The sequence below is a fragment of the Ciconia boyciana genome, chromosome 3 (genome assembly GCF_034638445.1).
Source record: "Ciconia boyciana chromosome 3, ASM3463844v1, whole genome shotgun sequence".
Classification (NCBI taxonomy): domain Eukaryota; kingdom Metazoa; phylum Chordata; class Aves; order Ciconiiformes; family Ciconiidae; genus Ciconia; species Ciconia boyciana.
This window is the reverse complement of record NC_132936.1, coordinates 58,671,235-58,743,323: the sequence shown is the minus strand read 5'-3', so window position 1 is coordinate 58,743,323 and position 72,089 is coordinate 58,671,235. Positions and strand designations below refer to the sequence as shown.

At 40.8% G+C, this 72,089-nt stretch overlaps 1 protein-coding gene across 1 annotated transcript; it reads right to left on the bottom strand.

The window, feature by feature from the left end:
* Positions 1-18,283: 18,283 nt before the first annotated feature.
* Positions 18,284-69,575, bottom strand: CLVS2 (clavesin 2). The gene is made up of 5 exons (XM_072857898.1): positions 69,187-69,575; positions 58,811-58,985; positions 26,317-26,427; positions 23,084-23,304; positions 18,284-18,403 (listed from the first exon to the last, which is right to left on the bottom strand). The coding sequence occupies exons 1-5, from the start codon at positions 69,573-69,575 to the stop codon at positions 18,316-18,318; spliced, it is 984 nt and encodes a 327-aa protein (XP_072713999.1). The 3' UTR covers positions 18,284-18,315.
* Positions 69,576-72,089: the final 2,514 nt, after the last annotated feature.

Here is a 72,089-nt window from a genome sequence, read left to right as displayed (position 1 = left end):
AAGAGTAATTCAGAATTTAAACATACGGTGAGTTCCAACTGCACCACTTAAAACAGCTTTGGATCTCTGGGTTGTGATACCCCCTTAGCAAAAGGGATGGGAAGACCTTAGAGTAAAGCCTCCAGGGGGAAGGCTTTGAGCCTCCATTGCTGTTTGAACTCAACCCATTGTCTGGATTTTTCAAGGAAGAGATTTAGTTGAACATAGAAGAACTGTTCTCCAGATTTATAGGCAATGAGTCCTTAGATCCAGCACAGGACCCTATGATTTTTGGATTTTTTTATTTTTAAGGAAAGAAGAAAAACTTCAAACTGTGGTATGCATCCATCCCAAAAGCTAATGTTCAGTGTGCGCTAAATGTGATGAGGCACTTTTTTTTAAGATCCACTGCAGTGTCTTTTATTGATCCATCACTATGCAGATCAGTTGTTCTGGAAGCCTGAGCTTATATTCCTCACACTTCTGAGGACTTGAATATTCACCATAACAAAGATCAGCTTGGAAAGACTTTATGCCATAACACAGTACATTCCTTTTGCCTTGCCTCTGGAAAGAGTAGCCTGAGCACCTTTCAGTACTTACAGCATGAGTCATCATGTCTTCTGTGCAGGAGAGGGGCAGATGTGTGTGCAACGGCACCTCTTTGAAGATGAAGGCCCTGATTAAATATATTTTATTAAGCAAGCATTTTCCTTTGGAGACCTACCTTTTCATTACAAATAAAAGGTGTCAACAGGCTTCCTCCTGTTGTTTAATCATTTGTAAAGGAAACATTCTCTTCTCCTCTGTACTGCCTATGTGCAGTGTGTATGCTGCTTCGGGTTCCCATTATGCCTCCCTTGCCAGACATACCAAGTTTTCCTTAGCTAAGATTTCTGCTTTAGGATGTGATGAGTAGTGCCTTAGAAGTGACTCTTCCTCTTTATTGACTAGGGTGTATAGAGCTAGGTCGCACGTAGCTGAATTTTGATCAAATGAATCCCACACGTTTTGATTCAAATTATAATCATCAGCTGTTTTTATTGTACGTTCTTCTTCACATAAGTATCCAGTAGCTGTACCTTTGCATCAAAAGATCACACTATGACAGCAAGTGGTTCCCTTCAGAGTAACAATGCAAAACATAACATTTGGAGCATAGATTATATGAAGAACCCCGTCTCAAGGCAGATGGAGTATCTTCAAAGCACTGTGGTACATTTAATTTGGCTGAAGAAGGAGTGGTGAGCAATTTGAGTGTCATCATGAAGAAACAATGACCTATAATAGGTGCAGACAAAGAGGAAGCAAAGAGAATGATTTTCAGCTTGGAAAAAATTATATAGATAGTTGAAGGTATAGGTATAATTGTAAGTATAGATACAGATAGACATTGGGAAGCTGTTCTTCACCGGCGATAAGAAAAACATTCAGGTAACAAACAAGCTTCCATATGGCAGAAAGACAGATGATTTTATCTTTAAAACAGAAACAATACTGAAAATTACATATGTCATATACATGGATACAATTCTATTGTGAATTAATTCAACCACCAGGAGCTATACAGTCCAGTTCCTCTGAACCTAAGTAATAGCTGCCCACTGTTCCTAGTGCTGCCCTTCAGATGCACTGCTATGTGTACATCTCCTGTCTGACACCACTCTTAGGCAGTCTCATTTCCATAATGCAGCTTTTAAGAGCCAGGAGTGACTTAAATGCATTTTTCTCAGTCATAGCCCTTTGAATTGTAGAACTGTGATTTTGGAGGAACTACATGACAATAAAGCAAGTAGTATATTTTTTCTAGTCATATTTATCTTCTGAAGACACGTTACACTCAAGAAGAAAATAAAGGATCTTTCTGAATAACAAAGCCTGTCTTTAACACCTTTGTGGACCCCAAACCTGGTTAAAGTCTGTATGCCAGACAGCTTTTCCAGCTGGCTTGCCCTTGCACTATTGTTTTTGACAATAGACTAATATCTCTTGGAGAAAAAGGCCACATTCCCTTCATTTTTATGCAATGTACTCCACGAGGGAGGAAGCAGAACCAAAATAGAGCTTTCTACTTACTTCCCCTCCTTACCAATTCTCCCCTCACATTACCTTCACTGTGGACACCAGTCAAGGGCAATGGCCCTGCTAATAGAAATCTCCTGATTTCAAAAACAGGGGAAAAAACATTCAGTTTTCCTAGTTAGACCATCACCTAGTTCCAGACATAGTAGAATTCACATCTCCAAATTTTGACAACTGCAGTGTAAGTGTCTACTTGGGAGTTAGTCGCTTGGCTCCCTTTACAGAGCGTGATAGGCTCCATAGTGCACAGCTCATCTCCTAGGTCAGATGACCCTAATCATGAATTTTCTTCTCCACTGATCAGAGCAGAGATCCAGGCAATTACCTCACACGTAGATGTCTAAGGTTGGGTGAGATGAATTCCCCACACCTGTCTTAAATTATAGCAAGCCCCTATAACGTAACAGCCTTTGAAGAATCACAAAAGAAGACAGCTCTTATAACAAGCAAATCTTAAATCCATCACAGTGTTGGACACTATATAAATCTGTAGCATGTGAGCTATTTTTAGTGAAAGTAGGAAACACCATACTGGGCAAGACTAAAGGTCCGCCTAGTCCTGTTTCTGACAGTGGGCAGCAGCCGATGCCCAGGAAGAACATGAGAATGCTGCAAGCAGGAGCTGATGCTCTCCTGGTGAACTGTCAGAATACTTGGAGTTCTGTGTCTCAAGATCTCCCTGAGCCAGTGGCCATATTTTTTGTGCTTTTAATGGCCCTAGATAAATAATTCTTTAATGAATATGTTATTGGAAGTCATATATACTTTCAGCATCTACAGTGCCCTGTGGGAATGAGGTAAAGATTTTAATTGGAGGTTGCGTGAAGCCTCACCTCCTCTTGTGCTTCCTGAATGTGCAGTCTGATCATTTTGTGTGGTGACTCTTTGCTCTTGTACAAAGAAAAACAAGGCTATTCAGTTTCTCCAAGCCACTCATGAGTTTGTAGGCTTTCATCATGCCTCAAACCCCACTGGCTATTTTCAGGGCTGAACTGTCCTAGCACATTTACTCTCCATGTACAGATACCATTACATCATCTTTGTTATCACTCTCCATTAATTTTTAGCTTTATTACATTCTCTCTGTGCAAGCTAGCTCAGAACTGCACTTTCTAGATTGACTACTGATGGCAGTCAACAACACTGCAAAGGGGATACAATTCTTTTTATAAATAATACAAAAATGTGTGGTGTGTGCTCTGTTAAACTGATTTTCATTTGATTAGATGATCAGAAAGGAAAGGGAACCCTTACACTCTGGAATAACACTTAGAGCATGGCATTATTTATCCTAATGCTTCACTTCCTTTCCATCACTGTCAGGTCCGGATCTTCACTAACTTTTTCTCTCTCTTCCCCACTCCTTCTCTTTCTGGTGTGGTTATTTTTGCTTTCTTGATATACATGAGCTCCTTGTCTATCATGGTATCAAGAAATGTGGTTTTTTTCACATGTGGTTAATACATTAGAAAGTGCTTCTGACATAGTATGTCCAATAATTATAAGATTTTGAAAGGAAAGATGGAAAACCACCACCTTGCTTATTTAATACATGCCTCAGAAGATCTCTTTGGCTGTCCTCAGGTGAGAGTGGATGAGGCAGAAACTTTGGGATAGCTGAAGAGGATGGAAAAAAAGAATAATACTTTGAATGGATGAATATGCTTCTAAAGGGCTAGAAGCATATACTAATCAAATCATGACCTTCCTGAAAGTCCCCTACAGCAAACTAGAGAAGCTGATCCAAACCAAAAATAAGAAAGGAAATTTTGTTCCTCAGAACAATTTATGGATTTTGAAATTATATTTGTCTCAAATTATGATGAAGTTTAAAACTGCCAAAAGTTTTAATAAAATATTGAAATTGAAGCAGAAATATTTTATATTATTGTTTTAACTAACATATGATGAAAAGAAAAATTTTATCAACATAACTGTATTTAAGCTGTTCTAAAAATTTACTTTGAAAATGTAGATGAGATTTGAAACTGTGAAACATTTCACTTTGCTATATCCAAAATCTTCATTATGAAAGAGCTTCTTCAACAAATTCTGACCAGCCTCACTCAGAAGAAAAGGGAAAGCAAAGCTTCATGATGGAAAAATTCAAAGGCTTAAAACAGTCCCCTCCCTCCCTGCCTGCCTGCCTGCCTGCCTGCCTCATCACGCAGGTGCAGGCAGTTTCTGATGATCTCTGATGCTGGGCTACAGTAAGGAATACAAATAGGGTGACATTAATCATCTGTGCTCTGGAATTATGGACCTCACTAGCTGTGGATGTCGTGGAGGTAATAAAGGTGAGGGATGAGTTGCTTAAATTTATAGAGCAGGTGCAAGCATTAACTAAACTTTTCAGAAGACTAGTCTTACATTTTAAGATGGGAGTTAATGATCTGATTATTTTTCTAGTTCAGTAAATCAGCAAGTAAGTGACTTATAGTGTTCTCTTATTCTCTTTAATCTTATTTGAGTGAATTAGTGAAAGGAACCAATATATATTTGCTACCTATGACTTATTTTGACAGAAGTCAAGCAACAGAACACCTTCAATCTAAGAGCTTCTCTTCCATGAGAAATTGTGATAGTTTGGCATTTGAGTTTATTCTGACACAGAACCAAACATGACCTGAGAACAAAACATGGCCTGAGACTTCCTTCAAAAAATGTAATGTTAATAATTCAGGCTCATATTATCACTTTAATGTTAATAATCAGAATAGTGGTTTTGATTTTTAAAAAAAGAAATTACTTTAACCATTTTAGTTATATGTTATAAACTGTCATAAAATCAATGTTAATATCAAAGCCATTTTGAGAAGGAAAATCAAAGACAAGTCATTTTAATCAAAATGCTCTTGCAAATGAAGACTGCAAACTGGAGCATTAAAATCAATACCAGTGATTCTACAGGCCTCTGGTAGTTTTCCTCACAAAATAAAAAGTCCCTTTGGGAAACTCTTTCAGCTCCGAAAACTGACAGTTTTATTGTCTGCCTTCCCAAAATTAGTTCTCTGACGGCACCAGTACTTTTCTCCCTAGGGTGCAGTAGTTTTGTTCAGTGAGGCTATGTGACAAAAATCCCACAGAAACTAAAACCCATATAAAGTACCACTTATAAAGAAGAGGTTTGTGTACCTCAAATCCAAACCAAGGAGCTGTGCTGTATCTGGCCTCTATGGCCCCTCATTATTTAGTGACTCCAGCCCGTAACACAAAGTCACTTCTGCAATCTGAAACCCACAAATGTCACTCTGCAAACAAACAGTGGTGAAAGGCAGCAGGCAGGTGCCTCTTCATTATGTGGCATCCAACAAATACACAGCTTTCCCTGATAGGCATTTGTAATATATAAATTATTATCTGAGCTTAAAAAATAAATAAATAAAACCAAAACAAAACAGCAGTCATCTTATTAGTGCATATTTTTTTGCACAAGGGAAAATAATGAGAAGGTAAAACTAATTATTTCCAGGGGAAAATACTCAAGCTAAACCATGCTATTTGCATTTCATTGTTTCTGCAGAGGTGTAAATTGCTGTCATCCTGGGCTTTATATTGCACTGATAAGGTGCTTCTGGGAAAGGGAAACTAGGCAGAAAATTGGCATCATTATGCTTTTCTGAGATGCTTATATTTAATCATTACAAACAGCCGATCTTTGAATAATAAACTGGGGGGGATTAAACAGTCAAAAATAAATGTCTGCAGCGGCAGGGTTATGAAAACATCACTTGATGAATTACCTTGAAAAGGAAAAAAGGACTCATCTCCCCACCTTCCCAAAAAAAACCCCTAACACAAAAACCACCTCAGCATCAATAAAACTAGAAGACAGGGAGCTGGCAATAAATTAAGACTAAAGAAATTCTTATATAGTAGATCCATCTGCTTCCTTTCATAATGCAGGGACATTAGCAGAGAAATTTAAAGGCAATGAGCTTTAGAAGAGCTTAAAGAAGGGAAGAAGCAATGGTAGTAGGTCACATTCCCACTTTCCCTGAAAAACTCTGTAAGATACTCCACAAAAACAACAAGTGGCAGAGGATGTTACTCACAGGAATTATGACTTGAGGTCAATCTCACTTAATGCCTGAATTTTAATTATTCCACACTGCACTGCAGTTGCCTCTGCATTTTACTAAAGCCTTATAACGAGGCAGTTTTCTCCTAGTGAGAAATTAACAGTAGGCTAAATTCAGTTTTCCATAGCATGGTCTCTTATTAATTCAGCTGATTTACATGTATTACTAATGGATATATTCATTCTCGCCTTTAATTCTGGAGCTTGAAGACCATCATACCGTAAAGTAACTGCAAACCATACCTCTTGAAGAGACTATGTGCCTGACAGTTACCTTTGCAAGGGTTTTTCCAAACACTCTCTTTAGTGCTGCATCTTTATTTCACAATCAAGTTTAGTCTATAATTTTTTTTCAAATTACACTATATGTTAAATGTTTTTAATGACACTATAATAACGTAAGAAGCTATTATGGTTTAGCATGCTTGTACAGGGGTGCATCACATTGATGCACCACATGGGCTGAGATCCATGGCTACAGTTTTTTTAAAGAAGAAAAGGAAGTCACATGTATGAGGAATTAAATCAAGAGAGATCAGTATAAGCTGTGATATGCCAGTTCCATGTTTCTTTTCTGATTTTTTGTTTTGTTTTGTTTCTGCTAACAAAATGCTTTATTTCTCCTTGAGGTCTTTGCTACATGTGCATTAAAAGGATCTAATAATAATAATATAAAGCCTTAATAGCAAAAAAATTTCTAGTTGATAGTATGATGCACAGTTGTACCTCATACTTTATTCTGAGCACTTTAAGATTTCAAGGTATTTTCTTGTTGGGTTTTGGTAGCTTGATCTGAACTGTAAAAGTTTATACACATTAAAAAAAGAGAAAGAATTGTAAAGCTTTTGAATACATTGTCATTTTCCACCACTGTGTTAATTTAGAAACTAATTAAAAGCTTCATATTTCATATTAAAATTTTATAAATTTTCAGTTTATACATCAAACTAAAAGAAAAATTGGGGTTTTTCCTCATTAAGATCAGTATTTCTACAGCTTCTTCATCAGGGTCAGCCTTTATGCAGTGATTCTAGGAACTGGATACGGTAAGATCAGTCTGATTCTCACTTTGTTGCTTCATGAGGAAGAAATTATATGTCTGTTAAAAAAGATGTATTTATTTCCAGAGACTGAAATGAAAAATACTGCTATCAAATAACACAATTAACTGTTGCCTCTAGTATTAACACTGCTGGAAATAAAATTTAAACAATGATATTTCATTAATATTTTTTTCATTAATAATTTTTTTCTGTAAATTTGGGAAGAGGTAAGGTGTTAAATTTTTCACAAAAGACAAAAGTTAAAAAGCTTTAGCTCTGAATAGAAGAGAACGATAGTGTAAAAAAAAAATTATCTCCATTTTGACCAGTGTGACATATTTTTGCTACACGTGCACTTTCTCAGCTGCTAATCTCCAGAGTTTTCAACAGTTAAGTTGATGGATGAAGAGAAGAAAGATTGCTTGACAGCCTGGTCATCTATCCAGAGAGAAAGGGACACTGTCAGTCAGGGTTCAGGTACTGGAAGAGCTTTTGACCAGCCAACCATCTGTACATGTCTAGAAGGCTGAGTGCTATTTTTCCCCACTACTCAGCTCATGAGAAACCAGCACTGTCAAGACGCATGCAGGCAATGAGACAAAATACTTTATTTTCTACTGTCATGGAGAACTTTCAGCTTTGAGAACACTTACGATGTTTATATTATGCTCAAAAGACAATTACAGAGTTGTGTAAACACCACCAGTACTACTGAAATTAATAGCACCGCTCCCAATTTCACTATCCACTCCTGTATCCTACACCATTACAGTGCTATTGTAGCCTGCACCAAAGTTGTGGTAGCATGATAGGTAATTAATTCCCCAGCCAAGTCTCCCATACTCCTGCACATCCTGCTGACCATGCTTCCACACCAGTGGGAGTTACACTGACACTCCTTTTGGCTGGAAGTTGTGTATGACCTCCAGCCCGTACAGAAACACTGGTGCCTGACAGCAAGGGCTCGCTCTGCTCGCCATCAGGGAGCAAAAAGCATTGCTTTCCTCTGCCTACGTACCTACTTTTACTGTACTACACACCTAAACTGTCTGTGTAGCCCTAGCGTAGGTCCCCATTGCATCGCGGTTCCCTCAGACCAAAGGCAAGTCTGGCACTCCTTCCTCCATCCTCCGCCCCACAGCCTGGTCTCCTCTGGTAGGAACTGAAGGTGCTGGAGTCGCATGTGAGCTGCAGGATGCTTCAGCCAGCTCCCACATCAGAGCCAGGCAACCTGAGCATGTCACACCGTGCTGTCACATGTCAACGCAGACGTGAGCTTTGAGGCCTCTGTCTTTTTCCCAAAGCTAACTGACATTGGTAAAAGGCCCCCAAAATGGGAGGTGGGGGGGAGACAAGCAGACATGTACACGCGCGCACACACATGCACACACTGGGATCGCATTGTTTTCGGGGGAGAGCAGCCTAGCAACATACAAATGGGTAGTGGTTGTAACTCAAAGCGCCGTAGTGAGGTGTTGCAGCAAACCACACAGGCTTACAGGGGCTTTAATTCTACTCAGTAAGAGGATGTGAGTGAGGGATTTCAAAGGGAGCAGAGAGCCGTATTGACTCCTATCTTGTTACAGTTGTAGTGATGAAATGCACCCTTGTGCAGCAATGGCTTATATACTGTATGCAACAATGCAGTGCCTGGGAGCCAAAGGACTACATTTCCACGTAGATGAGAAACTGTCAATATTTTTTCAACATGGTAATTGCGAAATCTGTACTTCTTAGGAAGTTACACCTTGCAGAATTGGCATAAGGAATGCATCTGAATATACCACTGAGATTATGTGTGAAACAGAAAGCTACTGCAGCCTACTTTTTTTTTAATCTGTGTAAACCAAAGTTAAGATATGGAAAACGACCAGAAAATGTGAATAAGTGTCCTTGTGCCTAAAGTAAGGAATGCTACAGAAAGGACATTGGAGAAGCACATAAACACAACTATCATTTACTGGGTCTCTCCCTCCCAAGAAAAATAAAATCTAGAATGAAATATGGTCATTCTGCCGGCACCGCTTCAATGTCACATAGCCTGTTCTGTCCTACCGTGGTTACTCCCTCCTGAGAACAGCAGCACTTCCCTGAAGAAAGGGACATCTCTGTAAGGAGCTAATATCACTTCTCCCTGATGTGGCATCAAAAGAAAAGTCAATGAACATGAGATGATGCTAGGGAACACAGTGCAGAAGAAGTTAAGAGGCAGGCAGTGTCTCTACAGAAGAGAGTAGGAAATGTCTTTGAGGGGAAAATGAGCTTTTCTTGTGCTGCATCTGTGCATGATCTTCATCTGTGAGGACATTCACAACCCACAGACTTCCGAGAAGTGACAGCTCACAACAGTATTGTAAACGTGGAATATGTTAGCTCTAAAACTTACCGTTGGGCGGAAACAGACATTCAGTGTTACCAGAAAAAAACTTACATGCTGATATACCACTCTTGTAAACGTGGAATATGTTAGCTCTCTAAAACTTACCATTGGGTGGAAAGAGACATTCAGTGTTACCAGAAAAAAACTTACATGCTGATATACCACTCTATACCATGCTGATATACCACATTTTCATTTTTCTTTCAAAACCTTGATAAAAATCAAGTACAGTTCATCCAATTAAAATATGTACTCCATATATATTTTAGCACAAGCAAGCCAGACAAACACTCCCATGTACAAACACAAAAATATATATGTATTTTAATTTTCATTTGGTCATATTTTATTTAACAGAATGTCATTCTTCCTCAGTAACCAACAATGATTTAAAGTAGTATTACTCTCCAAAGCAGCCCATTGATCACAGAGAACTGATGATATTTAAATATACAATATAAAGTGTGACATGTTTCACAAAGTTGCTTAATCTTCAGATTTTAGGTTGGAACACAACAGACCAAAAGCAACCATCTTACTAGGTCCAAGAATAAAATTCAAACTGACAACAAGTTGTGAAAAGAGAATAGTTATTGAAACTATACATAGAGAGAACATGATTGATAGACTTGTCCTGGCTTTACAAATCTCAGACCCCCTGAGTCCAACAGTACTAAACTGAGAAACAAACAAACAAATTTTATCCTGAGGATACAAGCACTGTTTGCAAATTACTCCTGTAATTTATTTTTTTAGTTTTTGATATGGTGCGATAGTATTTTCCGTAAGGCTCCAAAGCAGACTGTTGCATGCAAAAAAAATGTGTTCAGTGGTTACTGCTACGCAAGTACTACAGATCATGAGAGCCTTAAGGCACAGATAGCCAATCTAGCAATTTTAGATGTCGCCACGACTAGCTGTTAATTGTTATTCTCATAACAGAGTTGTATTAATAGATTATGTGACTGTTTTTACATTTGCAGGAGTGCAGAATCAACAGTTAGCGTGAGTTGTGCACAGCCTTCACTGGGACAGGAGTACTTCCATAATCTGCTGTTGCTTAAATGTTGGGGCAGTAGTCCCTACCTGAAGAGTGATAATTAACAGTCAGGGGAAGGTAACATCTTAAATCACAAGAGCTCAGATGACTGTCTATCTACACCTGTGTGGACTCCTAGCCAGAGTCTTTTTTGTATTCCTCTATGATGAGGTCAGCTCTTGCTCTCATTTTCCATTTCACCCTGTTACCAAAGATTTGTATAAGGGAAATATTTAAAATAGTGGTCCTCAAGCTCTAGTCTGCAGATTATCAGGGTGTTGGTTTTTTTTACAGTTTTCTGCAGCTATTCATAGAATAAAGTACATACAGAAGACAGGATGTTGTTGAATGCAAGGGGGTGGGAGAAGAAAGGATGCAGAGCTGGGAAAGTTTTGTAGGACACATTTCACACAACAGTCCGTAGGGTGAAAGAGCTAGAGAACCAAATGATTTAAAAGATATGTTATTGTCAAGTTGAACACTAGTTAACTGCAAAACTATTTTTAAATAGTGTCAGGTATTCTATATGTGTCCTTCTGAATATATTTATAGTTTCAGAATCACATTTTCTACTATTTAATTCCTTCTGCCACTGATGCATGAAAGATACACATGAACCTCAGGGAAACCCATATTTAAGGGAAAGTGATTATACACTAAGTCCCATCAAGGATACAATGCAACCAAACCCTGAAACTCTTTTAAGTTATCATAATCTTGGGCATTACTTGTAACAATCACCAATTTAATATTTTTAGACAGTAAGTGTAATGCTTAAAGTTGTCAGTTTCCTTTAAATCATCTCCACTCCGAGTGACTAATGGCTATGATTAACATCACCAGGAGAACTGTTTAAAGACACAGGACACAGATCACCAGCTACAGCTCGAAGGCTCCATAGTTAGCACAAGACACAGAGATGCGCAGGGGAGATTCCCGCACCACTTGCACTCACAGCCTTCTACACAGAGTAGGCGCAGATATTGATGTCAGGGCAAGACAGGCTTTAATCCAAGCAAGCGCTGCATTCTCCCACGAAATTATCTCTGCAGCAGGGACTTGCAGAATACATCCCTCCCTTCTCTTCCTATGGACAGGTTGGTGAACGTTAGCTTTCCAGCGCCTGCATGCTACATGATACCCACATCCCAAGAACCACCACAGAAACAGCAGCAGCAGGGGCAGTTCAGGCCTGTCGTATACATCAGGTTTAAATATATCAAAACCAAGTTTGTGTTCGAAAGAGAGAAAGATGTTCTCTCTCCTTTCTGATGACAGAGGTGTGGTGGGGTTTGTAAGTCCTCTCGTATTACAGAGCAAGTGAAAGCCTCCCTCGCTAATACACTAAAATGATTGATCACTTCACTCCAACTCCTTGTTGTTGTTTTCTCCATAGGCCTCCCCCCTTTCCTTACGGGCATGTGGCTCCTTTCCTTCTCTCCCTGCATGACTTCTTCAGCCAGACAGGGCACGGCATTTCACATATTCCTTCGGGTACCAGGTCTGAGTGAGCTCAGGGCCCATCTCCAGGTGGGGATCTGGTGGCATGCACTGATCCATTAAACCATGTTCACAAGCTCAGCTACTGCACCTACAACTTCACATGGTAACTCAAGCATTTTCTAAAGATTTAGGAAACTCCACCATGGCCATACAAGGTAGACCATGTGAAAAATGGGAACTCTGCTCATAATGTAGATGGGGGACACAAGACAGGCTACTGATTCATTTCTTGGAAGTGTTCATACAAGTTCACTTGTACCATTTTTGCCATTCATATGGCTTTCCACTGCAGGGTTGCTTCTGTTTTTTATTTTAATTATTGTGTTTCATCATCTTCTATTATCTTTTCCCTTGCTTTTTTCTCCCCTTAAATTTTTATTAACCAAGGGACCTGATTTGAGATGCCTGCCTTTAGGCGCTGCTGTGTGTTGCTGATGATGCAACAGCCTCTTTAAGGAATCACAGCAGCATTTCCATATCAAATACAAATCCTAATCAGCCCCCGCCATTTGTCTGCTGCAAATTGACAGATATGCCAATTCTCTGGAAGTGAATTCTCTGCTAACAGCAAAAGAAAGCTTTGTCACACCTTTATTAGAGAGGACTTGTTGTAAGTGACTGATTCAGAAACAACAGAGCTGGCTGACCATGGTCCCCACAGACAAAATACTTTGGCTGTGTTTTAACAAAAATGTGTGCCATAAGGAAGCATCAGCATCTTCCCTTGGAGGTCTCTCTATTTTGCCTGTGTGCAGTGCTTCCCCTCCATTTGGATTCCACGGTGATACCAACTCAGATTCAAAATCTGCAGAACTGCAGAAACTTCTCTTTTTTCTCTCTTTTTAAACTCATATCATACGAGTCTGACATGTCTGTTATCAATCAAAGCAGTTTATATACACAAAACACTGGAGAATGAGTGACAAAGTAGTGGGAGCTTGTGACCTATGTTTCAACTTCACCACTACCCAGCATACCACAAGTTGTTATTTTTTAACAACAAAATCACTTTGCAAATTGTGCAGTCCAACAGGGGTCAATGCCATTTTGTGGCAACAGACCCATATGAAGGGAACAAATTAAGATCCCAAAAGCTGATAGGAAAAAATTCCCACACAACTGAAAGCTGAAATGCAGACTGAAGGGTATGTCCAAGTTAATGTGCTAAATAACGTGCTAAGACCCTTGGCACAGGATCATTCAAAGTTACAAGGCAATACAAGATGTGGGGTCCTATCTACTTTCATTTGTGGTCACTTAAGCATGCCTCCAAATAAAATTGTATAGTTAATGGGAAATAAGTATCTTTCAAGGCCCTCAAAAGGACCTGACCAAGTTCAGACTTCTTTACTGGGCAGCCAAGGCTTCCTTTTGGGGGTCTTCAGAGTAAACTACCTTTTTTTCACCAATTATACAGGGAAGAAAGGCATTTCATTTGGGGCACATACTTCCTTTTTACCATTTCCTCAGCAGAAATGGTAAAATGTACATTCAGATTTAACTCCACAGGAAAGCAGATCACCCCTGGTTTGTAAAGGTCTCATGGTAAAACATTTAGGTGGGTTTCCAAAGAAACCAGGCGTGACTGAATCAACCACCAGACATTCTTCTCACACAAAACAGGGACACATTATTATCTCTCCTGCAGTTCAAACCAGACTGAGTGATCAAAGTGTCATTTTTGCCATATATAAACACAGTATGAATGTCTTCCATTGAGCTTTTGTCTCTAACTGGCTGTGTTTCTGTTTTGCTACCTGAGAAATGGGATAACTATTATTTTCTTGATTTCATAGTGTGCTTTGAACTTCATGGACAAAAGTACTATTCTCAGCACCACAAATACGTGCTCATAAGCTACTTGCAAAATGCCTTTCTTTAGAAGGACACGATACAGCTAGCCACGTGATTCAGTGATTTTTCAGTATAATCCTTTGAAATCTTTGCTCTTGCCTTTCACATTGATATTTAGCTTCCAAATTTGTCCTGGTACCCAATGCTGTTGATAGCTCAGCAGGACATTCCCCATAGGCAAATAAAGATTATCAAAAACCAAACTCAGCACCCCCCCCAATCTTATTTTAATATTCTAAACAAAATCGTAAAGCCTAATTTTGAATTTTTCTCTCTTCCATGCTCTTTCAAACATGACTTTTTCAAAAATCTTGATGAATACATACACTGATAATAACAGAAACAATATAATAACAGGGACTTGACCAAAGCTTATTGCAAAGTGTTTCCCAAGTAATTCTAAATGGTAGTTCTTATGACGCTTGGCAAACTTCTTAATTTCCCAAACAGAACAGGTAAAATAATAAAAGGCATGAACAAAATACTGCCAGGTTACAATTTTGTCCAGTAATGTGCTTGGCTTTGTTGTGACTGTGATTAAATAATACAAAGAGCATTACATGCAAGGTACTGAGCTAAAACAATTCTTTAAGAGAGACATTAAAGCAAATCTGCTCCTCCATATATCAATGACCTCTTGAGGTCCCTTCTGCTCCTGTTTTCTTTAACTCCATGTTTAGTTTATGTATGTCTCTACAAATATCTTTTGTGACTAGGCATAGCATGTTTGTAGAGTGCAAAACATCTTTTAAAATATGCTATACAGTAAATTTACATTTCTGTAAAGACATCTTAAAGCTATTTTACAACTAATAACTATTCGGAGCCTGTGTATTTGTTGGAGCTTAGTGGGACTGATTACCTGTCTTTATAAAACCAAAAGACTACCAACATCTCTGATTACAGGAGGAAGGCTTTGAGCATGGAAGTTTCCATAACTTTTCCATATATTTTTAAACATTTGTTTCATGGAAGAGACATTATGTAAGGGGACTTTTTTAGATCTTGTCAAAGGCCTGAAACTATCAATTTTCACACTTTTTTTTCTCCCCCCTTTTTTTCATTTAGTTGCTTGGACAGGTGTATCCAGTTTTTCCACTAAGTTCCTCATATTGCAGGATATTTTTTTATATGCATATCAGCATGCATAATTACAACAAGGTTTATTCTACCCAATACACAACAAAGGTAAGAAATTAAGAGGAATTCCTCCCAAGCATTTGAATTCTATTTTTAGCGCTTCAATTCTGCTATAAAAATTAGACATCAATTCCTATGATAATAAAGATTGGAAAAAATTTTCAGTCCAAATTTAATCTATTAAAAATTGACCTACCTATAAAGATTTTCTACAAGAAGCAAGGGAAAGGTGGAAACCCTTTATGTACCCTGATGTGTAAAGGAGAAATGCCTTCAAAGAATACTGAGAGCATGTAAAGCATCATTATTTTTCTTACCCATTTTCATATTCTTATCCAATGTCACAACTGCAGTTACCACTGCCAGAATTTGCTTCAGCAAAATAAAAGCTGCAGCCAAGAAGACCTGTAGCCCAACTCTTAAACCGTGAGGATCTTCTTGAAAAAGTAGTTTTGTTCTTGGTGAAAGATGAGGTCCCAGTTACAAAAAATTATAATATAACCTACTTTCACTTTCTGGAAAGAATATGTTAATACTCATTAACTTGAAGCTGAAATCAGGCATCAGAAAACACCACATAAATTACAGTTAAGTGCATAAATAATGGATTTTCAAACAAAACAAATTTATAGGCTTCAAAACAAATTTTAAGCTTCATACAGTTGAGCAGATACACTTTCCTACAAAGATGCTCTGTGGGCATGTAAGAGGCATTTGCATTTTCTGACCAGACAGCTGCTGTATTCTAAAATCAGCATTGTGCTGGTTTACACCAAGGTTTGGCCCAAAAGCATCCACGAAGATTTTGATCACCACTGTGTCACAGTTTGCATACATATGGAATACTGACTAAATCCTGAAGCCCTTACAAGGAGAAAATTTCTGTTGATGTTAGAGTTTTGTCTGATAAAGATTTAAAAATCAGATTGATGGCAATATACTATTCTACTAACCATAAGTGTGGGCATATGTAACATACATTCAAATACGGCACTTATGCAAACCCTAGAGACACATCTCACCTATTCAGCATGATGTTACAAGGTATGTGAAAAATAGGACTGCATAAAATAGTATATAAGAATTCATCATCTTTCAAGTCTCTCAAACCATAAAAGCACTATTACAGAAGTTTCTACTACTGAAAACTTGTAGGACAGACTGAAAAGACGTTCAGCTCCATATCTTTTCTCTTTGCATTTCACAACATGTATCATGAAAATAGAATTAGGAGAGCAGAAAGGCAATGACTTGTTCAGACAAGTTCTTGCAATGCGATGGCATGTTGGGGCATACGCTACTTATCAGTGTTGCTAATGAACTGTGAAGTAGGAAAGCTTTATCTGTGTGCTGCCTGGGCTAATCAAGGGTGATGCTGGAAGAGACAGGGTTGTCTCAGCCCTGAGAAACGCCAAAGCTGCCACCACAGGAGTTACAGCTAAACTCTGAGACAACACGCTTCCAAGATTTCACTCTCCACTCTCTCCTAACTCATCCCAGCCTACTAAATCTTACAGCTGCAATCATCCTGGGCGAGGAGAGGTGACCTACTACCGGTGACTTGAAACTTCAGTGATCACTGAAGTGATGGAAGAATTTCTTTAAACTCTGGCGCTTGGGAGGTGGGGTTGCTGTGAGCTATCTATCTCCTCCACTGTGGTCAGTGTATTCTTAACTAATCCCTGCATTGCCCGGATATGCTCTTACAATACCTCTAACTATCCAGATGTCTTGGTGGGCTCTCTCTGTCTTCTCACTCTGATTGCAGAGTTAGATCCTAATAAGAAATTACATTCTTGCCTCAGCATACAACAGGCTGCACACACATCGGCCAGCACACAACAAAGATGACACAGCCCCTGCGTTTCAGCTGATTTACCCAATTCCTAGCAAAACCTGTTGCCCTTTTGAGGTAAAACGTATTTCTCTATTATGGCACATGTTCAGTATACACAGTTACACTACAACCAAAACAAAAGTGTCCTAAACACATAGGCTGAGATGTTTGACTACAACTTATTCATATTAATCCTTGCTTGGAGTGGGATGCTGTTGTTCTATGGAAAGTTCTACTATATTAATAATGACATTGTCTCAATATACAATCTATAATATATCTAAGTACATTGAATAGGTATGATTTCTTGTATAAACCTTCAATTAAATATACTTGTCTAACAATGTCACCTTGTATGCTTGTCAGAGATTGGTAAAAATATATATATGTATCCAGTCTCCCAGTGCACAGGATTCAGTGATTAACTTTTAACCTCTGCTGCCAGGCTTTACTTTCAAATACTGGTCATTATGCTGTATTTAGAGGACTAGTTTCTCATTCCAAGGGAGAACAGAGTTCTGGAAAAATTCTTGATGTGCACCCAAAAAGCAAGAGAAGTAACTCCAATGTGTCCCGCATTACAACACCCAGGTTAGGGTAACAAGTCAGGTTACTTGCGAACTGTAAATGAAAAGTTAAGGAAGAAACCTCCCAGATCCATACAGCCAAACAACAAAGCTGTCAAGGAGTTGGTTCCAGCTCACCTCTTATCTTTTTCACAATGCTACATGGTTTATGCTAAATCACAATCCTAAGCCACAACATTATTTAGGAAATCAGTTCCTACAGTCAGGAAATATTCAACCGTTTACAGCATCTCCAAGTTCTTAATCCCCTTTGCACACTACATGAGCATTGCAGAGAGAAAACAAAACAGCAGTCAATATGCTAGCTGCAATATGGCTTCCTATGAGAAGGCCAACATTTAATTGGCTTTGATATTTTTCCTTGTCCAGTATGTCTTTCTCTGTGTGTATGTGTGTGCATGTGTGAGCGTGCACATGTTTTCTTCTCTTTTTTTATGGTGCACTTCACTGACATATTTAATAGTCACTCATTTCCATAGCATTTGTTTACCATAACTTACAAAGTCAAATTGGAGGATTATATTGTATTTACAAACAAGTTGGCACTTACAGAATAAATTATTGATTCCTCTTTATTTTTTATTTCATTTTATTTCCTTTTTCCTTCTCTTCTTTTTCACCCCAGGGCATCCAGCATTCAGGCAGAATAGTAAAACCTCCTGCCTGCTGCCATTATGCTACATTAACGTGAGTAAATAGGATTCCAGCTGGTACACTCTTTCCCAATGGTTTGCTTGTTGCTGAGAGGCAGTGCCTTCCACCTCAGTTCATGCCCGATGCTCAGGACCTGTTAGTCAAGTGAAAGCAAAGGCTGCATGTTTTCTTCCTCATTCTTATCCATGCGTTTCAGCACCCCAGGATCCACAACTGACTGAGACCTGCAGAGGGATAACATGTTTATTTGACATTTCTAGATCAAGACAAATGAGGGTAAACCTCAGCTTTCTTTTGTTTATTTTCATTTCTGCTAGGGCTTAAAAATAATGGTACAGCATTACCCAAGCATCTGATCATTGCGAATGGTCGGAAAATACCCTCACGGAGTGATTATATGCCTTTAAAGGACTGGTTTGTGGATATAGGAGCAAAAGGTGGAATAAAGGGGATCCTCTTTTCTTCAGTGAAAGAGTGAAGCAGGGTGCATCCTCAGCACACAACGGAGGGCAAACTAAGCTGTCTTTTGCACTGACTTAAGCAGTGACCCTCTCTACCAGAAGCTTATATGGCACTGGGCTGGTAAAGAAGGTACAATTCAGCCACCCAGCTGGCTAATGGCACACTGCAATTTGTGGCATGTGTTAGCTGGAAGCACAAGTTGCTCCTTTCCTGAATAGCACTTAAATGCAACAGTGCGAGCTCCTAAGCCAACCCTAGGGAATCGTGCCATGGCCAGCAGGATTTCTGGAGCAGTGGACACATCTGTCAAACTCACTTATCAGCTCAACTAAACAGAGCAGAGAAGGAAGGGAAGTAAGGGAAATTCAATGATGATTGTAAAATTTCTCCAGATTCTCTGATTCAGCACGGAGGCATAACACTGGTGCTGGTACCCTGCAACAGCCATGTGTGAGGGAAAAAGAGGAAACCCCAACCTCCAGCAAAATCAAAATGCTCCATTAAAACCAAAGCCCGAAGTGTTAAGATGGGGTCTTACATCACCTATGTCTCAGCTTGTCAAAAAGCAGACACTTCTGGGGTACAGTAAAAGCAACCCTTGTTAGATGTTTCCCTTAGTGAGACGAATCTCATGCTAGAAATGCCTATTTTTCTTCCTTTCTGTAAAGATTTTTGATGGCTAGAGCATGTGTATGTCTTTACAGTGTAGGCATCTATTTTTGATCAGTGGAAGCACACTGTGACTGCAGCATTGCTACAGATTTGCCCATTTGGAGGGTTACAGCACAGAGAAAAACCTTTATGAATTCTGACCTCTCCTAAGATAAACATACAGCATAAATCCCCCACTCTTATAAACTGGCATCATCCACTGAAACCAATGAATGAGGCTGATAGCAGGAGACAATTTGGTCTTTCTCAAAAAATCTAAAGAAAACCTTCAAAAACACAAGAAAAAACATCTGAATTAAAGCCTAGGTGAAAACTTCAAACACAAGGATATTTTCTAATAATACTTACCACATTCTCTTACTAATGCTTTAGCAAAAGAAAATTAGCTTTAGAAATCTGATGGTCTCTCTTGTGATAACCGTATTAAAAATTTTTAATTAAAACTGTACAATAACCCTCATCTAGAATGCTCGTCAGTTCCTCAGGCAGAAAACTAAACCACTGAATTAATTTTTAATTTTTTTTAAATCTTCACAAGGTACCATGCCAATGCAAAGCTGATTGAAAATTTGCTGGTAGGAAGCTGTACTCCTGGAAAATCCAGTTCATCGAGATAAAAAATGCTGTGGAAGTGTACTAATTTCAAAGGATACCCAACTGATTGTAAGTACTAATAGCAGACTGACCCTTTTTTCTAGGCTGATAATGTCTGAGCAGCCAAGGTTTCCAGTTCTCATCTGGGGAACTGAAGGGGAGCTGGAAAGGCTGCAAACCTGGCCTCAAATTCCCAGTGAGGTGGTTTTGGCCGCAAACTCCCAGGGCCTCCAAACTCCCTGATGCCAAGGAGGATGTGAAAATGGAACTGCACAAGCCCTGATCTATGGCTTGTAAGCTCAGGAGACTAATTGCCTTGAAGAAGGAGAAATCATTTTTATTCAGTTTTAAATCAACATTTAGTGTCATGTTTCATTCCATTCAGCAGCGATTCATGAATGAAGGTATGCAAAAAGAAAAACATTTGTGTAAGTCTATAGCACCTTCTAGCTACATCTCCCAGATAACTTTACAGATGTTACTGAATAAATTCCCACAAAACACAGTAGGACAGAGTTGTACTACAAAGCTTCATTGCAGAGCTGAGGAACCAAAGCCACACACAGATACTCTGCAAAGCTGATCAACACAGACATCTGCCCTGCAGGGTGGGGTGAAAAGAGGATGCAGGTCTCCAGCTGGGTGCTTCAGTCGTGAGAGACACAGGTGGACACAGCCACAGGCTAAACATGACTGCTGAGACAGCTGCAATGGTGCCACCTGACGTGAACATGTTCTCCCCAGAGGTCTGTGCTACAGGTGGGATTAATTCCTCCTTAACTCCACCACCCTTCCCACAAACAGCGTTCCTTTCAAGTAGAGATCGTCCAATTCACCAAAAGTTCAAGGAGATCTGGAGGAACGTCACTGGTTCATATGGGGGCAAAAATGAGTAACAAAGAAATGAATTCTCAGTAGGATTTTGATTTAAGGATATTCTTTCAGAGCAATAAACTAATTTTAAAATGGCAAGCCAAATTAAACAAGGTAAGTGTTGGAGATCTGCTAGATGCCTGTGAAATTTGTTCTAAGAAGTTAAGCATTTTTCATTGACTTACTGTCATGGGGTTTTATATGTTAAAAACCTTCTTCTGCACTAACATACCATGCTCAGTGTGGTTTTAAACTGAGACAATCCATCAGGTGCTGAATTCAAGTTAAATTTAATTTTTAGTGAAATAGAGTTTATCTGTTTTACCTTAAGTTTTGTATTTCTGTTTTAACACAGTCTGTGCACTTAATACATCAAAGTCCTGGGACTTTCTCTCCATCTTACTACCACTCCCTTCTACTTGATACTAGTACAGTAAGTCTACTTAGTACTTTTTATATTCAACAGCTGGGAAGGAGGATTCCAGCAGGTGCTGCAGACACGCTAACTGAAAAAGAATGCGAAGAAGGTGAGGAAATTTCAGCTCAATAGTATGTAGATACAAATTTCAACACGCAGTACGTCTCCTACTGTGTCAGCTAACCCAGACTGAATGAAAGTAGATTTGAAGTTTACACAGAAGTGTAATTCTACATGAAGGATTTTTCAAGCACAAGTTAAATGAAAATAAAACAGGTAAGTGTGAGAAAGTATTCTTCAAGAAAGAATGAAGAATCTGGTCAATCCACTACTTTTCTGTTTAATAACGTGCTTGCCCAGGATAGTCTGGAAAATTCTGCACCAAAGGGTCTTGTCATAGGCCTTCTCATGTTTTTTTGTTGCATCCTTGGAAAAAGCTATTTACTCTCATGACCATTTAGCAAGATTAAGACTTCTACATTTCAGCTCCTAAATTCCATCCTTCTCTCCAAGACAGATTCTCTATTGCCTCATAATTCTTGTATTACATGCAAATCATATATAAATGTATTGCTCACTTTTCCCCTTCCCCTGGCTTTTTCCTGTCCCATTTTCTCCATTAGTTGTATTAATTGCATCTTGACGCATCTTGTGTCATATGGCTTCAGGACCTTTTTTAACTTCTTATCCTAGTTCATTCCCATCCAGTCTCTTGCTATTTCCTACTTTCAGTGCACTGTAGGTTTTTTCCAACACAAAATCCCCAAACTTCACTGCTGTTTTTCTATTTTATTCCTATGGCAATCTCCTGTTGTCTCCTCTCTATTTCCCAAAAAATGTCTCCCTTTCAAACTGCACTGTCCTCCCCAGTCTATGCAACACTTTCCAGCCAAAATCATCTTCCTGGCTGAGGAGTCTGAAAATATTTTATCCTCTTTGATCTGCTTCCAGAGTCTCTCTCCCTTTTGCATCAAATGCCATCTCCTGAAACTGAATTCTCAGCTTAGCATATTCTGACTTAATTTTAATGACTTTATATATTGTTTTCTGCCCTGTTTGTTCTCTTCTGATTCATTGCTAGGCCTACCCCTTATGAGCTGCACTCGGACTTTTGCTGCCCTGCTCATCCTTTTCTATCACCCTGCTGTAATCTTTCCCCTTTCTCTTCTACTGCCCTGGCAAGGTTGGACCAGGTTTACTCCTCCCAGGTGAATCACCTCACTGCTTCCACAGTTACTGGAGAGGTAACTAACCTCTCCCTATACTTTACTTTATTTTGAATGGTAAAATGCAGCAAGCATTATACTGTATCTTCACAAAGAGAAGAATATCAGAACGCCAGGATGTTTACCAGACCCGAGCATAACAATTGGCACTGATTTTTGTCCTGGTTCTCCTCATTACTTTTTCTCATGCTGTGTGCAGTCACTGTGACTGACAGTTCAGATGCTGTAAATGTTCTGGCACCTACAGGCTGGTGGATACCAGGCACTAGGCTATGGGATGGAGGAAGGTAAGAGTTATCATCACCACCCAGCTGGATAATTGGCCCCAGTTTATACTCTGCACTGAGGCTCACTCTAGCTAGCACTGTCTCTCTAATACTTATTGTAGGCTGGGGTGGGATATCAGCTTATTCCAAAAACAGTATTGTATACACTACCTATATGGCACCACAGAAATAATTAGCTGTACTGAGCTCACAACTCGCTGAGCTCACAATAATCAACACTATGGTCTATAATCAACAGTGATCTTAAGAAAGGAAAAAGAACAGTCCTCATATATAATAAACTGGGGGAACTACCTGCAGTTTCATAAAAGAGGAGGAAGGCAAATGTTAACCTCATGGCAATACTAGAAGACCACAGTACTTCTAACCCACCTTTTCATGGATTTGGGGGAGAGGTCCTTTTCTATATCCTTTGCAGGAGTGTTGTAGGAGTCCACATTGCATTCACTGTCATCATCGTATTCATGGTCAAGCAGTGTTCTTGCCCATGTCCCCATGTCGTAGGGGGGCAACATTCCTCCAAACTCTGAAGGCAGGATCTCAGGGTGTATTAGCTGATGCAGGCTGTTGAGGTTATTACCATGCAGAAATATCTGTATGTACACATGCAGGTAAAAACAAAGCAGTATCACAAAAATCATCAAAGCCCAAATTACATCATCATTATTAGAGGATATTGTACAGTTCCAATATTCTAGCTGTGTTGGGCTAACAGAGATGGCCACCAAGACACATATCGCCTCTGCCTTAAGCATGGTCATACTATGTTCATAAACCTACAAACTGATTAAAGCATAAATGCCTTTAAATGTCTGCAGGACAAGGGGCCTAAGGAGGGTAAGAACTGATGTCAGGTAACTAGATGGACTGAAGATTAGACAGACAGACTGCCTATCTCTTTTTATTTGCTTTCCCTAATCCTGTGAATTAAATTAAGGGAATAAATTAAGACCATAAATAATAAATAAAATTAGTATTCACCATATACATTAAGGAATATTTATTGACTTTCAGCATCCAGCCATGAGTTCTATAAATAAGATCAATAGCGCAGTGTAATGAAAACTCCACTGGAAAGATTTTCTTCCTTGATGTGGTGGTACTAGTAACTACCATCCATACTTGACAATATATGAAATAAGTAATAACAGCTCAATAATATCTGTGACAACAATAAGGGAATAGTTGATGGACTACTTGATATTTGCCATCAGTGTTTTGGTAGACTGATTTATTTTCAGATATGCTTTACATTTATATAAATGTAAATGTATATGAATACTTGTATTTGTGTTTATATTTAATCTTATTGTTTCTTCTCAGAGACCTGGAATGTGTGCCCAATGAGCACTAGAAACAGAGCACCTCTGGATTTGGACAGCCTTCTCCCACACATACTAGGGACCTGCAGACCTTCCACTGGGAGGAAATGCCTGCTCTTGGGTATGGCTACACAGACAGCTCACAGCAGCTATTTCTAGACTAGCAAGTAAGATGGGTCAGGATTCACTCTTTGGGACTAGGAGCAAGTGCCATGACACAGTTCACATCCACGTGGTTAAATTCCTTTCATCTCCAGAACAAGCTCACCTCATCCATACTGCTCACTGGTCCATGCCATCCCCAAATTGTTCCCGGGCAACATCTAAGAAAGCACCGGCTGGCACCAGCCAGTACCATGCCAGAAAGTGCCCGTACAATTAAACAGTAGGAATGGCAACGCCCAGCCCTTTTTAATTTACTAGCGCTGAAGTAGCCAGGAAGGCAAGGTAGGATGTTGCCTCCAAACAGCTGTACGCTGCCTCTCGTTCCCCACAGGGCAGGCAGAGGTGTGCGCACAGACAGACATCAAGCACTATCAATTCACATCCCACTTCACCTTGCAGGGACTTCTCTGGGCAGCTATACCCCTAGCATGATTTATCAAGAGTTAAATTCAAAAGGCAGAAAGACAAAAAGACCAAATATATGCTTGTCTTGTATTGCTTATTTCAGCCCATCTTCCAGTCAGCTGTGGAGACAGGAAGCTTAATACGACCATGCAAACCCAGTAATGTTCTTCCATCTCACAAAGGAATTGATCCTTGTGTGAAAGAACAACTATTAATGGCGAAAGTAATTTGTTTTATGGTGCCTTTCCAACCGAATGTTTCACTTCTTAGCAATTGTTTTTATACATGCCTAGTACTACATTGATCTGAATATAGCTATCAGTTGCAAATCCACCGGGCATATTAAAAAAATACAAAATAATTCAGGATAAACACAACAGTCAAATAACGAGCCTGATAAAATTCTGAAGAGAATTCTGTTGGGTCTGGGGTTTTTTTCAGTCATTTGTTCTGTCTCTCAAGGTTTTTTTAAAGCTGATTTTAAATTTTACATGCTGGGCGTAACTTTCACATTTTGACACTAAGTTTTGGACCCTAAATCGGTATTTAACCACCTGACTACTTCTTATAGGTATTCAATATTGGCAAAAACAGTTGTAAAAGGTCAGCATTTCTGAAAATATATGCCACTGATTCAGGTGTCTAAATAAAAATTTAGATGCTAACTGATAAGCACCCATGTTCAGCTGCCTTGTCACTTATTTTTAATGTTGTAACACACCCATGAGCTGTACTTTACTCCCTGGTTATGCATATACAGCACTTGACTTAAAAAGGCCTCAAACATATCTGGCACTATAATGCTCTTTGTTGAAGCTGTAGTCAACGGAGTGCAACTGAATCCTGCAAAATGGGTTTTCATTTGCATATTTATAACAGATATTACATAAAAGGCTTTGTGATCTATAGTTCAAAATCTGTGAATACCAGAGGCCTCTCAAGCATAATCTGTCAGTAAAAAACAGCTAAACACCAAGGATCATTGCAGCCTTGGATGCTGTGTTTGAGGAGAGAAAATATAGAGTTGCTTAGAGAGCTGATCCCATTTAAAAAAAAAAAAAAAGTCACATTCTTTGTAGTGGCTTTGTACATGATGCTGATTGTGTTTTCCTGGATGACAAACTTCCTGTTACAGAAATAATATCAGTCTATGTGCTATCACCACCAAGCTCTAATTTAATTGCACTGATGCAAATGCTGCAAATTCAGCAACATCTCAGAGACTGCTCATGTTTATGCACAGATGCATGCACACAAATTTCCTTTCATTGGCTTTCATTCAAATCAGTATCTGCAAGCTACTATATACCAGCTGTGTATTTTCATTCATGCTAATATCAAGGAAATCACACTAGGAAAGGACTTCGTACTCGCTACCTCTGTTCTTAAAAGAAAGACAAAAATAATTTTAATAGTAATCGGATTGAATGGAATCTTAATAGAAACTGTAATGTTGACAATATCTTTATATAACCCAGAGGAAAGCATATGCTTACATTTTAAAATACACTTAAGTGCACTGCTTGACTGTGTCCTTAAAGGATAATGCTGTATAAGTTTCTAAAACAGTTAAAGACACTCTTTACAATGCATATGTATTTAAATACTTTCCACCAATAGCAAGCTGATATATTGTGTATATCTACTTTATTAGACCATGATACATCTGCTGACTACAGCTGCCAGGTAGTGGACAATTAAACAGAAGAATACCCTTTTTCGTGTCTTCTCCTTTAAAAAGGGCCGTATAACTGTGTAGAGGGCATGGATATACCACGGCTGATTGACGAAATGTATTCCTCCAAACCGAGCTGGAAAACTGTCCTGTATGTCACAAAACAAATACATACAATGTGAATTGACTCTTAACAGAAGTTGCACATGCATCAAATCATTTTTTTTATGCTGAATGCTTTCATTTTAATAATAAACCTTAAACAAGAAGAAACTTTCTTCAAAATTGTGTCCTCTCAGTTGAGTTCCAACCTTCCACATCAAGCAGCAACACACCCTGGACAGAGCGGTGAGGAAGCGTGCTGAGACAGCTACAGTATTCGAATAAAGGCACGGCATTTCTAACCTCCAGAAATGCTTTAAACATTTATGATTTGCCCATAATCCATCTACACAACATATTTTTCTCTTTTCCACTTATACAGATTTTATTCATTTTTAATACTAACCATCCCAACTCTTCCAGTGTCATTGAAGAGCACTAGAAACGTCCCTCTTATGTCCACCTTAAAAAGAAAGTGTAAATCTAAACTATTATTCAAAATGTCTCCAGTATTATCCATATTTCATAAAACTGAGAATGCATTAAACATTATGCATAAACTGTTATGCAATATCCATGACAGTAATTCTTGTCACATAGTCAGAAGCCTTCTGGGAGCTTAAATGTAAGGATAGAATATCTGTATTGAACCAATGACTTCTTTTTTCTTACTGAAAAACACAAGGGGCAGACAACTCACTAGGAAAGATTCTGATCTGCATTTTCAATTTCTAAGTCAAGAGAATATGCCAGAGGGTTTGGCAGTTTGAAGAGGGCAGCCACTCTGTCCTGGAATACTATTGCCAAATTCATCACATGTCCTCATTTTGTCTTTGCCTGGTTGATCATAAGCTCAAACAATGCAATAACCTGCTGCCATCTCCTACGTTGCCTACAGTTACTGAGCAAGGAAGCAAGAGGTGTAAACAGGCTTGTAAATTGACGCGTGTCCCCTTTTGTTTTCAAGGGTTATGTCAGAACCTTCTCGGTGTTTAGTTACGCAGACTTACTAAATGAATGGCTTTCATTTGAACCCTTATTCAACAGGTGGTCCACTCTAGGCAGCCATGGTAGTCACTTAGATCAAAACCGTGTCCCTCACAGCAGCAGCAACTCCCATTTGACAGTACAGGTACAAACAAGGACATGTTTCCCACCTACACCTCCTCCTCCTCCTCCTGTGTGGATGCAGTAAAGGCAGCTTCAGGTCTGTGTCAGTGGGATCAGAGGCTCAAAAGGAGGCAATCCAATGGTTAGATGGGGCACTTGGTGCAAACAGACATATCTTGCCTCCTCTGGAGACAAGACAGCAGGCCATATAGAAGCATCCAACAGTCTAGATATAATCCATAAAGCAGCAATGAAACCACAGTGATTTAAGGTCATACAGCACACAGTAAAAAAATGGCCAAGAAAAAATCATAAGCTCTATCAACCAATCAAGAACTGTCAGATATGGAAGGCAGGAACTGTAGAAAGGAACACTTTAATGAAATGTTTCCAGATAGGAATACACTTTGAAAAAGTGCATGTGCCAAGGAACCTCCTTAGTTCTGCGAATGTGTACAGAGCTGTGGGAATAATGAAGCCTGAAGAGGTCACCTGCTCCTCTCAAACATACCATTCAAATACTGGCAGGCACTCCTAACCCAGGGAGTCTTTACATCAATCAGGGTGCCACCTGTCTCGAAACTGCAACGACTTGGTGGATTACCAGATGAAATATTTTCCATCAAGGAGGCAATGCCTTGACAATATTCTGCAGGGAGGATGACAGCTACAACACACACTACTAACATCTGGCTGGCCACAGCACAACAGTCAATGCAATTAACAGTCTATTTTAGCGATTTTCTCCAGAAACATTTGATTAACAACAGCCTTGAAATAAAACAATCATATTGCAAGACTGGGCTACAGAAGCCACAACTTGCTAAACGCCTAGTTCCTGTCAGTGCTGACTAAATGTCAGACAGGATGGTTGATAATTTGACATGTAATTCACCCTCTTCAATATCGTAAATCCCCAAACACCATTTTAAGAACACAACCTCTGATGTACAAAAGGTAGTAAATTATGTCCCTATCACAGCAATCCAATGAATCCATTAGGAAGAATAAATCATTGGATGACACCTTAACCTTTAGTTGCAGGAGATACCATTCATCTACAGAAGGTTGTGTTTATTTGGTTTATCATGGCGGCTGCTCCAGCAGAGAAGCCCCAGTGCAGCATGTCATGTACCATGCACAAAAGAGCATACACTAGACCTGCAGAAGACATCTTTTGCTAGTTTCATCTAGATGTCATTGAAGATATCTTCAGAGTTAACACTGGAATGGTAACTGTGTTAAGCCTTATGGGGGTCAAACACTTTTTACAATGTAGGCACTACGGAATACAGCAAAGTAAACCAGCCATTCCTGGCTGCATGCCTTCTAGCATGATATTATAAGCTTTTAAATTAATACAAATGTCCCAAAACTTACACACACAAAGTTAGTTATAAAACGTTTGTTTATTGCTCAAAAGATATCTCACACAGAAACTGAGGACAATTTGTGAATGAGAAGCTCTCAATAGGCAAACAGGTATTTGTATTCTACCGCGGGCTCAGAATGGATGGTTTTGTCAATACTCAGTTATTCATGAAGATATTAAATTTCTAGCAGGTAAAAGGAGTATCTTTACAAAGTACCACTTTGACACTTCCACTGTCTTTTTCTGCATCTTGGAATCCATTTACCTGAAGGGTCATGAATATATGTGGACTGATTCTCAAATAGAAGACGCCACTTAATATTAAAAGCCAATTTGTCTCAGTGTTTTTCATCAATTCTAAAGGCATTTTCCAGAACTGACTAAAGAAGTTGACTATTCATCGATTTCTGTAACTGAACTGAGGTGCCCAAATTCAGGAGCACTTCCTAAGGTGTAATTAGGAACCCCCAAAATTTGGGCCCAGAAAGAGAAAGGGTGATTTGGCCAGAATGATCCTGCATTGTAGACAGTGCTGGGTCTAAAATTCAAAAGCTGCTGAATGCAGATCCAAAATCCAATCTCAACAGCACCTGGTGAGAAAATAAAGAAGTGGAATAAGCAACTACAGCTGCTGGAGAAACAGGTGTCAGAAGGTTGTCTGGCTCTTCTCAGACGTATCTGATTTCTGCATGGGGATTTGCCAGACAGATGGCCATCCTACACAAACAGCAGGTAGGAATTTCTTCCAAATCACTGATTCTTGTGGGTTTTTACGTAGATTAAGTCACAAGTGTGGTGGCAGTCGCAACTGCCTCTGTAGACATATTGCACTTCAACAGAAAAGCCTGTAACCCATGAATCATCTGAATTCTAAGTAAAAAGAATCCCACGCCAGAAAACAGTAAGAAATGGAGATCAGCCATGAAGTAAGCTGTGCATTTGACTGGAAAAGTAATAAATCTGATGGGGTATTACCAAACCACTAAAAAGAACTAATTATATATACACAGTGCATGGATTTTTTTAGCGTTCACAATAACCTCTGATTATGCAGCAGAACACAACCTAAGCATACCTCTAATGAACAGAGTTTGGGACACGGCCACTCCCCAGACACAGGCAAGCAGGTAGTTACTATTAGGGACCACAGTTCTTGTGATACGAGGCCTCCAAGTGGCAATTAATAGTGGGCTGCAGAGGAAGAAGCAGACCCCTACACTACTGTTTGCAGGACAGGGCGACTACCAGTGCATGGCAGTAACTGACCTCTCCTCTAACATCTATAAGCCAGCGTTGGAGAATGACCCCAAGCAAACTTTATCACCGGGTTTCCATCTCCAATGACGTGGTTTTGCTCACTCACAGCACAGCAGTTTTACCTCTCTGCTGCGCATAATTTATACAACCTGTCTCCACAAGGTTCCTCTCAAAGGACCCAGCTGCTGTTGCCTGCTACTGCCCTCGGCACATGCTAGGAAGCCAGGTTTCTACTTGTTGGGACCACATCCCACCCTGTGCTGGACTCAGCCATCACCTGAGCCAGCTCTCTGGGTTTCATAGAAGGTCCCGCTGTGGCCAGCAGAAACTCTTACAGCACATGTAATAACAGCAAAGCCAGTGGATGACATTTTCAACAGTACCTAAGAGAAGAAAGTGACAAATTCCTACTGAAAATCAGTGTGAGTCTCCTTAGTGGTGTCAGAACTATTATCATAGAGATAATAAAAATGACCCACCTTTTTCATCATTACCAAATGCGAAAAATTAAAGAACTTCTTAAAGCCCACAGTATTCTCCACTCCTTGGGTATCGTGTCTACATTTAAACCTCTGAAGTCTACTTTTAAAGAATTAGCTCCCCCATCTGAAATCAGCATGGAAGTCAACTGTGTTTGCACAGCTCTTAGAAGTGGAGTCTTCAAAACCGCTGGGACTGCTGTGTGCCCACAGATGCATTGGCAGCCCAGCCACACCAGGGCCTCACAAGCATGCTGCACATCACCTGCAAATAGCCCGTCTGGACACACCTTGCTACATACTAACACTGCGAGAGTGCTTGGGCACCTATGCTCTGGGGTTGTGTTTGAGGGTTTGCTGCCCTTATGGGCAGTGAAACTGTTTTTGCAGACAGTCTAGAGGCATCCTTCAAAGGATGGTCTAGGCAAATATCATGAACACACTCACATGCTTTACTTAAGGCTGAACTTGAGTGCTGTGATGAATTCAGGCCGTAGCATCTGCAGGCAACAAGAGGCTACAGAGTCAAAACTGTGAAAATTGTATCTTCATAACAGGAGTTACAAGTTCAAAGATAGCATATTAAATTATTAGTATCTCAAACGTCACTTAAGAGTTATTCCTGAAGGTAATAAACTCAGGTCTCCTCCAGCTATTCAAAAAAGTCAAGCACTTCAGGGAGAAAAAAAAAATCACTACGATGAATCAAAATAGTATCTTCATAATGGAAAGCTCCACTAGAAAGACAATGAAACATTCTGTCTGATGCAAGATGCAGCACAACTAAACTTAATTTTTAGCATGTTAAAGAGAAAACTATGGAAAATTAGAGAAATAAAAGGTCTGATTAGAAGGAATATTTCACTTCCTTAGTACAACAAGAGCCGAATTACCAGAGGAACCAAGAGCCGTCCACATCAGGAAAGGAAAGCCAATCTTGCTCCCAAACTGTAACTTTCACTAAAGGTATGAAAGAACAACACATTCCTAACACCAAACTTCCTGCAGGCATCCATCCATGACAAACGTAATTGCAATGTCTCAAAACAAAGTAACTTGTGTGTCAGGACTGATCACCTGTGCTCAAGGCATGTCTTTAGACTGGGACTGTATCCAGTGGTATGGTAGGATGATAAAGAGACTGAAAAGTGTATTTGTAGAGTCTCAAAGAACTTGGATTGTTTTGTTTATGAAAACAAATACTGGAAGGCAGATGCTATCTATAAACACACTAGGGAGAAAAAATGAGAGGTGAGGACAGACCCTTTCAAAACAAAGGACAATGCTGACATCCAAACAATTGAGAAAAAGCTCACCCTGAACACAGCTAGACTGGAAAGTGGTAGAAAACTTTGAATCATCACACAGCCAACAAGTTTGGTGGGGAATAAGCAACCTAACTCATTTTGAGACAAAGATTACTAAATTATGAGTAAACTGAGCTTCAGGTTGTCTGTAACAACAGGAGACTTCACCTCTGTCCCTCTGTTTTAAAGCTCTTTAAGGTTCAGATCCAAAAAACTTTTCAGGTTTCAATGGTGGTGAAATTTTGCTTGATCCCTGGAATAGCTGTGTTAGTGATTTCCTCCTGTAAGACCATGACGTTGTTCTCTCCTAGCTAGAACTTTTGATTTTTATTAAACAATGTTGAACCATTTCTAAGACAAACAAAAAGTGCCCAAATAAATTTTTGTTACTGTGTTCAACCAAAAGAGCACTACCTAAAGGCAAATTAACATCATTCAGTGACATTCCTACAAAATAAGATTTAATTATCTAGAACTGGATGTTGTCATTTAAGCTAAGAAGCTTCCAGTGAAGCAATTTGACTTTTGGCAGTCCTCCTTTTCATTTCTATTAGTCATTTTATCTTACAGCTCATATAGAAATATGTTAAATTGAGTGAGATGAGAAGACCAATGGTATCCATCCAGTGAGAATATTGTTCTTTTTATTGAAGTATCTGTTTTAATTTCAAATAATCTTCCATCTTTCATTTCAATATGCTACTCATAAAAATTATATATTGGTTAAATTAATTAGGTGGATAGGGATTTAAAAGCCATCTGACCACATGTGTCTGCATATTTATATATAAATATAATAAAATTTAAAAATCTACATAGATTTTGTGCTTCCACTACTTGGATAAAGGGGTCAGATCACTCTCATTTTTTTAATTAGATGGGCTTGATAAAGAAAATATTTTATATAAAACCTCTCATTTTCATTTGACATTACTTTATTTTTGCAAATTAACTTCAAGAGGTTGTCACCTGATTTTTTAAAAAGTTTTAATCGGACATTGTGTGAAATTCTTTTAGCAATTTTTGCTTGTTTTGACAGGGACTTGGGGTTTGGGGTATTTTTTTCCCTTGGCTCATTTGTTTAGTTTGAACCTGGAAAAATAAAGGCTTTAATTTTAAAGAGGAAATGAAAAATGCTGTTTTCCAAGGCCAATTCTGCCTTCAACTACAAACACTGTCTCTTTTTTAATTCTAAGTAACACTTCATTTGGAATGTGAGATATTAAAAAGGAGGAAAAAAACCCAAAACTTTTTCACACCGTGATGCTGTTTCCAGATAGGCAAAGCCAGAAAACCAGTAAGAAAGATGGTAGAAGTAGGTTCTTCTATACTGTTTTCTTTTCCTGTGATGAAAATCATTCTTTACAATAGGCAATTATCAGATGGTGATTTTTTCTATGGAAATTCCCATAGGGGAAAAAAAATCCATTTTCCAGGCAGCTTGTGAATGTCTTATTAGATTAAGATTACAGACAAATGGAAAGAACACTATACTGCAAACTGCTGTGCATAAATATAGCAACAATACTTTCATAATGCTGGTGGAATAAAAATAATGCTGGGAATTACTGTTCATAAAAATGCCATACTCAAATTCCTGAAGTCAAAAGTCTTTGGCCAGGGACTGTATAGGAGGAGATTAAATGCCACACCAACATCTGTTTGTACCATCCCCGTCCTGAAGTCACCCTCTTTTAGTCAGTGAGGCTATCCTGATGCCCAAACAGCCCTTGGCTCTGCCGAGACCACTAACCACAGGATTACTGTCATGATGCTTTTCATCATGCAGAAAGCCTCCCACAGCCCTGAGGCCATATCAAAGAAGAGCATCAGTAGTTACCAGATAGCCCCCGCCTTGTGCCTGACCACTTCCAAATGTGAGTAGGCTAAATAGTACCTTACCTAGAATTGCCTCAGGGGAGCTACACCTACTTGTTCTGTTTTATTCACCCAAAGTGTGATCCCTTGTGCTGTCTCACATGTCGTTCATAGCAGAAGGAAGGAAGAGAAACCTTAGGATAATGTTAAGACAAGGACTGAAAGAAACAATGACAAGGCAGAAACCATAGAAATAAGACAAAAGTGAGGAGCAGAGGAAAACAGGACAGATTAAAATTAATTCAGGGAGGGATACAGAGAAATTACTATGATGCGCAAAAGAAAAATATATTCATCATGTTCCTTCTCTAGCCCCCCTTCAAAACTTGCACAGAAAGGCAGGGAAAGAGAAATGTAAAGTATTCCTACATGGAGGATCCATGTTTTACAGTCATATGTCAAGACTGATTTTGTAGACCTAAACTAAAATAGGGTAAATAAATACTAAATCTTATGCCTTCCATATAATTTCTGCATATCATCCCAACCGACAATTTCCCAGAAGAACCAGAGCCAACCTATGGAATTTTAATTCTGGATTGGCTTCAGCCAAAATTTGCAAGAAGCTACATCTAACTGACTATCCTTAATGGTATATCAGTATACCTGTACAGGCAACGGGGTGCACAGGTCTGCAGAGGGATAGGGTGAACAGACATACTGCACAGAGGCAAAAATGCAAGTTTCCTTGTTGTGGCAGCTCAAACAACATTGCGTAGTTTTGCAGTGCCAACAAGTTACTGAGTTAAAAGATACCAATTCTCCAACCAGAATATTCACTTTTTTCCCTGGAAGTGGAGAACTTCTAAACTGTTGCCTACAACTTCATTATCCAAAGCTCCTCCAAAAATGCAACACTCAGTTTCAGACAGGATGCATTAAAATTGGATTACCACTTTATCAGTTTCAATTTACAATAATGCAATAGACTGAAAGCTGTAGTGATTCCAGAGATATTTCATGAGCCATATGTTTCCTCATAATATGAGGAATCAGTCTGCACCACTGCAGTAGGCACAAAGAGCAGTTATCATTTTAGCCATCCAATTTTAATCTGTCACTCTATGCAAATGAGAGTCCTGAGAATTGAACTGAACTGTAAAATTAGAGGGATAGTGATTTAAGAAAAATCAGCTGAGGACAGCCACTGAGATCTAGAATGCAGCATAATTAAGCTTTAAATTACTGGGAAAATTGAATAACTGACTTGAGATCCATTAATAAGTATTATATTTTATTAAAAGTAGAGGTATCATGAACTATGCAGCACACAAATTTTCAAAGGTCAGTTCCCGGCAGTACAAAACTATTTCCAGTTCCAAAAAGTGTTCAAGTGTCTTTGTCATAGTACAGAAGAGATTTATTTCAGCCTTTCAGCTTCAAGAAAGCCTCATTCTGAACTGCTCAGCTACACTTTATCTTTACAAAGGTGCTTGAAAAGAGATGGTTTCCTATGAGGTAACTCCACCTCAGCTTCCCTTTCTTCCACACTCCCGAACAACTGCTGGTGGTACACACATGTAAAATGTTCCTGGGAGCCCAGGGAATTTCAATATTGTTTGAGGGAGAGCTGTCATTCCAGTTATTACTCTGGAGGATCATAAATCGCTGTTGTTGAATTCTAACTTCAGACATCAATCCCCTGTCTTTTTAAGCCATATAAGCATGGCTGTCTGTGTGTTAGCTGCTACGGAGGAAACCCTGCCAGTAAAAAAACAGAGATTCACAACAACTGGGCAAATAAATAATGATTTGTTTATCATACTTACCTAGGACAAAGCTAATATGTTTACTGTGCTACTAGTATGTGCCAGTAACAAATAAATGTGATGCTAGAGTCTATCCTAAAATCACACTTTTGGAACTCTTGAAAATTCATATCCAATGAGTTGGAAGATCAAAATCAGAAATGCAGATCTCTTCTTGCTAAGATAAAAGTGAAACCCATGTGAATCTCTTCTCAGCAAGAGAAAATAACAGTAGCCTCATTCCACGTTACATGGATACACACAGAGAAAAAGAACTGAACTCTGAAACCATCTGGAGTGCCAGGTCCAGTCCTGGGCTCCCCAGTACAAAGCAGACAGGGACATACTGCAGTGAGTGCAGCAAAGGGCCGTGAAGATGATGAAGGGATTGGAGCATCTCTCATATGAGCAGAGTCTGGGAGAGCTGGGAATGTCCAGCATGGAGGAGAGAAAACTCAGGGGGATCTTATCAATGTATATAAATACCTGAAGGGAGGGTATAAAAAGCCGGAGCCAGGCTCTTTTCAGTGGTGCCCAATGACAGGACCAGAGGCCATGGGCACAAATCAAAACAAAGGAGGGTCATTCTGAACATAAGGAAGCCATGTAAGAGTGCACAGTTCTGAACAAGTCAGACACTGATCAAAAATATAAAATCACTGAGGTTACATGAGGTCTTTTTACCTGATATTTTCCAAAAACACGTCACTTCCCAAAGCTGTGCTATTTTTGAAGTTCATGATCAGCCAAAGCAACCAATGTGATGACAGACTTCTCAAACTAAATAAAAAACTGATTTGCAGGTAGATGTTAATATTTACCCTACGTTATATACTCAAGCTGCTTGGCTTGCTTGACATCACTCATCTTTTCATCGCAAGTAACTGCCGAAAATGTGCACAGCTTACTCCACCTAAACGAAGGCTTACCCTACCTGAAAACCCTGAAGCTTCATGCATCACACTCTCTGAACCAGGATTTACAAAACGTAGCCGCTGCCAAGCTGTCTGCACAACACTGAGCAGGCTTAGTTTCCAAAGGCTGGGAATGAACTGCTCCCCCAGTTCTGGCTCAACATCCACCTGCAAGCCCAGCTTTTCAGAAATGTCACAGAGGGCAATGCAGGCAGCTCACAGACCAGGGAAAGCCTGCAACACTCAGATTAACTCCATTCATTAACAAAACCTCTAGGAAAGAAGTTAAATTTCCATTTTGAGACTGACTGTTTACCACTACACTCCTAGCTCTACCAACCTAATAAAGAGCGGTTGCATCCAAAAGTATGTCTTTTTCCAAATATAGCATTGTTTAACAAAAGATATTGCTGTTGCATATGTAACATCTTCAAATGTTTGTAACTACAGTGTGTAAAATGTTTATTGCTCTACTGTTAAAACATCATTCAAATTGTAGCATCTTAAGTCCAATGCAGTATACTAAAACAGTGTAACCTATTTTTTACAGACAGCTTAAGAATGTGCACAACAAGATCCTACTTCCCTCTCCTTCCTTTCTACTTTTCTGACTTGGCCACCTTCTGATTTGCAGCCCTCTTCTACAGCATGGCTTAAATTTTCTGCTTTCTTATACTACTGTCACTCCAATGTTAATGGTTGATGCTAACAGGAGAAGTAAATCCCCAGTACAGGGACGATGACATATGGTATGCCTGGATGGACTTAATGGAAGGGAGAGACATCCTGTTGGCTGTTGCTTGCTTCCCATCCATTAGCACCATACCCTGCACCATGCCACGCCATCCGGCACATACATGCTATTAGTCACACAACCATGCAACCATCATCCACTTGTCACTCATGCTACAGCTGCAAATGCCCCTGCTGTGACTGCCATGTGTACTTCAAAAGGAGCCTGAAAATACAGAACTCCTCACTTCAGTGAGAATATCATTAAACATTAAACCTTAAACGAGCTTCTACCCCCACTTAACCGAACAGTCAAGAGTCATTCCTCAGCAACTAAAAAAAGTGACGTATGACAAGCTGAAGCAAAATCAGAGCCAACGTTAATGTAAGTAGACATGGCCTTTTCCAACCTGTCCATCCGCAAAGGGATGCAGTTGTTGAGTGCATCTGGAGAGCATGTCACAAAGCTTTCGCACCTCTACAGAAAATAGTTTAAGCAAGCAAAATCTTCTGTTAGGTACTAACAGGTGTGGGGTCACAGCAAGAGACAAATACAGGCCCAAAGTGTACAGCATTTGCTAGACATACGGTATTTTCAGCTGCCAATGAACAGAGCCACATCAAAATCAAAAAAGAATGTGTCAAATAGAGTGTGTGCGTGTGTCTGCGTCTGTGTATAAAAATCATTACGCCTCAAACATCAAATTAATCTCTTAAATAATTTATTACCATGGATAATTTGTCAGTTTCTAGTAGCCTATTCACTTTAATTTAAAATAGATTTAAGAGCTCAGACTATCAGCGTAGGACAAAAAAAGAAGGCATTTCCTATCTAGGAACCAGAATCAGTTCTTTGTGTCCTACTGGTAGATCAATTATGTATTAGAGCTGCTGCTGCTTGACTTTTAATCCACATTAGTTCACAGACCTTGAGCAAATTTGATGTTACCATATTAAAAAGGGAAAGCACTAGAATAAGCTATATAGAAAAAAAGGAAAACAGACCGAGCAAGGGGCCAATTAATCAGCCAAATGCCAGCAATGGAGAGACAGGCTGCCTACTGCTAGCACACAGGGAAATAAGAAATGCACAGATAATTCATTTAAATTCCCTTAAATGTAATAAATCCCAGTTGGAATAACCATAAGATCATTTTCAATATGTTGCATTGTTACCCTTCTTTTTGGCAATTCAGGCAAAGAAATCTGCTGATGTGTATATATGTGTACATTGTAGTACTATAGATCTGTAATACCTGTTCTCATCCTGAATGAACAACATTTCAGGCCACATTCTAGATATCAGACACCAGCTGTATGCTTAGCCATTTAAAGATCCTGGCTGTGTATTTACTGAAATAGATAATTTAAAGCAGTACTCCAGTCAGCTTTGCTCATTTTGGAGCCCGGCTGATAAATCTTCACACATAGCCGAAGCATTAAAAAGTCTTCCATTTTCTGAACCCAAATTCCTGCATCATCATATCCATTACAGCCTTTCATCACTAAAATTAAAAGCAGCATGAATATTTAAGTGTTTTGTGATAAGAATGCAGCAGTTAAATCTGCCAGTATCCAAAAGGCAAAGGCAACCTTAGAATTTGAGTTCACTGAAATACAGGATGGAGGGGAGGAAGGTAGATGTAAAAAAAAAAGGGGGGGAAATTATCTCAAAATGCTTGCTAGCTATTACTACTGCCCTAGGAGCTGTAGTCTGAGTGCTCTAAGCTTCCATTTCCTTACAAAGACGTTATTTGGTTGAAATATTTTTCCTATGATGCACAGTAGTCTCTCCTGGAGACAGGAACAGATACAGCCTAGAGGTAAATGGGGACGTGAGGTGTCTGAATGCTCCACTCAATACTGGCAGCCTTCCCAAACTGAAACAATTCAGTTTTGACACATTTGATATTTGTCTACGGAAAGAAAAAATCTCTAGAAGGGAGACACTTTACATAAACATTTTCATTTAGTCTTGATGGAAAATTTGCAACTCTTCTTAGAAAGGCTGTAGTGTCAAAAGTTATAATGTTTCTGCTTAAATTTTTAAAAGAACTACAATGCCCTTGGTTTTGTGCATATGAATGCAGCACCTTGGAGCTATACTAACAGATTCCACTCTGTTATTTGCCGTGATCATACAAAATGCAAGCTTATGCCAGGATCAGAAATTGAATTTCATGCAGATCTGATGTGGAGAGTTATGTGATGAAATAAATTACAGGCAAGCACTATCCATATGTATTCACACCATCCTCAGTATTCAAACAGATTGCTTTGTTATTTTGAGCTGTTACACTGCTGGAAACTTCATCACCCAGTGACTGTGACTGTGACAGACCTCACCTGCAAAGCAAGGCCATGCAGGTTAATCTCCAGGTGGAAGCCGCAATGCTGCACGACGGTGGTTGGCATTTCAGTAATCAGTTCCTCTGCTTTGGACTCAACTCTGCCCCAAAGCTCCAGCACAATTGAACAGGCTTGGTGTGCTCGCTGGAGCTGCCAGCTTTCAGCAGAAAAAAAGCAACTGAGGTCTTGGCCACTTCTGGTTGTATGAAGTCTCATGGTGCCATTGTAGAAGTAGAAGTATTAACCCCAATGTCTTGGTCAAATAACAACCCAAGTAATCTCATTCTGCCTATCTAAATTCTCTCTATATTTTCAGCTGACTAGCATTTTTACTGCAGCATTCAGCTGCCTCCAAGTGTCACCAAGCATTGAAAAACACCAGACGTGACAATTTATTCAATGCAAGATGTGATCGTGTCACCACTACAAACACTTAACACTGAAAAGATCCATAGAAGTTAATAGCAAGTGGGTCTGCTCAGCTCAACTCTGTGACATTCCAGTCCTGCCCCACCAGCCTGCAAGGGTGAGTGCAAAGATCTCCAAAGCAATGCTCTTCGTATACAGCTCACCCACTTGAGTTCCCTGGGGACTTGCACTAGTTTGACTGCATCAGCTGTGCTCCACAGTCCCTGCCTACGGAGACAGGCCTTGCCCTATTAAAATGTACCAGAGGAAATACCAAGATACACAAAATAATTTTTTACAAAACCCAAGCAGCATCTATACTGGGCATTTAACAGTACTCAGAAGCATTCATGGAGGAGAAACAATTATCTACGCTGTGAAACTGTTAGAGCAAGTCAAAGCCACCTAGCATTCTCCCAAACAATTTGGAAGGTAGCACAAATCAGGCACATTCCCAAAATGCTCTTTGGATGTAGCTATCTGTTTAGGATAACAAAACTTTAATAGCCAGGACGTAGCCACTCCAGCAGCAGGGAGCAGCCCTGGGCATGTCTAGTTTATTAGTACAGACATAGTTACACTCTCTTAGAGACATTCTGCGCTGGCAGCTGCCCATTATAAAACAGCAAGAAACCCATGAAAATATGAAGTAATTTAAAATTATTATGTCTCATACAAAGCAAACATATTCACTTTCAAATGTAAGCTATAGACTTTTAAAATTCTATTGATTACACAGATTAAACCTTTTAAATACCACTAATTAAACAGAGTGGCTACTATGAGGTCTATTGTGCAAATACGTATTAAGGAGTCCTGGGAGCTGTTTCCATACACTGCAGTGACCTCTACTGAATAGCTTTTTTTAAAGAAAATTAGTATCACACAAATGTTTCTGTTCATTTTGTCTGTTGATTAAACTTCTGTTGTCCACATTCTGTATAGTCTGAAATGCAGACTAGAAACGGCTGCAAGGTATAAAGAAATCTCCAAGCAAAATACTTTATAATTATTACTCTCTTATCCATCAGGTCTTTGCATCCCAGTTCCTTTCCTACAGGACTGAGCAATGTACTGTATATTTAAGATAAGTGTTAAGTAAGTAATTAAGTTCTGTCCATATTCCTATTAATTCAGGAGATAACTCAAAGGTTTCAACTTTAAAAGACTGGGATCAGTAAGGAAAAAAGGGGAAAGTGAGGGAGCAGAGAGAGCCCAGCTCTAAACATCAGCCGCAAGTGAGGGACACCAGTGCTTACTGACCAACAAATCTGGTGAGAACACGCAGGGGTTTTGGAGAACCTCAGCTACAGCAACGTAACTAACTGCTTCTGAGGAGCTGGACTGTGCATCAGATGAGAATCAGGCCCAGTCTGATTACACAATTAACAAATCCAAAGTAAATAGTCATCCACATGTAGGGTTGTAAGTGTCAACACCAATAGTTATTTCTGATGGTCTTAAAGAGTAACTCATCCGGGCTGTGAGATTCTCCTTTTTCAAAACAACGTACCTGTCTGGAAACAGTTCTCCACTATTGAGTATCTACTGAATGCTTTTTCTGTATAAGAGGCTTCATAAGCATAATAATAAAAACAATTTATCCCCTATCATCAGCAGGGTGAACAGCACAGCCCCAATGGGAAAAAGAGCTAGGCTAACAGAGAAGCTGAATTCGTAGTAAATAAATAATGTGATCAAGACCTTTTCATGGTTTTGTATTTCACAGAAGAAAAATCAATTTACTAGTATTTTATTTTTTGGAATAAAGCTCTCCCTCGTTGTGTTTTTTGACACAAAAGTAAATACAGATGCAGATGCATTCACAAAAAATTAAATTATCTTTTCTGAAGTGCTATTGTTAAACAAGTGGTGACAGATTAATATAACCCAGTATCAGTGCAAAAAGCTTGCAATGTGCATTCCACTAGAGCACCAAGTTTATAAAATAAAAGCATTGTGGCATGATTAGCAGGCTGTATATAGTTTTATATAGTCCACATAAAATATGATTCTTCCCTGATCTGTATCTATCGTACTGGGGTGTGTTTTTCAGTACTACACAAAGCAGTAAAAATTACAGATGCTATTTACTATCCCAGCACATGGACAAGTGCATCATCTACCATTACAGCAGATGAAAAGTATTCCCAGTGAAGACCATACTGCATTGCCCAGAACATGGCTCCCAGCCAGGTAGAGAAGATATTTTTTTCTTCAGATGTGGGATCTGAAATAACGCCTGAAGCAAGAATCAAACCAGAAGCCAAAATTTTGAAATTCAAGCAAGTAACTCTCTGTCCAACCTGGCATGCCTAGCTTTGTTTAAATCCGCATCAAATTGACACCAGCTCTGGTGATCTCCGTGGACAGGCGACCGCTGCCAGCTCTCCGAAGCTGCAGGGCTTCAGGAGTGCAGGAGGCTGCACCACAGCTCGCAGGAGCCTACAGATGGGCATAGGGGAAGAGAAAGCGTAAAGACAGATGTCAGACACAGAAGGACAACGGCATTATGGACAGGAAAGTTCGGACCTCCTGCACTGCAGCATCTTGTCTAGCTCAAGAGGATGGAAGAGGGTGGCAGATGTTTGGATCAGTTTTGGTGAAAGGCACCTGCACGCTCACTGCAGGTAACCTTTGAGCCTTTTCTGCAAGGATGGAGAGCAGCATTCATTACCTTAAATGTGTTAACTAGAAATGTGATTGTTAAAGCTAATTAAAGATGTTGAAAAGCGGGGTTTGACTCACTGTTATGTAAGACTAAGGGAAACGAGATCTATTTTAGGACTCTGAAAATGAGGGCAAAACAAACGGCACACACAAACATGAACTTCTGTCCCCGAGTCCCACTCCACAGCCTGGACCTCGCCTGCCCCCAACACGCTCACCTGTTACCTGGGAAACAACCCAGAGATTTGACTTTTCAGCACCAACTCCTCTAATTGTACTCCTGATTACATTTTCTTGCAGTGACGGCTCCTATTTTCACCCTTCCTTCTCCTTTTCTTTAGCATATAAACACATTACAGTACCTTTCCTGTAAAATAACTCACTGTTCATCCCGTCTCTATTTGATTGTTAATGCTCAGGAAATGGGATGCCCTCAGTTGCTGCATTACCCTTTTTCTCTGCCTCCTCCCCAGTCTCCCCATTCCATGCAAACTGTCCTCCTCAGGTCTCAATGCTGTAGGTCACCTTTCACCATCCCAAAGACTTCAGCCCTCATTCCCTGCTCTCTTCCCACTGAACATCATCCCTGGAGAAATCCCTTTACCTGTGTGTGCTTCACTGTCATTGCTGTGCCAAAACACACGTCCCTCCACTCTTTCTGTCTTCCACAGCCAAGCCTCACTAGTCATACTACTTGGCTGAAAGCTCACTAACAGCACTAAGCTCAAATTCTCCCCGTTTTTATTTTCTATAGTGTTGCAGCGATCCCCGCAAAGCACTCAGCTAGTAAACTCACATCCTTGGGATTATCTGTAAAGTCCTGTTCTCCTCTAACACCATGGCTTCCACTGCAAGACCAACACTTACCATGTCTTCCCACACACAGTGTTGTCTGGAACCTGACCCCTTTATCTTTACTAGTCTCCTGACACACTTTTTGTTGCCTAAAAATTATTCAAGTTAAGGGTTGGGCTCTTTTGATCAATTTGGCTTTGATGAGTCCAGGGCTGTGAACTTCACTCCATGTTGAAAGGATTAAACCCAACAGAGAAAGGACAAGAACACATCTTCCACCGGTAAAAGCAGAGACGAAGACCAGGCTGACACTATCTGGGTGATCAGAATTGCAGTCTATGTGAATCCTGACTGAACCTGACTGAATCCCCTTTTTAGTTTTTATTGTGTGTTCAAAAGAAAATCAAGCTTCTGAACAAGGAGGGGTGAGAAGCAAGCAATATCTAGCCCAATGTGATGCACTAATAGCAAAAACAATCATTTTGAAACCATCTGCTTTACAGCAAAACCTTCCTCCTGCAATACAATATGTGAATCAAAGCAGATTATGCCCAGGGTTTGCTGCAGAATATGGAACAAAACAAGTTATCCTAAACCAACCTCCCCATCAGCCTGCGACTGATGCAAGCTCGGGAATGCCAAATAAAAAGCCGAATGGCATGCCAGGGCTCCACTCGCTCCATCCGGCCTTACCTCAGGAAGAGGGACAGATGGTGCCAGTGACTCAGAAGAACTCCAAAAGGCTCCCATCTCACAGCAGTAACCTATGTCCCAGCCCTGTGACAGTCTGTCATCCATGCAAATGGTATTTTTCAAGGACATAAGCGTGAACTTGGTGCTGGTAGGAAAACACGACAGAGTGCTCTCAGGGACAACTTCTCTTTTTGCGAGCTGGGCAAAGATAATTCTATTCTGCAGTTTCACCAGTGTGCTCCTATGTGTGAGAAGGCAGGGCCTTGGGAAATAATGCTTGGCAACATAAATTACAGCTTAGTGCACTACTTTTGACTAAGTTAAAATTGTAAAAAACCTTTCCAGGAAGGAAAAGCCTCAGGGAAAGCATAAAAGCTTTGTGAGCAAGACTTCATGACTTTAAAGGAAATCAATCCTAACTTTAAAATCTGTAAAAAAAACCCCAAACCCTCCAGATTCTGCTTTCCTATTTTCTGTTTTTTTCAATTAATTTATTTGCAAAATAAAACAAAGCAGTTGTAGCTCTGTTCCCTACTGCCTCTTTAAAATCTTTTCCATTTCCAAAGTGTAAAGTTATGGCTTTTCCATTTCTAGTGTAGGAAAACAAATATAAAATTGCAGTTGTACTTCTTTTTCCAAAAAGTAGCCACACCATAGAGTGAACAAACACAGGGAAGCACTGGCTCAACATCTGGTCCCAGTCAGGGGCCAGGACTGATTTAGGACAAGGAAACAGGGGACAGAGCTTTGCATTGGTAGACCAAGACCTGGGCAGAAATGAACTGCTGAGAAGACTTGTGTCAATAACAGCTACAGTGATGGTATTCTTAGAGCCACAATGCTGTAATGACAGAAGCATGTTAAGGTTCATGGGGAATAATTTTCTCTCATTAGACAAAATAGCACAGAATGAGACAGTTACATATTGACCCAAACTGCTATTTTGGGGCATTGTTCCACAATGAAAGCTTTAGGTGGCACCTTTACGTCCCTTAATAGTGACACAGATACTTCTGCTCCTCCAATCTCAGCTTAGTGCACCAAACCCTCGGGGGCTTGTCAGTCAAAACCCAGTTTCCATTTGCCGTTCCAACTCGGAGTTGTTTCTCAGAAGACCCTCCTAATCCACGCTGCTTCACATGAGCCCCAAAGTATTCTGCCCTCAGTCCCTTTCTCTTCTCCCCTTGTGTCAGCCTGAGTTCAAACAACATCTCTGTACTGGTAGCTCACATGGAGACTTTCTCTCCTCCAGCCCCCTCCTGTACAATAACTTAAAATCACAGCCTGTTGCTCTGAAAAATGTCCAGCTAAAGCCCAATGTAGCCAGAAGAAGAGATGCTAAACTTGCCACCCTTACCTCCATTCTCAAACACTGCACATAACAGAGCTGAGCCATTCATCGCATTCAGGCCCTAGTGTCATATTTAATTTTGACCTCTCTCAAGCCCCACACATCCCACCTCTGTTTACATCCTCTAAGTTCTTCTTTCATGGTGTTGTTTAGATGATATACATGGCTGAGAGAGTGTGCTCACCGATGCAGTAAATTATCTTTTTTCCAAAAACATAGAGGCATGCCTGCCTTTTTTTTTTTTTTTTCAGAGAAGACATCAGTGCTGCAAATGCACATTTTTTTCATCTCAGTCCTCACGTCTGCTTTCCTAGCCTGTGATTTAATGAAAGATTAAAGACTAGCTTATGAAAGTTCACCCCGGCAACTGTTGATGTTTTTGGGAACTGGATTCCCAGTTGGGGCTTAAAGAAAGATGAAGACCGTGTTGATAATTGACAATACTTCCAACATTATTCATCTAGCTAATTAAGCCACAACTCCACGCCACTACATATGCTCAAAACTGAATGAACAGAAAATATAGCACCATTAATATGGTTATATAAATTTAGCCCACAGAAATTAACTGTTCATGGAAGGTACAGATTATTTACTCCTTTCCCATTCAGCAGCAGAAAAACAGAATTATTCATGCAGCTACTTCATGATGCCATGCCTTTGATTATCCTACTGAAAAAAAAAAAGTGCATTCTTCCTCAGAAATTGAACCTAAGCACTGTATCCCACATGCCGTAAAATAAAACAAGGTCTTTATCCATTTAATTGCAAGCACATTTAAGCATTGAAGGAAAGGAGACACAGGTTACTAGCTTGGACAGCTTTGCATGTAAGGCACAAGTAGTGATTCTCCCACTCGCTGTGTTTGCCATCTTTTTTAGAAGAGGTAAAAGTTTTGTGTATGTACAAACACAAGAACAAAAAGCACATTTAAAATCACCAAAGTGTATGTGGGTTCCCCTTTTGTCTCTTTCTGAGGCAAGTTACTGCTAAAATGCCTTTATGGTAGTTTGTTGCTTGCTCCATCCTCCTACAGCAACCCAAAAGCAGTGTACTGAAAGGCAGTCAGCCTCATGGCATGGAGATATATCCAGTAAAGGGGAATACCTGCCACAAAACCAAAATTCTCGGGGCGGAGCATGGGGGGGTTGTTCAGGACTTTAGCAGATATCATGACAAAAAAAATGCAACTAGAGGAGGAGGCGAAGATCCATTACACAGCTTTAGGAAACACTAGCAATGAGTACAAACAGTTACGCTTTGTGTATCTACGATGATTACAAGTATTTGGATGACAGGAATGAGAATGGAGGTAGACAGACCACCTTCTCCCTGCATTTAAGTGAAAGCCCTGAGACCTAGGACTGTGCCTGAGTCCTGGACACACAGCCAAGAGGCTGTGCAGTTTTGCTACACAGTGTGGCTGCCATCCTCAGGGAAGGACATCAGAGCTCATTACAAAAAAGCATAAGGTTGTCAAAGGCGAGCTCTTAAAAGAAGACGTTCACAGTCACCATATGAAAGTAAAACAATTAATCAAGAAGATTTAATGGGACAGAATATCAACAGGATGAAGAAGAAAATATATAATAAGGCTCACCTTGCAAGTAAGATGCTGCTCAGTGTGATTTCATTCCTACAACTTAAAGTAAGAACACACATGGTCCAAGTTGTTCCCGTGGATTGTCAAATGGATTCATTCTTAATTGGCTTTCCATGCAGCTCTCTTTAAAGGCGTGAGTGCTACTTTCATTTGATACAGCATTGATTTTCTCTGAAGTTTCCTCCTATCATGGCTACCGTGATCAATTAGTATGCTATAAATAGAGTGGTCAGATTCCTTTCACTGGTCTCATTAAATTGCACCCCTGCTGAATTTCTGTGGAGAACAGAATTGGGTCATACTGATAACAATAGTATGAAGATGCCCTCAGGTTTTCCAGTGAAAATCAATTGCTCAATATTCCTAACAAAAAGCTTTGAAAAGCATGACCCAGTGGACCTCAGCTAATGCCCAAAACATACATCAAACCTTGCTTGCAATTCTGCATCTCTAAAACCCCCAAAGATAAACAATGGGAAAATAAGTGGTTAAGGAGCTCAGCCAGTTTCTCACTGATATATAATTCCTCATCAATCATAACTACTTAACTGCATCCCCTCATAATGGAAATATGTTGCTGGAGGTATGCAGCTAACCCATATAATTCTTCAGGAAAGTGGAGTAAAGATTCGAGGAGGAACACAGTTGCAGGGCACATTTGGTCTGTCAAAGTCACCATATAATGGTGGTGTGCTTACCAACTAAAACTAGAGGGGACTGATAAAATTTGGTGGTATGATATAGGCTAATTATTGCAGGTGTATGTCAGCTATGCGTCAAAAGTGTTAATCTTTATTTTGTAATGGTATGGAGTATAGCTTTTAAAAATTTGTTTTAGAAATGACATTTTAATCAATGAGATTGGAAACAGCCATAAAATAGGAAATGTTATTGGCTACTTTGAAACATTTCAAAATCTAATCTGAAGGGCAGCTTTTAGGTTTCCATTCTGCCCTACACCCTGCCCTATCCTTTCATAACTATCCTGTCTTCTCCCAACATTCTTTCTGTTAAGCACTTAACATCCTCTGTTAAGCACTACCCTTCCAATCTTTTCCATCTTCCTCCCAAAATGAAGCTACATTTTTACCATAGGCTCTCCTGCAGGTTGAAAATCCCTGCTGCAAAGGCTGGGATTTTAATTACTGCACTTGAATTACTGAATGTATCCACTGTTTCTATACGCACTCACTGGTGTCTGGAGTATACTCTATGGGGTTTTTTTGTCTGAAGGTCTGAAGGATTCATTGCAGACCTCAGAGGACTGTCTGTACCTTGCAAAGAATTTGCGAGAACGCTGGAGAACTACCAATACTTGATGATTTAGCCTGGATCCTTCATACTTAGCATTTTGGCTTTCAGCCAGAAGATGCAGTGCTCTAAATGATACTTTCAGTCAGATAGCTTAGTGCAGGATGAAGGCACCTCCCAACAAACTCGGAAGATTTTGTGGGTAATAAGGCACATTCAGTGCAATATCAGGTAAGAATTAATGACAACTGCGGTTTAAACATATTTTTAGGGAGGCCCTCTCCTGAATCACAGCAGAACGACTTTCTCCTTCCAGAAAATGTTTTCAGTGGGGGAAGTGCAAGGGTTGAAATCCAGTTCTTCTCAGACAGAAAGCCCTCCCCAAAATTATTCTAACAGATATAACAGATTCTTAAGAACCAACTTAAAAGAGCAATAAATTAACAAATACATCTGAAAATACAATCTTCCAATGGCACTGTGTGGTATTGGAGTGAGTCCTGTAAAATAAGGGGGCTGAATACACATTTTATAGTCAGAACTCAAGCCTATACCGTGAGAGATAACATAAAATGTAACCCACGAGAAACAGCAAGCACCCCAACATAAGCAGAACTGTTCTGGGCGAGATGCTGACATGAGACTTTCTCAGTGTCAGGCGCTGGAGTTATACTCAGTTTTTTGGATTGAATGTACACCCAGATTTCCACTAATAGGATGATATGTGCAGCCACCTCAGATTTCAGCCCATATGCATGTTTGGATATTCATTACGTATAGACAAAACATTAGTGCTCAATCCTTTTTACTACAGAAGACACTGGAAAAGATTACAAGCACTATTTTCCCATTCCACATAATAAAAAGTTGGAAATGTTTTTTAAGAACTTATTCTGAAGTTCTTATTAAGAACTTATTTTTTAAGAACTTTTTAAGAACCTCATTACAAAGTATGCAGGAAATGACTGGAGAAATGCATTTTGCCTGGGGTGGGTTTTTTTTTAAAAAATGTATTATCCAAGTTGGAGTATGATGTTTTAGAGAGTTCATACTTAACTTTTCCTTAAGAAATATAATTTTCTTTATGTGTTATAAATCTAAACTTTCAGTTCCTTACTGTAGTTCCTTAAACCTTCAGTTCCTACTTTAAATCACCACAGTAGCGCTTATTTAAGCAGTTATGCCTACTAAAACTTATGAGAATTTAATTGCCTTAATTTTTTTATGATTATGAAACATGAGACAAGAGAAACCATCACCAGCCATATAATTTCACATTTTTATGGCGCTTCCCCCTAGAGAAGTTTCCCATGTTTGTTTTTCAACATTAGTGAAATATCACAGCAGTGTTTTTCCTGCACAGCAATCACTTATAACAAAAGTCAAAATATTGCTTATAACCAAAGTCAAATTGGATTCATCAAAATAATTGTTATAGGAGCTGAGCACTTGCTAAGGAATATAAACAAAAATCACAAAAAATTATACTGTATTGTTTTGGGGAACGGGCACTGAAGGCTTGGCTGATATCACAGGGACTATGTGCAAAGGCAGTATGTACTGAAGACAATAACATAAAGCCAATTGTGCAGAGTCTAATAAGGTCACAGAGGATTTATGAGCATCACCGAAAACAAAGGTTAGACTGATTTCAGAAAATAATTCCAAAAGTGATCCAGCATATCCTTATGAGGTAAACGTGATAACACAGGCAATTTGGACAATATCAAAAAAAGTAAATTTAAGCTCCCCAAATAAAGAGGATCCCACTGATTTTCACATCTCACCATCTCCAGTAGCAAACAAGACCGGAAGAACGTCTCCAGGTCCTGATTCCAGATCACTGCTGTTGCAGATACTCCATCAAACAATTCCTTTCTTTGGGTTACTGAGAGTCACACACCAATTCCTGCTTTGGACCCAACAGCACGTGGTGAAATAGCAAAGCGTTTTATAGGAGGTGACATTTTGAAACAGAAAAATTAGAATTAATGCCAAGAGAAAATCTGAAGAGCAAGCAGTCTTCAAAAAGTTTCCAGAATGTGCCAGGCCTGCCTTCGAGACTTTAAATTAAACTGTGAAGTACTAGAAAATATAATGCATGAGATAATCTTGCCTTAGCAAGAAGGTGAACTATGATCTTAAAACATGTCTTCTGTCTCTGACGTTACGATTTAGAACAAATTAGTTTTATTTCCGCGTGACCTTAGGAGGAGGAATACTATTTCTTCCCTTCATGGCCTTAAGATACTGAAGCAAAGAGAAATATTTAGACCTTGACTGAGAAAAATCACTTCCAAAAATAATTATATATTTTAAAGCTGAGGAATGGTCATAACCATATAGTTGTTGAACTGTGCCTTACCAGAGACAACAGGAAGTCAATCGCAGTGCCAAGAGTTAATTTCCTACACCAAGTTTGTGCTACAAGCCCTTCTTTTCTCATGCTGGTGCCACTCAGCATAATATTAGTTTTTCAGCTTAATCAGGGCAATTTAGTCACGATCTTTATTTAATACATATAGATTCAGTTTCCCAATAAAAAGAAATAAAACAGAAAAGCGATTAGCATTTAGCAAAAGCTCATGAAAGAGGCAGTCTGCATGTACAAGAAGAATCTCTTCTATTTTCTTTCTCTCAAGCTGCAATAATTTTAACTGGATGGTTTTCTCTGTTGACAGAACTGATGGAAAAATGTCAACTATGAGCATTTTCATTGGCTTCTACACTAATCATGGCTACTTCATTGAAGTAGAAGAAAACTTCAGATACAAAAAATCTTCTTTTCCCGGATCATGCCATGTCATTCCACTACATCCCCAGAAGCTCCCAACGTCTCCTGCCCGGCCCCATGAGCACTGAGTCGTATATACCAAGCAGACCAGCTCGAGTGTGAGGAACTATAAAGACTGTTTCCTTAATAGCCTGGTGGCTGGACGACTCACTCAATATGTGAACAGATCAGGACTCACCCTCTAGTGCTGCTTTCCAGAGTTGTACGAAGAGCAATGGGAACACTGGTTAAGAGGAGGTTTGAAGTTGGGAGATTTGAAGCTGATTAGATGGCAGATGTAGAGAGCATTTGGACACTGAGACCACAAAAGGCCAAGATCTCCTAAGGAGTCTAAGATAACATGCCATGCAATCACCCACAGTGACTGAGGTTTTGGAGCATGACATCAGGACACTAAGACAAAAAAACCACATCAGTGAAGACTAGTACACAGTAAGGCAATGTCAACAGGGGTGGGATGAGGAACTGGGGAAGCAGTAGGACTGGGGCAAAGGCTGCTCAGAGGGAAAAGGGCAGGAGGAACGGGCAGAAGAGTCTGTGCCAGTTAGATCAAAGCGCCTGAATGAAAGCCAAGATCCCCACAACTAATCACGCCTTGCTTACAGCAAATATCTGCAAAACACTGGCAAAGTGCCCACTCTCTTCCTCGTGCGGGTTCACATGGAGGATGACAACCTACTGCAGGCAGTTATTCCGCTAGCTCCAGTGGCAGTGTTTGGGTGGTGGATATTTAACTCCATTAAGCATCCTTGCAGTTTTCAGTAAGATGCCACACGGCAGAGTTTCTGGGGGTGAAAGGGGAGTTCAGTTTACTGCTTCTTACCATTTGTTTCAAAGAGGCGGCAGCCCACACGGTTACGTGCATTCAAAGAGCGCATCTAATGAGGAGCTCTAAATTTAGGCCATGCTAGAATTCAGGCTCCTGGCTTGGGGGTTCAGAATCAAGACTTTAGAAGTCTTGAATCCTCCTGATCAAAAATAAATGGCAGCTGGACTCCAAACATACAAAAGGTGACTGAAAATCAGACCATGGCCTGTGACAGTGGGCAGCCCAAATTAACAGACTCTTTTAACAGTAATGTTTCAGTGGAATAGTTCTCGGCTGGAAAAAAAGAATAGATAGTATTATCCCCTCATCTTAAAATTGTGTTTGTGAGAATAAATAAATTACCATTTGAAAGGCATTCAACAATTCTTTATTGATGAGCATCATAAAAGAATCTGGCAAGAAAATTTATTATTCTGTCTTCAGATAACAGGTTAACAGCTGGGACCACACTGAATAATGGCTGTGTCTATACAGACATGCCTGTAAGCAACTGAACTCAAGCTCCAGCCATCAAGTCCTTTCTCACCTGGCAGGTTAATCCCATCCAGACAGCAGGTGAGGAGCTAGAACTAACAATCACTTCTAGTCCACCCTGTTTCCACAGCTGGCAAGCCTTTTTGATGGCCTTTTTACAAGTAGAGAAGATCAAATATATGCAAACTCTTGTAAAAATAACAAGCTCTTAGGAAAAATATCCTATTCTGCTGCTGCTACAGAACATGAGTTGAACTGGTACAAAATTGTGCTGTTTACAAGCATATTCCTCCACTCTCTGGCCTGGTTCTGGGCTCAGGGGACTCTAGCATTTACAAACAGATTAATTCTTTGATAAAAAACTGAATGAAAGCAGCTACATGATTTACTAGCCCTCCTGAAAGCAGAAGATACTCCCATTAAAAGCTCGAGCCTGCTACTTTTTAATATCCTCCCAAGCACTATGTGAAGTGTCAGGACCCTATTCTTAAAAACTGGCAGAAAACTCAAGCACTGAATGAGTGGTTTTTATGGTTTTAAGTTTGGATGCAAAGACATTTAAAGCTCTTTTTTTGTGGTTTGCTGCTCACTGATACTCATTGCTAGTACTGAGTAACCATTCCTTAAGCTCATTATTAACGATCTTAAGCACTGCACAGAGCATGTGACCATGTAATTATATGAAGTCAAAACACTGTTTGCAGACGCATCCTTAGTTCTGGAAGTTCCTGACTTAGGAATTCTTGATGCTGCAACCTGCTGTTTGTACAGGTGTAGTCCAGAACTAGGTAGCAAAATTTAAGCACTGTCTATGGATACCTAAATAGAAAGGTGAACCAACCATGATGTTCAGGTAAGATTCCCTGTAAGATACTGATGAAGTTCATGCTTAAAGAAAATGGGAGTAGGAAGTCCTGTCCCTTTCATCACCAGACTGTACATGCTCTGGTCTCTGATACTTCCACCTTACACTGCTGCAGCAAATCTGATTGTGGAATATTGTCCTTACAACTCACAAGAACAGCAGTTTGAAAGATGTTTTGGATAGCAATAGTAGCGGCAAGCATGCTGTCTTAGTGTTCTTTCTGTTTTGCTTTCATGTTCACAGTAACGAGTTTGTTTTAGCTTATGAAGCCTTCCTTTGTTACAAAGAAAAGTCACAATCAGTTGAAAGACCTGCCTTGTCCCCCACAACACTATCGCTCTCTCTTCCTGTAAACATGCTCAACCCAAAAGCGAGAGTCTTCTGTCTTCTGCAACAATGCTGACTGTCCACATATGTTCAGCTCACAGTTTAAATGCATATCATCTCTTTTTCCCCAGCTTTTTATCTTGAGGAAAAGCATTAATATTCAGCCACCAATAACTACGCAGTTTTGCAAAGCATTTGGAGGTACAGCCTGCCTGAGTGACAACATGCAAAACAAATCTGTCATGTATGCAACTACTGTTATGAGCTAAATAGTAATCAAGTATTTAAGAAGGATTTAGTGTTTCAGGTTTTTGAATCCTAAATATCAGTTAATCAGTTAAAGTGTCTTATGCATACCCACAACTTCCCTTTTTGCAAAGCTCACTTATAATTACCTCCAAAGCTATCTGTCGTAGTTAATAATAAACCCCAACTTTCAATATAATTTTCAGACTGAATTTTTGGTCTTTGACACTGTTTTTACCTGCTTTGTGAAAACAATGCTCTCTTGATACTTAATAAAAAGCCCATATAGGTAGCTATAAAAGGACTATCACAAATAAAAGAATCATACCCAGAACCTCCTCCCTCCTTCTGCCCAAGTGTTCCCAGCCCAGTGTTCGGGTGGAAGGGGCCATGGGAGTGCCAGAAGCAGTAAAATTAAAGAAAGGTTATTAAAAAGGAGGCAAGGGGGAGTGGAATATACACTTGACTTAATTATGCCCCACCAAAAGTCCCTCTACCCCCATGTCCTGTCCTTAACAGAGGCCAAAAATGAGAGCCTAGAGCAGATACAATGCGGACAGCGTATGTGATATTTCCAGTCAGCATTCACCTCATCTCCAACTATGTGCAGCCCAAGGAATTCTGAACTTTGATGTGGTTTTAACGTATTTAGTAATCCTCAGTTCATCTCTTTTCCACAAATGTATCCATTTTCCCTGAACACAACTAAACTTTTAGCACCCAGAATTTCCCATGGCAAGGAGTTCCGCAGATTACCCAGATATTGTACAAAGAATCACCATATCATATAAAAAGCCAGGCCTCTTGCTAGTATCATCTGATGATGCCCATTTCTTAAAATGGAGGTAACAAAGAACATCTGCAGCTTGTCCACTCTTTCCAGCCACCCATGGCCTTGTTTGTATCCTGGTCTGACCTCACAAGGGACCCTGCTTTAAGCAGGAGGTTGGACTTGCTGATCTCCTGAGGTCTCTTCCAACCTGAATTATCCTGTGACCCTGTGGTTTTATAGACAGCTGTAGTTTCCCTTCACAGTTTTTCTTCTTCCACCGAGAAGAATCCCAGCCAACTTAGTTGTTCCTTATACAGAAACCAGCCCATACCTTTTGGGGTTTTTTGCCCTTCTTCAGTCCTACAGTAGTCTTTCTGACACAGAAAATCAGAAGCATCCACAACATTCAAGACGGAAGTGATGGTACAGATTTTTGTAGCAGCTTCACCATCTTCCCTGCTCCTCATTCCTTTCCTTACAATTCCTAACATTTTATCTGCTTTTTCGACCAACACTATGTATTGAGATTATATTTTCATAGAACTATTTATCAGACCATAACATCAAGATGTCATTCTTGTGTGGTGAGAGCTTAGAGTTCATCCCTGTCTGTGGAAAGTTAGGACCGGTTCTCTTCTGAGCTCTCAAGAGTTCTCCTTTCTATGGGAAAAGTAGCTGAAGCATGCAGATTGTAATCCCTTACTGGTGAAAGAGGCAAAATTTTGTAAAGTTTTTCAAAGTTTTTGAAAGGAACTTATTAGGCACTCGTGTGTTGCAGCACACAATGCTGTAACACTCCCTGCTTTCAGGAACCCAGCTGCTGAGTAACATGAGCTCCTTCACAAGCCCAAAATCAGTGCTTGGCTACAGAAATCAATGAATGGGGAGAAATGGGCACCTAAAGACTGGGATTCACAAACACCTGCACATTGAATACTCTGGGGAGAGCCAACACAAGGTGCTAAAGTCAGGGCATGGGTTACAGTCTCACCTCTCAAATAATGTTTTCCTTCTGCTCAGGTTTCACAGCTCTGAGCTCTTAGGTACTCCTAGGCACCTAATCCAGACAGACCCTTCTCAGAAAATAAAGAGTATTACGTGTTGCATTTGCTTATGTTCTTATTTTTCACTACGGAAGGTGTAGGGCCTCTAAGTGCAAATCCTCCTTCTCACTGACGAGGAGTAACATAAATGCTGTAGCCACCAGCATCTGCAGGGAAGAGTATTGCTCCTTTTTTCCAAAAGCCCAGGGCCAGTGTATGAGCTAGGACTGGAGCATCAAGAGTCCCAGCTGAGTGCCCCAGCCTCCACAGGAGGTTTTTTCTTCTTGGCTAGCAAAACCATTTGATCTAAAATTCAGCACTGACCTACACTGCACCAATTGGTTCGTACAAGCACTGTTGGGATGGATATGCTGGAAATTCACATTAGTTTACAGATAATCACTGTTCTTTAACATTAAAAATTCCATGGCCAAAAGGCTCTTTTCCTGAAAACAACTACCTAGGAGGTTTTTCTAATGTATACAAGTCAGTTAGGGGTATGATTCTTTTCATACTCCCATTTAACATATACATGCAAAATGTATAGCAGAACTTGTCTTCAGTAGAAAACTGTATATATTTACTTATCTTACTTTCAAAAGCAATTTCCTAAAAAATAAGCAGTTGTGAAGTGCCCAGAAATGCCATAGCTTGCAATCAACTCTCTTTGGTATGTACCATATTGAATATTCTGCTCACCATGGAAGCTAAGCAAATACAATGCAAATTTAGTAGATTTCATTCTGGAGGCAAAGGGATTTGGTTAACATCAAATTCAGTGGTCACTAATCCCACTTTCCCTGTCCCTTTCCACCCAAGTAACACAAATATTTAAATTCCCCAAATGGTAAAGTTCAGCATCTTGAGCCCTGTTAAATCTTATAAGCCAAAGTAAATTCCATTTCTCTGATTAAATAGAGAGTATTTACAAAGATCATAAATAAACAGCGTGTGTGAGTTGTTCTTGTTCTTTTTCATACTACCTGACTAAGCACTTTTTACTTTGACATCATTCAGAATTATGTTTCCACTACGCATTATTGTCCAAAATAAAAGAAAAGGCAGTCCCTGTTGAGGGTAAGGGAATGTAACATTTCAGGCATGAAATCTTGCAAGAAGGTGCAAATAAACCTGTGCCTTGCCCAGGGTCTCTGTCCCACCTTTCCACCATGCTTTCCTCTTATTTCCTTCCTGATCGCAATTGTTTTTGAACTGAGGTTCTCCCTCCAAGATGCTCAGTACAGTTGTCTTTAGTCTTTTCCATTGATTCTAATATAACTTTACATAGAAAAATGTCTAAGTAAAAGAAAATAAAAAGAAAAAAAAGAAACTAAATATAAACAAACAAGTAGTATAACTACTGGGAAAATATCACTAGAGTCAGTCAATTTTGCTAGTGTAAGAATGCTAGCCCTCATTCCCTCAGTGGTTCTCCACAGAAAATTAAATGCTGTATTATGAGAGCCCAACTAACTGATTTCTTCAAAAGACTTGTGGTAAAAGGCCTTGTGAAAGTTGCTGCTTACAGATGGCAATATCTGTAAAAGATTAGGACAGATTCCTCAAGCATTGGGAGAGTTTTATCTCACCTTTGCCATTTCAGTGCCTTCTCATTCCCTCTTCTGGAGCATTTCATGACCAGTTTTACATTTCTGGAGTCAACAGGACTGAAGACAGTGGGCACAAAATGATGCCCTGGGTGTTGGCCACCGTCAGACTTGGGATAAGCGAACATACAAAGCTAGGGGCATGGATAAGGTAAGCCAAGGGACTTCACCTCAACTCAGTAATGAACCAACCAATGGCAGGAGAACACAGAGTCTCAGAGCCCACCTGAAGTTTGGTAGATCATCTACCATATTTTCAGATGCAATTATCCACTGCAGCTCTCCTCAAAATAACCATCTCTGATTAATGTCCAAGAAGAAACACCATCATTTAAAAACAAAGACTACTAAAGTATTTATTCATGTTCTAAACAAGAAAACAATGGCTAACTTTGAAAAACAGCACAAAAAAGAAAAAACTTTGAAGCAATAAAAAGACATGCTGCACTATTAGACTATAGATCTCACTGCTGCCTTCTGATGTAGTTCTCAAGACCATGGAATCACACTGTTGCATAAGGAAACACAACAAAATTTAAATTGAGATCTTTGTCTCATATGACTGTCACTACCCTTCTGTGTGCAACAGCAGGCTGAATACTGGTTAAACCATTTCAAGATTTAGATCAAAACTCCATATTACTGCTATACAAGTTTCTTCACAAATAGCAATATCAAAGTGAAGAAAGTTCAAAGGTAAGGCTGTTATTTTGTTTTATGAGTAATAAAAATGTATAAATTATAAAAACATCACAGAAAAGGAATATATGTTCTTGTAAAGCCAAGGCACACTGCCACAGGAGTGAATTACTGGTATTTTTAACACAGCAACTCAAGCTTGCACAGCAAACAACTACTTTACAGATTCTAGTTTTTCATTTTAATAAGCATTAAAGATCATAGGAGACAGCCAAGAGTTATGTAGCATCCTTTCCACCAATGTGCCTGTGCCCTGTAAAGTGCATTTACAATGAGCAGAAAGAAATTTAAATCACTGTATAGTCAGTCTCAGAAGCTGCTGCTCAAATTAATCCTGACCCAGCAAAAGAGCCAAGCACATGCTGAACCTTCAGTAAGTAAATAGTCCCAGCTAACTGCCTAATCACAGTCCCCACACTTTGCAGGATAAATGATGTAGAGCCTGTCTCCAATGGAATCAACGAAAAAAAAACAACCTGGCGTGGCAGCAGCAACCCATATTTCATCAGACCTGTGCAAAATGACAAGATAAACTGATTACTTCTAACTTGCTGCTGCAGAAGCTACGGTCTGAATTTACAGGAAGCCAGCCACTTCGGAATAAAGACAGAAAAGTTAACTCTTATTTATGGCAAAGAAGAAGCCTACACACCAGGTGTTACTGCACTTAGCTGACTGAGCTCACGCGTTAGCTTGTGCCACTGAAGCTTGTCTGTCCACCCAGACCTTAAGGTGTTGATAGCCTTGCTATTCAGAAGTTCTCGGATTTTTGTATTGTTTGGGGTTTTTTAGCAACCTAGATTTGTAATAAACTGCAAAACGAAGGAGAATCAGGAAAAGAAAGAAAAGAAGGTTACCTGAAGGCCCTCTATGGCTAATCTAAGCATGCTTGGTGTGAGCTTGGAGGCCTGCTTGAAGGTGAAGTTGCTCCAGTCTATAATCAAAACAAATCCATTCACTTGAAGCTCGGGGTCTTCTATCATGGCTTCTAAAGAAAGAAGTATGGCGCGCAAAATATCCACCAGCGTGTACCTGTGAATGTGAAGGGGAGATTCAGTTAGGAAAGCAGCAACGACCACGGACGTGGAGAAGTTCTGAGCGTTCTTCAAAGGAGTGCAAACATATCCTCAGAAGTCATGGCTATGTAAAGCTGGGAAAGTCTCAAAAGCTCAATTAGTTGAACTCACCCTCTGGAGCAGGATTATGTACATCTAGACAATCAGCCAGCCAGAACAAACTACAAGAATATAACACACCAAAAGCAGATTTCAACTTTTCTGTAGTCTCCTAATCTGCTTTAATATCTATGCATTTTATTAAATGTCTGTACAAACGTATCTATGCAAATTGTATTTTTCTAAAATCATAATGATACCTGAGTCTAACGCCAGAAGCCTAGAGCCAAAGTTCCCTCCTGTATTTTTCCAAGGGATTGAAATAACAGCTTCTACAAAAAAATCAGAAAAAGGGATTTCCACATGCTCCCCTTGTCCCTCTCTCTGGGTAATGTTTTCTCTTAAATCTATAAAGGGTATTACTCAGAGCTCATTACTCAAGGGTCTTGAAAGCAGAAAGTAACACACACTAGGGCTTTGAGGTGTTTCTGGTTAAGAGCAATAGCAATCTTGTAAGAGTTACTTAACTGCCTTCTCAGTACTTTGTATACCCAAACTATGTGGTTTCAGTAGTAAGTCTGGAATGTGGTATTCATTGGTCCTAGAATTTTCTGTTAAATTGAGGTTACAAAGATGCCACCTGCAATATGCAATTATGTGTTTTACATATATGCACATTATCTTTTCTTAGATCAATGATCTTGTAAAAGAAGATATAATTCCATATTGCCAAGCCCTGTTGAGTATAATCTTTCTTTTTTGAAGCTAAAGCACCTAATACAGCAGCTGAATAGCTTAAATATATACAGCAATATAATCTTTAGACTGCCATATAATAGAGTTATTAATCAACTTGCAGTTTAGCCTATTAAGTTTTTTAAAAAAGGGCAAAACACCTGAATTATCTGGGGTTTTTTAAGAGATATGAAAGTAGTAGTTCAAGTTTGGTTTTTTTTCCAGGCTAACTATGTTTTATATCTAAAAATCTTTTTTAAAAGTAAGATAAATAGTTACTGAAAAAGATGTACATTTGCCAGTCCGCACCACAGTATCAGATGTGGTATTAGAAAGCTAAACCAGAGAAGTATCAGATAAGCAAATATTCCAGGAACAAAAGAAAGAGTTAAATCTTCAGTGTTTGTGCAGATATTTTTAAATATGGTCCTTTAAAAATCTCCCATGATGGCATCAAACATAGACGTTCTCAAATGATGAGTCCCCAGAGAAATCTTCACCATACTGCATATGTAGCAAAGAGCATGTGTGCCTATTAGAAATTACATTAAATTATACTAAATTCTACTTGCCTTAATACGAGTGCACTGTTGTGTACATAACTACATTTTGAAAGTATCTGCAAAAGGAAATAATACAAATGAAATTAATCTGCTCTAGCTGATTTCTCGCATCCTTCCATCTTTTTTTATAGCCAACTAAAACTCAGTGAACTTCCCAACTATGCATTCCTAGGAAAGGGACTAGAAAAGGACTCTCTTAGTGTCAGCCTAACACAAGTGAACAAGAGAAAGTGTGTTTTCCCCAAAAAACATTAGGGGAAGCATTGTTTTACACGATTCTTCTCTTAATTTTGGAGACCCTTATTTTGTTTTGAATTTCGTTTGGTTGACTGGGATAAAAGTTTTCATGTTCCCTCCTCTCCTTTTCATTTTTCTGAGATTTAATTTTTTTCTAAGGCTTTACTTTTCTGAGATCTAAGGTTTACAGGACATTTGGCATGCTCTCTCTTTTTTGTTCAGGTTTTTTCAACTGGTAGAGGAAACTGCACAAGAAAAATTCTTCTCTGTAATTTCCCTATGGAAATCCTCAAAACGCTAAAATTCTCTATTTCTTTTTGGCAGAAAAAAAAAAAAGACCATTTCTGTAAATGGAATTTTGTCCATGGGGGAAAAAAAGGACATGCCTTAAAACCTATTTTGAAGGAACACATTCAAAACCTGGATCCTTAAAATTGTTAGCGCAGTTTGATCATCAAAGAACTGTTAGGCCAGGACCTTGCAGTAGGCACAGTGAAGCAAACCTGGTGCACCCTGCCTGCCCTGAGCAAGCCTGCCCGGGGGCACAGGGACTGGCGTGGCAGAGCCAACGCCTCAGGCGCTGCACGGCTGACGCTGCCCCCCTCCCCAGGCAGAGCAGCTCCCCCAAGCCCAACTGCTGGATGCGTGGGGAAAATGCCACTGTCGCTGCTGAGGCCTCTGAATAAGCAAACACACACACACATACCCAGTGCCGCAGTGCAAAGAGCGACCTGAGGAAAAATGAAATCATCCATCCGCTCTTTCCCAAACGAGTTTGCGCATGTATAATGGGATGCGTAGGGAGTGTTTGGCAGCATGAAGACTATAGACAGTTTTACTGGCACTAAAAAGGTCTTAGTTTGCCTAGCGTATCTACAGACCAGTCTACCCATCCAATACAACACTGGTGCACGGACAGTGGAGGGCACCTAATCAACATGGGAACTAAAAATGCCTGTACAACATGCATTTTGTACAACTGCCAGCATCGGGATTAAAACACATGCTTAGCCTGAGGGAACAAGGCTTACAGAGTCATGTTCAGGGTCAGGGCTGGGCTCAGAGTGTGGCCAGTTGCCTTCAAACCCTTGGTTACCTCCACAAGGTGGTGGACGTCTCAGAAATACTATTTTTTTTATCGCTTCATGAAATTAGATGGAGATACACTCTGTAACAGGCCTTCCCAGGGGAAACGTTGCACTGGGAAGGAAATTACATCAGGTGAGACACTGGGAGAGCAGCTAATGCCTCAGTCTGAGGAAGATCATCTATCAGAGGTCATACAAGAAACAGACATTAGAAATATTAAAATCCTAAAATTAGCCTCAACCTCACTTCACATTTATGCTGCCCCATTCAGAGGATCTCATTCCCCAGAAGAGCTCCACGAAGCAGAAGGCTGCTGCAAGCACCCTACATCCAGTCCAAGAAGATGGGTCCCAAGCTCCTGATGTACGTCTCTAATGTCCTCCCTAGGCAGTTCAAGAAGACATCATATGCCTTGGATTAACGGCTCCCTGCTGGCACAAGACTGCTAGAAATCTGGTGCATTAGACATAAAGATTCTTTGTTTATGAGGCCAATCAGGTCTCTAAGACTGGCTCTCTATCACTATCACTCTAAGATCTAAGTGATAAATATATAGATGTATACATGTAAACACAAATACACCTAATTATGTTCCGAATTCATTAAAGTCAATGGGAAAACGGTCAGGCATCAATGAGACCAGGATTTCAGCCACCACAGAGAGTAACCAGTGGTTGCAGGGCTGGGCCTCCACAAATCTATGGCATAGTCACCGTCACCGTAACTCCTAGTGCAGGTTTGCTTCATGTAAGAAATACAGTCCACAACAGCAATGATGATATTGTATGTTTACCCACTGAAAAAGACAAAAGGTTATCCTCTCAGTGAAAACAAGTCTTGAAGAACACAGGTCTAGCTAAAAGCAAGCAAGAACATTTTCTGCCAGAGGAAAGTATCTGAAGTACTCTTTAAGTCTAAAAAGCCACATCAGGAGTATATAGGGACGTGTCACTAACAACCAAGCTTCCCACCTCAAATACCCTTCAGGGCAATTAGTTGAAGATAGGAGCTATCCTTCATTCTGTAATGGACCTCTTCTCTTGGTTTTGATACCTTACTTAAATACAGTGCAGAAAACCAGACAAGAAAGACAAATCCATTAGAGGATATTTAAAGCAGCTTTTACTCAGACACATGCTGAGGCAAGACAGAAAAGTAAACCTGGTGTGATAGGTGAAATCTTAGGTGCTGCGAATGGCAAGCTGAGTACTGAAAGTATCAGCTGAACAGCGCAAGCAAATCAAACATAATTAAACAAACTATACTGAAGCTTTCACACAGCACAGAGTTATTTGCATGAAGACTCATCTTTAATCCACTCCAGCCCCATGTTGTCCAACATTTCACCTCACTGCTACTACTGTTCACATCGGCATCAGGATGCACAGGCTCTGCCATAACATACGCTCCATCCTTGGCTGGACTTTAGGGAAATTAAAATCCTATGTAAAAAGAAGGTGGGAAAAATTACTTTGGATTGTGTTGCTGAAACTTTTATTCCACGCTGAAATTACTTTCCATATAGATACAGAAATATTACCAATCAAAAGTGAGAAAAACCGGATAAGCTAGTGAGTGTGAAATAAATTCAGTCCAAGATGTCTTTGACTGCCTTTCTACTTTAAAGAAAGAAAAAGAAAAGAAAAAATCAACATATTAGCCTTTAATTTTAAGAGACCGTGGTGTTCAGTCTGAGGGGAAGATGGTATTGTTTTATTTTTACCAATCTGTGTTAAGTAACAGTGTGTATTTAGGGGACAGCAAGCCGCTCATTTTGCCCTGGCCCCAGTTTTACAATGACTGCTCCAGTGCTGTCAGGCACGTAGGGTGTGCTGGGCCTGATTTGCTGCAGTAGCTGTAGCAGCATGGAGTTAGGCTCTGCAGAAATAAATCCTGATTTATTTATGGCTAAATTCAGTTGCATTCACTTGTTTAAGCAGACTCTTATGGGACATATTGTAGCTAGCAAGGTATTACTAATTGCTAGGATAATCGAGAACTCACGGTTAATTTAAATGTATTTAATGCCCTCTATTTATAGAACCATGCTTAATTCAATGGAGAGCTTAGACAACTTTCTTAGCCCAGTTGTTATGCTGGAAATATGTCATCACATATATAATGCACTCTTACTGTTCCTTTTCTATATGAGTCCCAGCTTGAGTGCAAATGAGGTGGGGACTAGTGTGCAGACACACTCTGCTACCTCTTGAAATTTTTCATTCAGGTTGACTTTAAAGCAATGAGCCTGGGAAGGCTTGACAAGTTAATAGCCACACTGACAGTGATTCTTTCAAATGCTTCAGGATGGCTACCATTTCTACCACTACAGTGACAGAGCTTTCTAGGGTAATGCCTCACTGAAGTCTTGATTTGTCAAGAACAGAACAGCTCAAACAATTAACTGAGCACCCTGCTCTTTTGTAATTTAACAGTGGCGGCAATTTCCCCTTTACAGAAAAGAAAAGTTCTTTGCGAATTTTCTATGGGACATGAACAGATTCAAAGCATTTCCAAGGATTTCTGGGGAAAACAGTCTGGCAGACACTGCTATCAACTCTTGGTAGTACTTCACTATGATCTTTCACCTTTACCTCTTGGTTATGTGGTCTCTTTACTCCCAGAGGCCACTGTGATTTCCACCAGGCCAATAGAAAGAGACAGGGAGAATGCAGGGTAGAGATGTCTCATGTCAAATCCAGCTGTGTCAGCTGTTTTCAATATTTTATGTTCTTGATGATGGGTGGCATCCACCATATCATCTGTTTAGCCAGATTCTGGTTCCGGTCGATTCACATTTGCACTGAATAACAGATAATCTGATTCGTCAGAGTTGCCCTACTGTCTCTATTGCTATTCATCATCTTCCCCCGATATCAAGAAATTTCAAGTTATTTTGAGAATTAAAACTGAGTCGCATGAGTCTGCCTCCCAGGATGCAAACTGTTAACTAGAAGAGATAAATGGTAAATCTTCTTTGCTTGAATTTAAGCCATGTGTCTCCTGAAGGTCCCAAACATGTAAGGAACACACAATCTGTATTTTAAGCTCATCACCATTTGAACAAGTAAAGTTTTCTGTCAAATGAGCTCTTGTGCCACTGTGGTTTAAAAGAGAAAGCTGGTCAAGTCTCCGAGCCATCATCCCATTTCTAACTTACTGCTCTGGCTTAATATTTTTAGAATTTCAGTGAAACAATAGCCCTCGATACACAAAGGAGTAGCTAGAAACGATGCCTCAGATCTCCTTGGTTTGCCAGTCTGGGTACAGATTTGAATGCTGAAAAGATGATGAATTGAAACTTCTCTTACAGCTCTTCTGCTTAAATAGTGGCAGCATGCCCTGGGGGCCCTTATTCTAAAAACAAAAAGCACCACCAGTGTTACAAAAATGCATAGAAAAATAGAAACTGCTTTACATATTTTACCAGATTAGCTTTTAGATTCAGATTTAATACCATTCATTACTCCTTATGTTAGCCCACTGTCTAACAGTCACAGCCACAGAGGAAGATTCAGCTGATCTAAATTTTACATTAGCATTGATCAAAAAGATCCCTAGCCAAAACACTCACAGTCTAAATACGAGAGATAATAGGCAGATACAGATACCTGGGGGAAAGCTAGGAAACAATAAGACAGCATCAGTCAGCAGGAGAAACTGTAGAAAAAATGACAGTGTTTGCACTAGTTAATAATTATTATTTGAAAAATATTATTTCCAAACAAAAATTGACTCTATTAACCAGGTATTTTGTTACTGTTAATATGTTATTACTGTTAGCATTTCTATTTATTTTGTCACACTGTCTCCATCAGAGCTTGAAAAATACCCTGCCAACTCGCCTGTGGTTAACAGTGATCTGAGGAGCAGACCAGCCTTCTAATAGCTACAGAATTGAAATTTTCATTTAACAGGAGGAAAAGAAAAGTTTCCAGCACTTCCACACATGAAAGCATAGTTTTGAAAGCAAACCAGTGGACTCCGTCTTTGCTCTGCTGTTGCATCAGATGATTTACAGCAGAGCTAACAGTAAGGAGTGCAGTGGATTTCCATATTCACTGAGGATGGTGTGAGCTGACTGGGTCACTGTGACACAGACAGGAACTAGGCATTACTGCACTTTGCTGCTGCACTTTTCTACTGCACTTTCTAGGAAAGGTTCTGAGATCATTAACGCAGGGAAAGATTTCAAATAAATAGCATCAAAATGGATTATTTTCCTAGGGAATTTGTGTACAGGTGCCATGAAGCATGTAGAAGAACATGCATGGCAACAGATCCCTTGCCGCTGAGAGCTGAAGGTAATTGTATCATTAACTGAAAAAAACTTCACCAGCTGTACACATTAAGAAAAAGGAGTCTTCAAATGCACATACACACCTACAAGCCAAATGTAGCTATGAATCAACAATCTGGAAGCTAATAGGGAAGGCTGATCCCTCCCTGAGTGCTATCCAGCCTCCTGGCAGGAATGCCACCCGTCTTCACTTTCCCCATAGTAGAGGCAGGACGGAGAGTTAGGCAGGGTCCCATTGAAAAGCTGCTGGGCTACTCAATGCATTATCCTTCACCTTTCCCTTTTTTTGTTTGTTTGTTTTAAATACATGTCTGATTTAGTTGTTCAGATGGTAGGACATCTGGTACAGTTTTCAGGCCCTGCTTTAATTTAATGATTTAACATCTAGTACACTGGCTTGTTTTACCATAGGAACTTTTTGCCTCCCACACTTTTCTTTCTAATTGGAACTATGTAAATCATAGACTGCCGGTACTATATAAATCATCTATAGTATGTCTGCTATTCATTTAAATAACAAATTGGAACTTTTTATTTCTAATTGTTACATGCTGGCCATAATAAGTCATACAGACATGATAAAATTGGAGGCTTGCTGTGCTCTATTAACTTAGTTTATGAAGCATACGAAGCAGTCCTAACAAGACAGACTTCAAAAAGCAATCCTCACAACGTTGCTTAAGAGGAGCACTGGTTTACATACTGTAAGATCTCAAGTCAGTTAAGGCATAAGCTTGAGACATATTGCATAGCGGTTCCAGTGTAAGTTCCATACACAATGGTCCCCAGGTTCAGTTGCTAAACATCAGATAATGGAAGACACTAAATTAATTAGAAAAGAAAGTGACCTAGTTCCATTCCCAGATCTGTCACTGACTTGTCATGTGCCTTGGAGCAAGCCACTCCCCGCAGCTGGGCTTCAGCTCTCTCCCCTTTGTCTGAGTGGTCTATCTGAAAACAAATCCTTCGCTCTGGAGGAGAGGCGTACTGTGGGTGGGCAGTGCTGAAGAGCAATAGGGACCCAACTGCAAACATGGCCATCAGGTACCCCTGTGTACCCCAGTCACTCCCCTATTATATCATAAATGAACCAATGAACCAATGGACTTCATGATAAAGATCACAATAAATTTACTGTTGTGTCAGCTGATCTCATATAGTTTAAATATCAGCACATCCAAAATTAAGAAGAAAATAAACCTATTCACATGAAAATTATTTTTTAAAATGCTACTTTATCCCTGAACTGGGATTCTTGGTGTTCTCTTGACTAGGAACTGATGATCTCAAAACTGTCACACAAAGCTTTGGGGTTTTTTTTCATTAATGAGAAATAATGGTAGACAGTAGGCCACGTTACCTGTAACAAGGGAACTTCTTCATAGTAGACATATGACTTAATAAAAGGTCTAAACATCCATTTCTTTGCTAATTCTTCCTTTGGGGATTTTTAAGAGTTTGTGGAGTTGTTTTTAAAATAAAAAGTTGACCTGATCCTCATGTGGGAAATAAGGAAGGTGCTTGTGTGCGAAATGAAGCCCACTCAGAGAGTCCTTAGCCTCATCAGCACTGATTCCTAACTCAGCTTCTTTGGCTCCATCTGCCAGAAAACCGAAGCAGGGAAAGGACGCTGGCCCCAGCTCTGCAAATGTTCATCCACACTTTGCAGTTGTTAGCATGGTCGTGGGCAGTTTTGATTTGTGCCAGACAGCTTTCTCCCAGTCCCTGGGCATGATTCATGGGTTAGCAAGGGCCAGGAAACTCTCCCCGTAGGCAGTGTGGACGTGGCCACCCTGTGTAGAGAGGAGGAATGCCATGGTGGGCCAGTGGCCCGCCCGGCAGAGACCTGTCCCTAGCTGTAACACTGACTGGTGCAGGGAGCTATGGGATCACTCCCTGCAATGGCTATCGACAGAGCCTGCAAGAGGACAGCTACACAAAGACGTAAAGGGCAAGCTTAAGCATGTTGATCCCCCAAATTTTGTCCTTTCTATCCACGTTGCTAGCTGTTTGTGTCTTCCCTATGCTTCAAAATAGCTGAGCTTGGGATATCTGCACTGAGCACTGAGCACTCAACACTGAGCACTCAGCACTGCCTGTGCCCAGCCTGTGTCGACTGCATGAAAGACAGTTTGGGTTCATGTGAAGGCAACTAGCAAGATTTTAAGTTTTCTCACTAAAAAGTGCGTCAGATGCTAAAACTGCTCTCAGTTTGGGAGCCTAGGGAAGCCATGCAGTGCTCACAGGAGTAGGCTTTAGAGAATTCACTCTTAATGGATGCGTTCATTTACATGTATGGGAAATCAAGAAATTTTGGTGACTGTAATTTTAGACTGCAGGAGAAACTGGGCATGACACCCAATGAGGTATTTAGAATAACCAAATAGTGTCACATAGCATCAAGCCAATTGCTAAAAGAAAGGGCCTTGGTGGGAGACATCTCTTGGGTCAGCCTGCTAAGTCATCTTCAGGCTAGAGTAGTTCCAAAAAGGATCAGAAATTGTTCTGGGGACTGCACTAGCCTCCTTCAATTCACTACCAAAGCTTTGTGTGCTTGGATCTTACTGTGCAGGGAATTCACACTTGGAGCAGCATGAGTGGGAAAAAGAAGTGGTCACTGTAACTTCCATCCTGGCATTTCCAGGTGGCTCAGGAAAAGCTTTCTTTAGCAGAGGGAAAGGATTTGGAGCCTCAGCTTCCTGCACAGGGAAACTTTTCAGCTCAAAAGCCATGATGGATACTCCTGTTTTACACACAGCATCTCCCACTTTCTCCTATGGCACCTGAGCAGCTCTGTGTGTGCTGAAGCAGAAAGACCAGCATAGAGATCGCAACCAGCCTTTGTCAGGGGGATAAGCACATCATCTACCGTGCCAGCTCACTTTGGCTAAGGGGAGGCAGAAGGGTGTAAACCTCTTATCAGCCAGTTGAGAAGAGCACCCGAGCAGTTCCTCTGTCCCTCCCAAAATTCAGAGCCTAAAGGATGAGAAGGTTGAAAAGGCCCTAAGCCACCCACAAAATACATTTCTTCTTCCTCTTCTCCCTCTGCCTTCCAGGCTGCTGCCCAGCCCCCTGTGGGCAGAGCCCGGTGTGGCCCTGCTGCCCACCCATCCTCTCCCTGGTCTGGCACAGCTTTTCCCACGCATCGCCCGGGGAAAGAAGGGGTTAAGGCGGGCAGGTGGCTCTGCATTTACCTGCTCTGGTCCCAGTTGGCAGCAAAAAGGACGAGGATCTTCCTGCCGTAGTGGTCCAGGTTGGCCAGCCCGCCCGGGAAGCCGTCCTTCAGCGCCTGCTTGATGCCCGGGTCTGTGGCCTTGAAGCTCTTGAACATGTCCAGGTTCTGCTGGCGATATTCAAAGTACTGGGCCAGGAGGCGAAAAGCCTCGAAGTGCTGAAACTTCCTGGCCCGCAGGAACCGCAGGATGAAGGCATCGTCGGTGCGGAGGAAGCCGATGTCCGGCCGGGTGATCACCATGTCCCGCACCTCCTGGATGTCCTGGTGCAAGGTGTCGGGGTTCTCGTTCAGCTCCAGCCGGGCTTTCTCCAGAGTCTCCGGGGAGAGACCTGCCTGCAAATGAGTCATGGCGCTGCACTCCTCCTCCCCGCCTCTGCCGCCTGCGCTCCTCAGCCTCCCGGCCGCTTGCCCCCCGCAGGCGGGCTGCCCCGGCACGGCCGGCCGCCGCTCCCCCGCCCCGCCGGGCCTCGCCCCGCCGCGCCCCGGCCCCGCCGCCGCTGCCAGTCCGGCCGCCGAGAAGCGAGCGGCTCGCAGGCAGCCAGGTCCGGGGGGGGCTGGCACCGAGACTGCCCCGGGCTGCCGGCGGAGGCGCGTTATCTCGCTGACATAGCGCCCGCCCCGCCGCGGGGTCCGACGCGCCGCAGCATCCCCGCAGCCGCTCCGCGGAGGCGCCGAAACCCGCCGGGGACGGGGCTGCGGGCTGAGGGCTGCGGGCTGCCGGCTGCCGCTCGCCGCCCGCCCCCGCCCCCGCCGCTGCCGCTGCCGGTGCCGCTGCCGGTGCCGGTGCGGATCTCAGGCCGGGCTGCAGCGGCAGCGAGGGGCCCGGCCGCTAGGCAGGGCGAGCGGCGCCCGGGGACGCTCCCCCGGCCCGGGGCTGGCAGGGGGGCTGCCCTCCCCGGAGCAGCACCATTTACGTAAGATCAGCTCTCGCCCCGCTTCAGAAGCGTCTCTCCGGATTTGAGGGAGGGTGGGGGGAAAAAAAAAAAACAAAACACCACCAAACCAAAAAAAAAAAGCAGCGAGGAGGAGGCAAGCCGATCCGCAGGTACTTCGCCGGTACCGGCGCCGAAGAGCCTCCCGCTCGCCGGCGAGGAGCCCGGAAAGACAAACGGAGCCTCGGCCTTGAGGATGCTCGTCCCCCTCCTGCGCCCTCCTCCGCTCCACGCCCCGGCTCCCAGATGGCACCAGCCGGCGCGGGGCTGCCTGCTGCGCGGCCCCGCCTTGCACACACGCACACACACACACGCACACGCACACAGGCGCGCACCCGCACACGCGCGCACCCGCCCAGGCGCGCAGCGGCACCTGCCCTCCGCCGCGGAGGACCGGCCGCCGAAAACGCCGCGGGGGAGCCGCCCTCGCGGGGGACCGGGGAGAGGCGGGCGCGGAGGCAGCGCACACGCGGCCGTGCTCCGCTCTCCCCCGCGCAGCGCCGGGCCCGTCCCGCCGCAGGGGGGGGGGGGGTCTGCGGCCGGACCGCGGATCTCCGCGGCAGGGGGGCGTTGCGCAGAGCCGCGCCGCGGCCGCTTGTGCGGGGCTGCGCGGAACAAGATGGTGGTTGTCCTACGGAAGGGGGGGGCGGGGGGGCGGAGGGGGCGGAGGGGGCGGCGGCCGGGGGGCTACGGGGGCCCTCGGTCTGCGGGACCGCATGTAAGCCCCCGCGGAGCATCCCGTGGGAGTCAGAGCAAGGGCCCGCCTAAATCTCGGGGTCGTGCCAGTGGCAAGGCGTTGTTCATCAAGCGTTGTCTTTACTTGCAGTCCTCTCTTTTGACTTAATTTCTTCACGGGAAACATTGCGAGCTTAAAAACCTGGGAATAAACTAAAGCAATCCTCTTTTTTGGCCTCATATCAGAGGCAGCGCGTCTTAAGTTGCATTATATTGCAAAGGGCAAAAATATCGTGCTTCTGTATATTGAATATTTCAGTGAGGAAAGATGCCATTTTTCATGCAGGAAAGTTTGATTCTGCAGTCTGCTTTCAGGGAGAGTTCCCACTGAAGAACATTTGACCTTTGTCTGAGGGACTGGACCTTTCCGATGCAAATACGCCTGAAAATCAAGCTTACACGAAAGATACGGCAAACACGGGAAAGCCCATACCATGTACCTCCTCCTCCTTCCTATAGGACGCGCAGCTCTTTGATACTGCATTGGGCTTCTTTCCCGAGATGACATAGCCAGAGCACACAGCCTGAATTATTGAAAAGGCACTGAGATCACTGAGCCATATGGAGAGTATATATGGGGAATACACCAGCGGGAAGTATGTGTTCTCAGGCAAATAAAGATACTCATAACAACATTAAATGATACCCTGCATTTTCTGCAGGCCATCATCAGATGAAACAGATGACCTCAGCAGCAGGAGGGAGCCCTCAGCAATGAGCATGTTCTGAGTGCGAGTCTGTGCAGCGAGCAGTAGTTAGGTGGCAAAATCATCGTTCTTCTGGGGGCTAAAGGGAGTTTTTGGTTTTTACAGGGTTTTCTAGGGTGTTGCAGCTCTTCACCAGATCCCTTCTTTGTGCCAAGTCAGGGTCAAGTTTTACCTATTTCTTCAGAGCTGCCTGATCTCAAAATATCTGCAGCATGGATGGCTGGAAGGGCAGACGGAAACACTCGTCCTTACTGAGCTGGGTACCACACTTCCACTGGTCTAGCTTAAGGCAGAAACTGTTGGAAGGACCAGTCTGTTAGTGCCCAGTCATCGTGGCCCAGCTTTATTCCATCTGAATTTCACTATGTGCTTTGAGTTGCCTCACAAGAGAGAAAGATACACAGGCTACCTAAGGACTAAATCACTCTCTAGAAATGTTTATTTCTCTTTGTCTGATAAAATGCCTTTAAATTAGCCCCCTTTCGTAA

Excerpts from the sequence above, each read along its gene's own strand:
- CLVS2 (XM_072857898.1), bottom strand. The coding sequence starts at position 69,575 with ATGACTCATTTGCAGGCAGGTCTCTCCCCGGAGACTCTGGAGAAAGCC. Across the intron at positions 58,986-69,186 it reads GCCAACTGGGACCAGAGCAG|GTACACGCTGGTGGATATTT; the intron begins GTAAATGCAGAG and ends TCACATTCACAG. Across the intron at positions 18,404-23,083 it reads TCCCCCAAATCCATGAAAAG|GTCTCAGTCAGTTGTGGATC; the intron begins GTGGGTTAGAAG and ends ATCCCTCTGCAG.